The following is a 60948-nucleotide window of genomic DNA, read 5'->3' as shown; positions in this document are numbered from 1 at the left end:
TTTCCAGTCACCTTTCTCACTCACTATGTGTTAACAGACCTCTCTGTATTGAATCGTATCTGTTATTAATCTCTGTCTCTCTTCCACAGCATGTCTTTTATCCTGTCTTCCTTCTCTCACCCCAACCGGTCGCAGCAGATGGCCGCCCCTCCCTGAGCCTGGTTCTGCCGGAGGTTTCTTCCTGTTAAAAGGGAGTTTTTCCTTCCCACTGTCGCCAAAGTGCTTGCTCATAGGGGGTCATATGATTGTTGGGCTTTTCTCTGTATCTATGAAGCGCCTTGAGGCGACATTTCTTGTGATTTGGCGCTATATAAATAAAATTGAATTGAATTGAAATTGAATTGCAACAGGACTCCTTTTTCTGGCATAGCCATTTTGGCTCTTCTTGCTGGTGATGGCTAGATAGGAGCCCAATGCTTCATCAGTTTTCAGGGCTAGCTGAATTACTAGGTGGGTTGATCATTTCTCCATAGCAGAACTTCTGTGACCACTGTCATGCTGTCTAAATCAACCAGCAACATTTCTGTTTCTGACGACTGTTGTCATCAGGCTCCTTATTTCCAGTATTTAGTTCATACAGCAATGCCAGTTCTGTTTCCCACAAGTAGCCAGCTGGACACATTGACATCCATGCCCAGTTCCAGGCCAGCAAACCTTTTATCCATTTAAAAGTTCACAATAGGCTGAGATCCTTTCACCTGTTACCAGATAAAACTGTAAGAATTGAGTGCCAGTAATTAAGCTGCCAGTGAAACTGCTATTAGATGGTTTAATTAGTCTTTTGGCCCTGATCAGGTGGCCTGTTTATATATCAGGAACACAATGGGGTTCCAACAGAGTTTACTCTGGCTTCGCACTGCTTGTGAACAGTTCACGATCTTTTGAGTTCTAGGATGGGCAGCCCTTACTTTCATTGTGCCTTGGAGTTTCTTTGGACTCTTTGACTCAACAACACCAAGCTAAATGGTCCAGGGCCATTAACAGTCTACGCAATATGGAGAGGTGGGTTTGAAAAGACAACCTCTGTTCCTTGTTGAAGCTGTCAATGCGTTGGAGAGTAGCATTTCATGGCTGTAGCATAGTTGGACCTGGCCTATGTGTTTCATCCTGTTTGCAAAAAAGAAATTGAAACCTAATCAAGTTGAATTACAAACAACATCAAGTGTGGTACAATTCCATTATCTCAAAACACCCAAATTACTGTCTAAAATATTACAGGACACTCTCCAAAATAGATGAATCAATATCCCTTCCTGTTGCGAAATGGGAAGCGGATCTATCAGCAGTGATGGGAATAACGACATTACAAGTAATGGGGTTACTAATGGCGTTACTTTTTCAGTAATGAGTAATCTACTATTTCTATTGTTACAACGGCGTTACCATTACTAACAAGAAAATGCGGTGCGGTCGCGTTACTATTTTTCAACAAACAGACGGTTGAAGCTGTCTTCAACTTACCGCATCTTATATCAGTTGCACGGAAGTAGCTGTCTAATCTGGGCACTACAGCTTTCAGCAGCTGCGCGCGCTCCCACGGGCGGCAATCACTGTCTGGTGGACGATCACTTTTTTGCACAACACCTGGAGCTCAGGGGCAAAACAATCGCATGAGTGCTGCTGATTGACTGAGGAAGAATAAAGTAGTCGTGGTAAGCCAATCACATGACCCCTTCAAGATGACAAAGCAACAAGGTGATATATACCAGTTTTTAAATTGTGTTGATAGGCCAAGTAAAACTAGAGTCATGATAAACAATATATACGTGGCGTTTTTTCCTCAATAGTTTCGTCACGTTTAGTGTCTAAGGACAGCGCAGCAAGCACTCTCTGCATTCAGCTTCTGCTCAAACTGCACGATTGACTCGCAGGGGTTATAAGTTCGTAGGTCACGATGCAGAGTCTCACACTATACGGCCCGATGCTCTGATGCGACCTGAGTGCTCACATTGTGCGTCCATAAAATGAAGGTTATAACAGAAATTCTGTCGCTCGTTCTCCCTCTCTGTCTTTCACTCACACAGACACTCACACTACCACCATCAACTTTGCTAGATTTCTAATGAAAAACACTGATCAGGCAGCTGTGATTGAGCAGCAATGTAAATCCAACTATTTTCACGGTTGTTGTGGTCGTGATAATTTTGTGAGGCCACATCGAAAATGCTCGGATGAGCTTGCCAAAGTTCTACAAGTTGTGCCTCCATCGCTTGTGTCCAGATCACACGTTGCACTGCCGTGCTGCTCAGTCTTTTTCACCGACATTTATGTGTTTGCGCGTGCGAGAAGCTGCAGTGACACCCTCACAATGGTCGTGAGGATTTCAACCATCCTCACGACCAAGCGATTGATGATCAGGAGCTGGTTGTGAGGTGTTAATCGCTTCTCATTACCCCCACGTATACTACACGATGCAACGATGAAGGCCAAACTCGGCCGATCACCAAAACGGTCACACAACTGAAAAATCGGCTCAAAATGGGCCAAAAACCGCATAGTGTAAGCCCAGCTTTATGAGTAAAAATAAAAAAAAACAACAAAACAAAAAAAATGCCCTTTTGTGTTGGTGGAAAAAAGCACCATGCCGACCAATCAAAAAATAATATGGCAACATGACATTTGGATGTTTTGGAAGAGGGGGAAGTTTTAGAGGTGACGGGAGAGAGAGAGAGAGAGAGAGAAAGAAAGAAAGCAAAAAAAGAGAGAGAGTGAGTTTTGAGATGTGAGAGATTTGTGATGTTTAGCGTGTTTGGAGTGTGTAGTTAATGTGTTGTCTTGTGTAGTTAGTGTGTAATGTTGTGGATAGTTTTGTGTTGTTTGTCAGAACTGTCATGGTCCTGGGTCGGTGACCCAGCGCTTTCAGTTGATTATTATCACTTTTCTAGTTTATTCTGATCTTGTATTGGTTGTTGGGGTTTGGTTGTAGTGTTTATTTTCCCTACCTGCGTCTCCCTCTGTGCTCTGTACAGGTCCCCGAGTTTTGTGTTGTAAAACAGTCTGTGTGTTTCCTGTTTTACTTTGTAGGTCTGTGTCTCGTTATGCCCATTAGTTCCAGCTGTGTCCCCTCCTGTGTGCCATTTCCTGATTACCTGGTGTGTGTATTTATAGTGGGTGTCAGTCTGTGTTCGTTGTCGGCTCGTCTGTGTTTCATGGTGTCCTGTTCCTCGTCTGCGGCTCTCTGCCTCCCACCCCATTCGTATGATCTCCGGTTTGTTATTTAGCTATCCCAGTTTAGGTTTGTTCTGTACATTCTCTTCCCTCACTGCCTGTTTTTGCCACTCCACCACTTGTAAATAAACCTCACTCGAGTCATCAGTCACTGCCTGCATTTTGGGTCCTCCTTTTCCTCCAACACCACACGGCTCACCCCGCCAGCCGTGACAAGAACAATGAGGCGACTGCTGTCTCCAGGTAGAAACAGGAGCAATGATACACCTGCTGCTGTCAGACCTGCAGGTATCAGGCTGTGATGTGCTCCTTTATAGAGGACAGAAATTATTTTTTTGGAGTGGCACAAATAATTTGTGTAGCATCCTACTGAATGCAGAACAGCTGATTGTTATGTAAATAGTTTGAAATGGTTATAAAAAAAGGGTAAAAGGTAAATGGCTGCAAATAACTTTGTTGTTTGCAAAACTTATGCATATGATTTTAAAATTGACAATTTATATTAGCATTTAATGTTATGAAATGTTTATTTTCATGTTTATGGTTGTTAGAGTAAAAAATAACTTTTTTCTACTCAAATTTTACGTTTTTTTGCCTTTTTTTTTTAGTTTAGATCAATTGTGTTAATACAGTATGTCAAACTGAAAACATTACTTTAAATTCAGACACGTGAGGTTGTGCTGAAAACAATGATACCAAACAAGGCAAGGTAAATAGTTTTTAAAGGTGAAATGTAGAGGAAACATCAAACGTAGTTAAAAATGGCCAATTATACCCTGGACCCCAGAGGGTTAAACATCTTTTTTTTAAAGTAACGCAATAGTTACTTTTCAAGTAATTAATTACTTTTAGAATCTTGTAACTAAGTTACTAACTCAGTTACTTTTTTGAAGAAGTAATTAGTAACTATAATTAATTACTTTTTCAAAGTAACTTGCCAAACACTGTCTATGAGTCAGCTTAGACCAAAACTTCTGGTCTCAGATATGCTTAAAACCTTTAAATTGATTAGAAATCCCAGTCTGTAATTAATACAATACAAAATGGGGCGATCGTCGCTGAAGAGGTGTGAGTAATCGGAAGGTTGCCGGTTCGAGCCCTGGCTCGGACAGTCTCAGTCGTTGTGTCCTTGGGCAAGACACTTCACCTGCCGCCTACTGGTGATGGCCAGAGGGGCCGATGGCGCGATATGGCAGCCTCGCCTCTGTCAGTCTGCCCCAGGGCAGCTGTGGCTACAACTGTAGCTTGCCTCCACCAGTGTATGAATGTGAGAGTGAATGAATAGTGGTATTGTAAAGCGTTTTGAGGGCTTGGGGTGTCTGGGGATTCCCTAGGGACAGGTTTCTCAGGGGGCTCAACCCAGGGGCTGGTAGCTGCACTGCTCCTGGGTGGGTGCATGCACGGGGGCCCAGCCCTGGCGGGGGAGGCCTCTGGTGCATCGATGGAACTGGGGGCCTCTTCAGCTGACGGGTCAGCTGCTGATCGGAAGGTTGGTGGTACGATCCCTGGCTCCCCCAGTTTGCATGCCAAATATCCTTGGGCAAGATACTAACCCTGACTCGCTCTCCAATGCATCCATCGGAGTATGAATGAGTATGAATGATAGTTAGAAAGCACTCACTGTGTAGATGGTAGTGCTTGTGTGAATAGGGTGAATGTGGCGTGTTGTATAGAGCGCTTTGAGTACTCCAGGAGAGTAGAAAAGTGATATATAAGAACCAGTCCAATGCGTTCATTTCTGTGTGTCTCTATGTTGGGCGAGTGCTGAGTATTTGTATATGTGTGCCTGAGGGTGGGAATGCATGTTTGTTTCTGTGCTCAGGTATGTACTAGCTCACTCCCAGCGGCTGCTTGGCACGGTCAGACCCCTATGAGTCGGTCGCGCCCCTTCTTGATTGTGGAGGGCTCAGGTTTCTGGTCCTGGGGCTCAGTCTGCTCTAACTGGCTGCCGGTGGAGCCTGGAGACTCAATGCTGCAGTCCCCTGTGGCTTCTGCACAGTGGCTGCTAGGTGACCCCCGTCCTTGGCTCTCCTCAGCTTTTTTTGTAGTTGGCACAACTGCCCCTCCAGTGGTCCTGCTTGGGCTCTTGTGCTCTTCAGGGCCTCTAGATGTCTGGGGCCTGGATCTCCTCCATGCCTGCTTCATGTCCTGGGGGGCAGGGCTATGGCTCCCCACACCTACCTACTATTAGACAGTTACATGAAGAAACCAAGAATACAAGCAAGCTTACACCCACAGGTGTGCACACAGGTGCTCACACAAGTGTTCATACCTGAGTACCTGGTTGTACGGGTACTCACAGACACACGCTATTTTGGTTGGCTGCTGCCTCTAAACATATTGTGCGTTGTTGGTCTTGTGTGCTGCTGAGTAAGTGGACCAGTATGGTGAAAGCCGTAATGGTCCACTTGAGAAAATAAATCTGCTGAACATTTCTCTTGGCCTTCAGACAATAATTCTAAGTGCTGGGCAGGACAGGCATTTTAAAATGTATGCATTTTAAAATCAAGTGAAATGAACCAAGTGATCCTGTTTAATAGAATTTTACATATGATTTAGTTATGCCAGTGGAGCCGAAGCAAGATGCTCTTCAGACACTTTAAAGGAGCATAGGTGAATATTCCTCACCTGCGTGGACTTAAGTGCGTACCAGGCAAACAGAGAGGCAGGGCTTTATGTTCCAGCTATCAGTATCTTATCTTGAGTAAATGCTACTCCACACATTTGTCTGTATCCCTGCCTGCTGGAGAGCTGTTGGAATGCTCCAGTAAGCACTTCACCTGGCTCACCTTACAGTTTACCTCCTGCTCACTTCTCTTTTCTGGGACTACTTATTCCTAATGTTACACTCTCTTTTCCAAGCTTCCACTACTACTTTTCCTTTCATACGTTGTATCTTCTCTTTGCTGTTTATCACAGAAAGGGTTTGAATGTCTGTCATACTTCAGTATAATTCTGAAAAAACAGTTTTTGCAGACCTTTGTAAGTGGCATTGTCATCCTTCATTTCTAACTGCCATGGATGTAACTGGACATTTAAACATAGTTCCCACCAACAATACTGTAATCAAAATATTTCTGTGGGTTTAAAGCAGTTTTTTGAATGAATGGTAAGGGCAAATACACTAGAGTGGGATATCTCAAAAAGTCACAACTTTTTCTAAATAAACACTTAATTGCTTAATTTTATATTTATTTGTATAGAAGTAGTCTATTTTACTTGGCTGTCATAATTAAAATAATTTAGGACAGAGTTCAAACTGATAGATTTTATTTTAATATATCTTTGATCAAAAACATTAAGTTAGCAGCTTATTGCAACAGCCACAGCCAGAGGGCAGTCTTACTCCCAACTTGTTCTGCAGTGCAGACTTAGTACGTGATGCTGTTTTCTCAATTACTGTCTAATTCTAAGTGAATAAGGTACTCTTTTTGGCAGTGCTTAATGGACCAGACACAACATTATTGGACACTAAGAACTAATGTCCTCTTTTTATAAAGTAGCTGTGCATAGTGGTGGCATTAGTTTATCAGCCAGGATACTGGAGGTTTTTTCACTTTATTATTATGTTTAGGAAAAGACTGTGAGTTGGGTCATTTATTTTTCACTATGAAGGGCTGTCTGATAGACATCATGAGATCTTAGGGAAACAGGTAAAGAATCCCTTCTAATGCGATAAATGTTATGAAGGAGTTTATTTGAACCAAAATCCAGTTTTGGACCCTGAACCTACCTAACTGGTAAAAAAAATCAAATCAAATCAAAGTTAAAATTTAAACAAAAGCCCAAAATAAGGATTGTTTGCGGAGGCACTCTCTAATCATTAGCTGAAGTTATGCAAGAGCTATTACCTGGATCAGTGTTACCTGGGTAATTATGCTGATTGGCTTCTCTTATCAGCAGCACATTCAAACATAGACACAGATAGAGAGAATTCAATTCAAAAGCAGCATCACTATTTGAACCTATAGGAGAAAAGGAAAAATGTGAGAAGTTTCTCCCATGCTAGCTTCTTTTTATTAGCTCCCTGCACTGAGTGTTGTGCTGTGTTGTGAGTGTTGTCTTCTTCACTCACCTTTTTTCACTTTCTTTGTGTTCATACACCATTTTGCATTTAGTCATTAGTCATTGTTAATCTCTCTTCCACAGTGTGTCTTTTGTCCTGCCTTTCTCCCCTCAACCCCTGCTCGTAATGGCAGATGGCTGCCCCTCCCTGAGCCTGCGAAACAGGTTTCTTCCTGTTAAAAGGGAGTTTTTCCTTCCCACTGTCACTAAGTGCTTACTCATAAGAGGTCATTTGATTGTTGTTGTTTTGTATTTTTGCTCTGTATTTACCTTATAATATAAAGCATCTTGAGACAACTGTTGTTGTAATTTAGTGCTATATAAAGGAAAGTGAATTTATTCAAATTGAATTGTAACCCCTTGGGTTTTTTTTTCTTAGTTAAATTGTGTTTCATTTTTAATTCCTATGGTATATGTTCAACTGCTTTTTCTTCCTTAATTTACCACATTGTTTCCTAGCCCCGAGGAGATTTTTGTCCCGCCCTGGAAAGTCATCGAAGTTGCTATACGACCAGGGCACCAGTTTCAGAGCTGGGGACCGGGAGTTACAAGAAGCTTTCAAAGCCCTCCATCCAACCCTAAATACCTCCTGGAAATATAAAAACAGGTCTGTCAAAGCTGCCCTGACTGCAGCCCTGTGTTTGCATATCAAATAAGTGCTGGTTGAGATTGAAGGCATTCTTAGCTCAAAGCCCTTGAGCTATGTTTCATCTGATTTGGCAGTTCCTATTGAACCCCAATTTGTTGCCAGCCTGCCCACAAGGGGGCAACCAGATGAAGGCACTTGGAACTGTTTTTCACTAGTTCACTGAAGCTGCTAAACTGCTACCCATCAGGTAATATAGGTGCAGGACTAGTTACTGCTATAACAAGGTAAAATGTTGACATCATCGCTCTGTGATATAATAGAGTACACTGACCATTCATCCAGTGGCAGCTGCAGGAATGCAGGTCCCTGGAACCAATAGCTATCTGGTAATATCCAACAGTGCTTTTCTCTGTGAGCTCATCTGCTGGGTTCTCTGATGTCTCCACATAAAGCCAGGCCTGGGTATTAGTCAACTCCTGAATCTCTGCAATATATTCCCACAAACATCTTGAACCTGCAGATATCTGACTGATACTGGGGTCAGGACTGTCGTGGAGAGTCTCCACATGACCACTCTGGAAACCTCTGATGTGAGTTAGCAGTTTAGCAGATTGGCAAGTTTGACAACTCAACACATGGCATAGAAAGCTGGTGCTTTGAGGGCACTCAGGAGTGGGCTGTGGCATAAAAACTCAAAATGCTGGGTCAAAGTCCCAGAACCATGACAACATAAGTTTCCGCTGCAGCCATTATATAACATAAAGGTTAAAAAGGAAGTTAAATATTTCAGTATTATTATTTTTAGGGATAAAGCGGTGACTGGGGTGAAAAATATTTTGAATATTTAAAATTGACAGTTTGTCTAGGATTATTTATCTAACATTTTTCTTGCCCATGTCACCTGATTTTATTAAAGCTGTGATGAATGGACTTTTTATGATGCTGTCACTGTAATAGGTTGTCCATTAAACTCGATTTTCATCAACAGGTTCTTCTCTACCGAAAGTTGACTTAGAAACATAATTTCACAACATATAATACACCAGTCTGGAATAATAGATATATTCTTATTAATAGAACATCTATATATGGAGGATCTGCTTTCCAAAGGTGTTTGAGCAGTTTCACACTTCATGAATCATCTTGGTGAGATGATTCATGAAGTGTTACCATGTCAAGGATTTTGTTTGATCATATTTGTTTGAAATATGATCCCAAAATCTATTATAAGTTGATAAAAGCAATGCCAGTTAATCTAAAATCTAAGGTTAGTTAAGATCTGCTGCAGTCAGAGGTTATCCCTGGTCTAAGACAGCACCACATTAAAAATATTGAATTCAATGACAGAAAAATCTTCAACAAATTCATTAGAATTATCGTACTGAGAGAATTTTGTTGGTGGTGTTATATAAAGAGTCACCAGGAGGGGGCAGTATGGACGTTCTCATGAGTTTCTGTGGGAAGTCCCTGCACTGCGTCTACCAGTGGAGAAACTGCAGTCAAGTTATAGTAGCTTCTCTGGACTCAGTGTTCTGATTCAACATTACTGCATATTTACTCTTGCAATAGGCCAACAGTCCGTTTAAACAAAGCCTGCTGAAGTGCTGCTGCCTCTCAGTTTTCCTACAGATAGCTGCAGAGGGAGAAAATCATCATAATTTACAATATATATAGAGTTGGATCAAATAACCATCTGATGTATGGAAATGCTAAAAATGTTGCAGTTTTTCTTTAAAATACATAAAGTATACGTATATACATAAACTTAATATGCAAACACTGAAAATAGAGAGGAGTGCCCATGACTGCTTGAATTTAAAGCTTAATTTTACACAGAATGAGTTGAAAATGAATGTGTCTCATGTGTTCAGCTTGATCACATGACACCTGATTATCATGTGAAGCAATTAGACTAATAAAGACACATTTACTATTCTGAAAGGAATTCAACTGTCCCATACAACATTACCAAGAGCTTTAATTCTCTATCAGGAAAGACTACAGCAACAACTGTGCTGAGCACAGAGGCAAACATAGAAATCTAAGGGAATGGGTCTTATAATTGGTCTCATAACAATGGCAGAAAGGTTGGTGGATGTCATTGGCCTCTGCAATTTCTACAACTGGATGTGTACGCACACCATGGACAACACATATTCAGTATATTTATCTATATACACAGGCAGTGGAATTCAGATATATAAATCTGCAGTAATAAAAGTGTATCCATTCAACAATATGAAAAGTAGTAACATGTGCAGTAACGTGTGCTCTCTTCAAATGATGATTATGATTGGAGTTGTGAATGCATACTTGGCACTATACTTGGATGTTGGCCAGTTGCATGACACTGGCACACTTGTAAAACAATACTGGATCATTTGTCACTACACACTGTAATAGGAGCAATAGTCTATACTGTGACATGCCATACCTCCCAGCTCTGTAGCATTTTTATAATGCATAATGCTCTCTCCTTATTGGGCATAGACATCAGGGCTGCTGCATGCCAATATCCCATTAAATGTGACCTCTGTGGGACAATGACAGATAATCAGTTATGGCCCAGTGCAGACTTGAATGTTTGTTTATTCTTGATGAGGTGAAGCCTATTGGCTTCTTCTGAAAGCTGTCCTGCAGATATCTGACTTACCTTTTTGTCTCTCCAGGAAAGGGGTCGGTCAGCGGGGACTTGGGTAATAGTTCCCAGTGTGTGTGCTCCAATGTGAGACAGAACAGGAGGCATGCTGACCATAATCATATTAGGCAGCACTTCACTAAATAAAGCAAAACGGCCCTTCTCATCAAATCCACACATCCACTAAGTGGGCCTCCGAGGCACTACGGCACCCCTGTCAGGTGTGTGTGTGACTGCCTGTGTATGTGTCTGATGGAAAGACAGATGTAGGGAGTAAGAAATGCATATCGTAACAGAACATGGCAATTTACCACACAAAGCAAAATGGAATTTATTACTTTGTGTAATTCTGTCTTTGCATTTAATCTACAATTCTCTAAGAATTGTGAGCAATTTATGTGCTGACACGGTACGTAGACACATAGACACACACAAACAAACTCCCTGTCTATTAATAAATCCTTCATTGAGTTTTGAGCAGCATGTCCTTGCAGCCCTGGGACTTGCAGGTTTGCTGTCCAAAGCTGTTTTTGACTACAGGGAATTTCTGCATGAGGGAAATTTGAGCTTGTTATAAAGAGAGAGAGAAAGAGAGAGAGAGATAGAGCAGACAGGCGGGAGGTTTGCATACATACTGTCCTAGAGATCCCCGTGCTGTTTATTAGAATGTGGCTCTAGGGGTCCTGACCAGGTAGCTATTCTTGAACAGCACTAAGGTCAGCACATCATCAACAACAAGACCTTTACAGACCTGAGACCAAACCAGCAATTGCAAACTCCACTTTTTGCAGTTGTATATTTTTTATGGATTCTTCCACATTGAACCCCAAAAAGATTGCAGAACTTATAAAAATTAGGGCAACTTAACTTTTTAAAGTTCATGAACTTAAAAGTGAAAGCTTAGAATGTCGCTAATTTAATTTTATTTGACATGTACAACATGTTAACTAAAATAGTAATAATTAAATTTTAAAAAATCAGTTTACATTGATATCATTTCAAAGGAATAATTACAAGAAAGCCACTTCTTTTAGGTTAGCAAAACTTAGTAGTTTATTAGTTTATTGTTCACATTTCCACTTCACTTCATTTAGAAATCTTTAAAATTAAAAATAATTAGGACAATATCTACTTGGGAATATCTGAATAACGCTGATTAAATGACACTGTAAAAAAATATATTGTCCTCTTATATGGTGATACAAACCCTTGTAAACTGGGCAACAGTTTTTACTATAGTCTGAATCAATACATTGTTGACCAATCTCTTGGGATAAATCAAGTGTAGTACATAGATCAGTCCAAACATTATCAGGAAGTCCATTGGGAATTCTTGGGAGACCCCAATGGCTTGATTACTGTTGTGGATTACTATAACGAGGGCTACAAGATCATTTTTTGAGAAATCCTCTCTCTAGTTCTATTAAAAACAGCATTTTTTTTTATCAGTAGGGTAATTTATGGTAGCTTCTTTTAGTTGTAGTTGAGCAACTAAGAACACACTACATCGGGACAAGTAAAAAAATACGATTTTTTACGACCTGTGGTGGTGCTCGTCACATTGAGTTTCTAGTAATAGCCGATATTTGATAGAGACTGATTTCATAAAAAGTTTTTTAAAAATTCCAAAAACTGTTTTTTTTAATTGAGCAGCCATGTACAGCAACATTACTAACAACTTACCCCCCCCCCCCCCCCCCTTCCCACCCCACCCACACACACACACAGAGTTTCTTTTTAACCCTGTGAGATTTAAATACTATGAACCCTACTTTTTTTTGGACCTTTATTATAATTATGTATTTATTGATTTTTGGTTGTTACAGACGGGACAGACATGACTGGGGGATAGGACAGGGAGAAAGAATGAAAGAAAGAGAGGGAGAGAAAGAAAAATAGAGGGGAGAAGAGATGGTGAGAAAGGGGGGGGGGGGGGAGAAAAAAAAGAAAAACAAACAAAACACCTGGATCACCTGTATGGAGAAAAAAAAGCAAAAGAGAAAGCAAACAAAAAAGAGCAACATAATAAATACAACACCATCACAATAAACTAGCTAACATGTTATTGTGCAGTACGCAAGATCGACAGCGCACAATGTGCTTTGAGGTAGCAGCCAAGAAAGGTGTAGTTTGTGTCTGTGAACACCCGTGTGTACACCTGTGTGCATCAGCACGCTTGTATTCAAAAGGTTTCTCCATGTAACGATCTGCTAGGGAGTGTGGGGAGCCATAGCCGCGTCCCCCAGGGCATGAAGCAGGTATGGAGGAGATCCAGGCCCCAGACATCCAGAGGCCCCAGAGTATGAGGACCCAAAGAGGACCACCAAGGGGGCAACCGTGCCACGCTCCTGGGAAGAGCTGGGGAGAGCCCGAAATGAGAGGTCAGCCAGCAGCCATGTAGCAGAGGCCAGAGGGGGTTGCAGTGACGTGCCCGCGGGCTCTGCTGGCAGCCAGCTGTGCCAGAGAGGACCGGGCCACAGGCCCAGAGGCCAAAGGCCTGAGGGCACCCCACCCCCCGGAAGGGGCCCAGCCGGGCCACAGGCGCCAGGCCCTGCCAATTGGCCACCAGGAGTGAGTCAGTACGTACACGAGCGCCCAGCCCCAGACACCAAGAACCACCAACACACCAACGTCTCAGGGCATCAGCCACTGGCAGGGAGTGTGGTGAAGGGAGATAGGCTTCCATACCTCGGAGAGCCTGAGATGTTCCCAGAGAGGTGGAGTCTAAGACCCAAGCTGACATATAGACACAGACGAACAGGCGCACGCAGACACAAACGGGCATTCCCACCCACATATACACAAAGAGATACTCGGCACTCACCCGACATGGAGGCAGACACAAATAGACACTGTACACACATTCACACTCCCCAAACATAGTCTATATCCCAGGTCCGGGTACCCCTGCCCCCAGAGGGGCAAACCGTACCCAGACCCAGGAGATGTAATCCTTTTCTCTGGGGTGGAGGAAAGCAGACCACCTCCATATCTGCAGTAGCAGGGAGGCCCTGCATCTCAGACCCCAATCCGACGGCCAGCACCTCCTCCCAGCCGCCTAGTCCCGACGGTTAACACAACGGGGGTGAGTGAAGACCTCAAACCTCCCTCCGCCTGCTCATATGCAGTGTTGCTGTGTGCTGTTCTAACGTGCATTTAAAACACAGGAGGGCATGGTACTTCCTGCCAGAGAGCAGCACGGCTCCTCCCGAAACCCTAATTTAAAGTCTAACTGTTAAAGCTGTTTATTTTCCTCAAACAGACACCAGATCAGCAGTGGTCTTTGTAAGCTTTATCAAAACAATTTCTCACTTTGTAGAAGAAATATGTTTAACGACATACAAAATATCCATGCTATAACCACATATACCATAGGTTTGCTTACTTGGTCAGATTTGATAGATTCTCCATGTTCATTTTGAAATCATGACCACAACATACAGAATATTCAGATTTCCCAGTGTGGCCCACAAATCAGCTGAAGCCCTTTGTGTGGCATTTCCTTGTTCTTGTATGGGTTTCCTCCGTGTGCTCAGGGTTCTTTCCATCTGACATAGACATAGAAATGATTCCATGTTTACCTCCGCCTGCCACTCTCCTTGCATATACAAAACAATATGGAACAATAAAGATTTCCTTTAGGAATTAGAAACCATGCCACTACATGTACAGCCAGTCATCCAGCTCCCAACACATAATCCAAAGAACAGCTCTCAAGCCTGTTGAAGAATTGTTTTATCAGCATGGTTTAGACTATTATTATACAAGGTCAGCATAAAAGAAGGTAATCTTGAAATATCTATTTTAGCAAAAGCAAGTACTGAGCTCAAGGTAGCAAATACAATTCCAAAGTATGCAAATTTCACTTTTTCAAAATGGGAGAAAGACGTCTCCATATAAATGTATTCTCAATGACAAATAAAGCCAATCTCCAATTTATAAAATATGAGATTTAGCTATAAAACACATCTTAAGTCCATTACACACTGAGTACGTTCTGAAAAGCAACACAAAATTCCAGACTTTGTTATGTAAGACCGAAAGCATCCAGTTTCTTGGGAAAATTAGTCCTAAAAGATCCACTGTAAAAAAATTGATATTAAGTGATGATGTGCTGGTCTTGATGTTTCTAAACAAGAATAGTAAGTAACTGAACTTCTGGGTTCATCCAGTTCTTAAGAGAAGGCAGCAGCGAGGAGAGTTTCATAGTTTGATCCAGGAGTTGAAGTTGAAGCAGGATGTCAATGAGGCAGTTTGCAGTTTGAGTTCTCATTGGCAGTTTTGGAACCACATCTGAGGAGGCAGAGAAAACATTTCAGAGAGCCAATTGACCCAGTGTAGCATGCAGTTGTGTGTCTGAGATCAAACAGTGTTTTTTTCCATATCAATGCATATTCAGTGTACTGATGTGCATTTTGAGCTATGAGCACACTCTTAGCCAAATGCAGTGATTTGATTGGCCCAACCTTATTTTTTTCATCTGAAAAATAAAGCTTGGTCCGAAAAAATGAATGTCGCTTATTCATCGAGTGTAATAAAATGGTCTTTGTAAATGGCTGCATTTAGAATAGAATAGGATTGTGTAGGTATAAAGGCCTTTAGACTGAAAAAACAAACAAAAAAAACCCTCAAAAACAAAACTATAAAACAAACACATGGATTTATCAGATACAAACAACTGCTCATTTTAACATTATCTGAGCAATTATATCAGACGAGTGCTTCTGCCAACACAACACAGCCGTCAGTGACAGCCCCGTCAAGCACACCAGATATGAGGAGTAATACGTAAAGATGAAGTGCCGTTTGGACTGGACAGCATAATAACCTGGGTAATTAAGGCCTATATTTACAATATTTTATTTTCTTTTTTCTTTTTTACCTATTATAAGGAATAGCACATGTGATTTCTGTCATTTTAATTGTATTTTTATTGTAAGAATATGAATACACAGTGCATATTTACACTATGCCCAGCTGGCTGTGCATAGTACTTCTGGCATGGCAGTGTCCCTTATTTGATAGTTAAAAAGTTGGCAACCCTACATTTAAAGGACTACAAAGACAGTGAAATCTGCCTAAAAAAGGTGTAAATTGATCTCAAGAAAACAAAATAACCACAAAAACAACAACAAAAGACGTAATACAGCAGCAGAGCATTTCAAACCAACCACAAAATGATGGACAAAACATTTCAAACCCACAAAGTCTGGAAAAATTAAAAAATCATGCAAACTTATACTAGTATCCTTGGCAGGGAAGAAATTATTAAAGAAATTTGTAAACGAAATGTAACACATGTTAATACACCTCATAACCTGCTGTAAAAGTAATGCACCAGCAATTTACTAAACCTCAAATCTCTTACGATGCACAAGCACAAAACTTTATATGCAGTTAGTAAAAGTGCCTATCATGCTGAATGTTTCTTTTCAGAAAAATGCATTTTATATCATTGGGTTATAATTATTGATGCTCTCATGTGTGCATCAGTTTTGCAGCCTGTAAAGCTAAAGTTAGCTTTTGTGCATTTGAGAGCCATCCGAGAATCAATAGTCTCGTCTTATCCTAGAGTATTACATTAGCATTTATTTTTTAAGAAGCATAAAAGGAGGAGAAAATGGAAACACTGAAAGAAAGTGTTGTGTTTGAGTACAGGCACTTAGTGTGGTATGGCACAAAGACATAAGTACACACATTTGCACGCCCCCAGCAACACACACAGACATGTTGTTTATGTAAATATGCATGCACTGAAACATCAAATCAGTCAGTCAGCAGACAGATTTGTGTGTTTTCAGTAAAAATTCTTAGGGTCTTGGTGTTAGGGTGAATTGTTAAATGTTTGTCATTTTTATGTTTACCATTTGTACATTGTTTTAATTCTGTGAAAGGAATTCTTTCTGTCCTCCCCTCCCCAGATTCTCGAGGTTCTAGGTGGGGGGGCTGTAGTCTTTTATTACAGACACATCCTTGTGCTTTTGATGCAAGCTTCCTGCGTTTACGACCCTTTGGTCAGCAGGAGGTCTAACACACACACACACACACACACACACACATTCTCACATAACACACACACACACATTCTCACATAACACACACACACACACACACACACACACACACACACACACACACACACACACATTCTTACAGAAGTTCATACATACATAGAATGCTTTGTCTTAGAACCATGTGGATGTGGCTTTGTTCTGACGTGTTTTGTGTGAACTGTCTCTCCATAAAGGCAGCAGGAGGAGGTCAGATCTGGGGGTCATTTTCGTGGTGGACACAGACGAGGCCTCCCTTGCGCAAATAATCGATTGATCGACTGTCTTGTTTTCTTCATGATGAATAAGTCTCTAGAATTAGCGGGGCTTGTGGAAACACAGACCCAACACTTGGAGTTATACTGGTGTTTATCTGCTGAGAGGATGGCTGCATTGCCATGGGTTGCTGTTTCCTAAATGAAAACCTCTTTAAGAGGTATGCTAAATTGTTTTTACTGTGGCAGTATGACTCCGCAGTCTCAAACATCGTGTAACATTCTGAGCTCTTACAGTAAATAGTAACAGGAAAAGTGACTTTGAAAGAGAGTTCATTGTTGTGGTAAAAGATTGCAGAAGCTATCTTCACATAACTGTTCAACTTACTAGTGCCTTGTAGTGTCTTTGTGACTAAAGTAATATCTGCATTTAGACAGAAAACAATGGAAATTGTATTGGATAGGACATATTTAATTTCCTTATACACACTAATCCACATGCAGCAATCCGTCTCTATATTGACTACACTAGTCTACACAGCACAGCTGGAGTGCACAAACCACTAATTTTATAGAATAATACACAGATTTTTTAAAATTTAGAAGGAGCAAGAAGCAATAAAAATCAGAAGGGTTATAGGAAACAGAAGTACAAGGTGGGCCATTTATATGTATACACCGTAATAAAATGGGAATGGTTGGTGATATTAAAGTCCTGTTTGTGGCACATTAGTATATGTGAGGGGGAAAACTCCTCAAGATGGGTGGTGACCATGGTGGCCATTTAGAAGTCGGCAATCTTGGATACGATTTTTGTTTTTTCAATAGGAAGAGGGCCATGTGACACATCAAACTTATTGGTAATGTCACAAGAAAAACAATGGTGTGCTTGGTTTCAACGTAATTTTATTCTTTCATGAGTTATTTACAAGTTTCTCTTTGTTCACAGCCATTGACATGTCGAAGAGGTTAACATGTGAGGAGCAGATTGAAATTGTGTTGATATCTGGTGAACGCAGTAACCGGGTCATTGCAGCAGATTTCAATGCAAGACACCCTACGAGACCACCCATCTCCCATGCTACAGTTAGCAAACTGCTTGCTAAGTTTTGTGAAACTGGTTCAGTGTTGGATTTGCCAAAATGTGGATGCAAGAAAACTGTCACTAATGAAGAAACATCAGTGGCTGTCCTAGCTTCATTCAGCAAGAGCCCACAGCGTAACACTCGCCGCATGTCACTGGAGAGTGGCATTAGTCGAACATCCCTTCGGCGGATATTAGCTACTCACAAATGGCACCCTTACAAGCTCCAGCTACTGCAGCATCTCAACGAGGACAGAATTTGCAGAATGGGCAAAACAAAAATTGGAACAGGACCCCTAGTTCACGCAGAAGATTTTGTTCAGTGATGAGGCAAACTTTTATGTGAATGGTGAAGTTAACAAACAAAACCACCGCTATTGGTCTGACATTAACCCAGATTGGATGGATCTCTCCAAGACTGTTGGAACAACAAAAGTGATGGTTTGGTGTGGTTCATCAATGGAAACCTCAAGGCCACCGGATATTTGAAATTGCTACATGATGATGTGTTTCCCTCTTTATGCACTGAAGCTGGCACGTTCTCTGAGTTTTTCCAGCAAGATGGTGCACCACCACATTATGGGTGCCAGGTCCGAGCATTCCTAGATGAACAGTTTCCTGGAAAGTGGATTGGTCGTCGTGGGCCAGTTGAATGGCCCCCAAGGTCTCCCGATCTGACCCCCTTAGACTTTTATCTTTGGGGTCATCTGAAGGCAATTGTCTATGGTGTGAAGATACGAGATATGCAGCACCTGAAACTACCGATACTGGATGCCTGTGCTGGCATTTCTCCTGCGGTGTTGCTATCAGTGTGTGAAGAGTGGGAGAAGAGGGTTGCATTGACAATCCAACACAATGGGCAGCACATTGAACACACAAGTTTCTGACCATATCAAGTGGTCAGAAACTTGTAAATAACTCATGAAAGCATAAAATTACGTTGAAACCAAGCACACCATTGTTTTTCTTGTGACATTACCAATAAGTTTGATGTGTCACATGGCCCTCTTCCTATTGAAAAAAACAAAAGTTGTATCGCCGACTTCTAAATGGCCACCATGGTCACCACCCATCTTGAGGAGTTTTCCCCCTCACATATACTAATGTGCCACAAACAGGACTTTAATATCACCAACCATTCCCATTTTATTACGGTGTATCCATATAAATGGCCCACCCTGTAGATTCAAAATCAATCAACATGGAATTGACTGACAATATTCTGTCCCTCGGGTTATTTCTAAGGTTTGTTTTTTATAAGTTTGTTATATGGCAGGTCATAATCATTCGTTCTGTAATTAACTGTTGCAACGTGTCAGAAAATATGTTTATTCCTGATCTTGTCTGGGCAAAGCCTGCCATCTAGTGGGTTGACAGGGTAGCGCCATGTAAGAGCTCAAGCAATGTTTTTCTCCCAGCGCTCGACAGGGAAGGTCCATTTGGCTGTGTCTCTGTAAATTCCTGCATCTGCCGCTCTTGAAAAGGCATAATCTGTACGTGTGGCAAAACGGTTGATTGTTCTCACTTATTAGTACCTTGTTCAGCAAAGTAATGTGTTTCTTGTGCGTTTAGCTAGTTTGTTAGATTACTAGCACAAGCTAGCTGTTAGCCCTTTGTTTAGCCTGCTAGCATGAAACATACCAGCATGTGGTGTTAGCTGTATCTCTTGAAATGCTACGCGGGTGTAGTGTTGATACTGAGATTGTGTAGTGACTGTTTACATAAGTCAACAATATTTAATGTAATCTTTGTGTATTTGTATGGAGAGTGAATACACTGTATTCTGTTTCTGTTATTACAGTTTTACAAAAAGAAAAATAAGGATCAGTAAAGCTCTGAAGAATGCCACACGGTCTCCTGAGTGTTTACTGAAGCCATTTAATGTTTAGCTCTCTGCATAAGCTGGATAGAGACATTCAGCTGAGGGCAGAAGAGACAAGTTCTAATGGTTTTAAACATGACCCATAACAATATGGCTGTTGAACCAATTGAACCCTTATATCGTCACAGCAAATCAATACAAAATTGTTCAGAGAGATCACATGGAAACATTTCCCCTAGTTCTATTTCTTGGGAACTGGTTACCTCGATAATGACAATGCTCTGATCCAAAGTACATAAGGGTTCACTGACTACTCTGATCTGGGTGAAAATGATGTGAATCATATAGTGTGGCCTCCACAGTCACCAGATCTCAATACAATAGAATACTCATCTAATTAACTTACTCTGACCTAATACTGATTTCTATTGCTGATCTTCAGAGGAAAGTCGTTGGAGAAGAGAATGGCCATGCCTTGGCCACACTGTACTCGTCTATGTGATATATGTCTATATGTCGTCTATAGATATATGCTAAAAATTCTAAATCCAATTTGTGGGTCCACAGTGTTTGTTTGGGTTGTTGTTGCTCCTCTGGCATTTCTTGCTGTTTTCAACTGTTAACTCCTAAAACCAGCTTTTTGGACAGTAATGCTCTCGTACTCATCGCAGGTAAACTACAAAAAGAACCCCTTATTATAGCAGCATAAAATTCCTCTCTCAGCCATTTGGGTAGTCTTTATACTTCACGCAAGTCCTCTAACAGAGGCCTGGGAGCTTGAGGGTCCTGTGCAATATCTTTGGTGTTCCTAGGATCGTGCTCTTCTGGACAGAAGTATCTTGGATGTTGTTCCTGGGATCTGCTGAAGCTACTCGCCTAGCTTGGTGGTCACTGCACCGAGTGCTCCAATTACCACTGGGATCACTGTTACCTTCACCCTCCATATCTTCTCGAGCTCTTCTTTGAGCCCTTGGTAATTCTCCAGCTTCTCGTGTTCCTTCTTCCTGATGTTGCTGTCATTTGGTATTGCTACACCTATCATGGCTGCCATCTTCCTCTGCTTGTCCACCACTACTATGTTTAGTTGGTTAGTGATCACCATGTGGCGAGAATAAGGCACGGCGGGACCACGGAGTGTCATTCAGAGCCATCTTTATTTACATCTCACCACAACACCACACCAACCCCTGAGTCCCCGTGTTTTAACACGACGGGCGTGATTGCGGATGCTGTGCAGGTGCGTCCGCACGGCACCGCAGACCACGCCCCACCACACACCAGTTTGTCCATCTGCATCTGGACATTCCACAGGATTTTAGCATTGTCATTCTCGACCACCCTAGGAGGCGTCTCCCATTTTGACCTCGGGACTTCCGGGTTATACTCAGCACAGATGTTTCTGTATACTATGCCTGGTACTTGGTTATGGCATTCCATGTATGTCCTGCCTGCTAGCACCTTGTACCTTGCTGTTATGTGCTGGATTGTCTCAGGGGCATCTTTACACAGCCTGCAGCTGGGGTCTTCCCTAGTGTGGTAGACCCCTGCCTCTATGGATTTTGTGCTCAGAGTTTGTTCTATGCTGCCATGATTAGTGTCTATGTGCTGTCTTTTAGTCTAGGTTTTTCCAGCCACTGGTAGGATTTCTGGATGTCAGCCACTTCATCTATCTGCTGGTGGTACATATCGTGCAGAGGGCTGTCCTTCCATGATGGTTCCTCCTTTTGCTCGTATTTCTTAGGTTTCTGCTGCCTGAGGTATTCACTAAGGTATTCACTGAGCACGTCGTTGATCGTGGCCATCTTCCTGAAGTACTCGTTGATGTTTGCTGTCTCATCCTGGACTGTGGTTCTGACACTCACTAGCAGGGTACCTGATCATGGGCAGGGTACGTGTTGTTAGCCCGGATCTTGATCTTACCATTCAGCTGACTCATCGGGACTTGCCTGACCCTTTGCAGGTACTTGGTGGTTGCAACTTTCCTATCTGCCTTTTTGTGGTTCCCATTTGCCTGTGGGATTCCCAGGCACTTGTGGTACCTGCAATGTTGCCTTCTGGTAGAGTGATACTGGTTCTGACTACCTTCTCTCTCTTTGTTACCATCTGACTACACTTCTCTAGTCAGAATGACTTTCTGATGTCGTTGCTGTATATACTTGTGGTGTGGATCAGGGAATTGATTTCCCATTCACTGTGGGCATACAGCTTGATGTCATCCATGTAGAGGAGGTGGCTGATGACTGCACCAGTAATCGGTATCCGTAGCTAGTCTTGTCAGTGATCTCGCTAAGGGGGTTCAGGCCCATGCAAAACAGGAGTGGGGACAGAGCATTTCCTTGGTAGATCCTGCACTTGATGGTGATTTGTGCTATTGGCTTGAAGTTGGTCTCTACTGTTGTATGCTAGATCCCCACTGAGTTCCCGATGAAAGCTCTTAGTGTCCTGTTGATCTTGTAGAGTTCTAGGCATTCCAGGATCCAGGTGTGGGGCATCAAGGGAAAGAACGGGCTGCCGTTGTTGGAATGACTGCAGCTCATTGTCTGTCATTGTTCGCCACCATTTTGTTCTTTACTGGTGGCGCCTGAAATTAAATAGACATAATAAAAAATTAAGCATAAAATGAACAATCCATGACATTTAAATTATCATCACAATGAACTAAACTTACATAGTCTTCTTCATCCTCAACTTCATCTTCAAACAAGTCTCCTTGTGTGTCTCCTTGCTCCAGGTGCTTGAGTAGAAAGTGACAAACAAACAAATCAAATTAAGTACCACAAATCCACAGATGAAAGGTCTCACTCTCACAATGAAAGACACTGTCATATTGAAATACCTCATCTGCGCCTGCCTCTGTGTCTGCTGCAATTGCTGCTTCCCTGATCCTGTCCCAGACTTCATCCTTATCCACTTTGGATTTAAATTGGGGGTCCAAGATGGACTTGGAGAAGGCATTCGACCATGTCCCTCGGGGTGTCCCGTGGGAGATGCTACAGGAGTATGGGGTGTCTGGCCCATTGCTACGGGCCATTCGATCAGACTCGTTCCGGGTGGGTGATTGGCTCCGCCAGGGCTGCCCTTTGTCACCGATTCTGTTCACAATTTTTATGGACAGGATTTCTAGGCAAGTGGTGGAGGGCTTTCTCTTCTGTGGCCTCAGAATCTCATCTCTGCTTTTCGCGGATGATGTGGTTCTGTTGGCTTTATCGGTTGATGGCCTCCAGCTCGCACTGGAACAGTTCGCAGCTGAGTGTGAAGCAGCGGGAATGAGGATCAGCACCTCCAAATCTGAGGCCATGGTTCTCAGCCGGAAAAGGGTGGAGTGCCGATACAAGCGGAGGAAATGAGCTTCCTCCGAAGGGTGGCTGGCCTGTCCCTTAGAGATAGGGTGAGCGGTTCAGCCATCCGGGAGGGGCTCAGAGTAGAGCCGCTGCTTCTCCACATCGAAAGGAGCCAGCTGAGGTGGTTCGGGCATCTGAGAAGGATGCCTCCTGGGCACCTGCTGGGCGAGGTTTTCCGGGCATGTCCCACCGGGAGGAGGCCCGGGGGCAGACCCAGGACACGCTGGAGAGATTATATCTCTCGGCTGGCCTGGGAATGCCTTGGTGTTCCCCCGGATAAGCTAGAGGAGGTGGCTGGGGAGAGGGAGGCCTGGGCTTCTTTGCTTAGGCTGCTGCCCCCGCAACCTGGCCCCGGATAAAGCGGAAGAAGATTGATGGATGGATGGAGGTTGTGTGTTTTGTGAACAAATGCTTTTGCATATTTGCAGTGTGTCCTCCCTTTGATGAAATATCTACTTTGCAAGTATCGCAAGTTGCTCTGTTATAATCCTTTCTCATAAAGTATAACCAAACTTTTGAGCGTTTATGCCGCGTAGGCGCCATGTTTCCTGCTGGGTAAATGACACTAATGTGGTGACGTCATTCGAGGTGACTGGAATCGATAGGGGAATCGTTTGCAAAAATGGCAAACAATTCGAAGGAACTGAAACGGTGGGAACCGGTTCTCAACAAGAAGCAGTTTTCGATTCCCATCCCTAGACAGTGGTGATACTGGTGGGCAAGTTTTCTGATAACTCTTCCCTACCCAGCCTCATGGTTCCAGCTAAAATCACAGTCAACTCCTGACATTCAAACTATTTGATTGTACCACAATGTTCACTGGACCTCCGCAACAGTTATCACCTGGTCAGGATTGGGCAAGCAGACATATGGACACATGTAGAGGATTGTGAGTATCTTGTTATATTTGTTTTGTCTACTGCCCCTGCAATATATCAGACCGCGGTCAATGACTTTTTATGGGATTTCATTAATCATGTTGTGTTTGTGTATCTTGAAGACATCCTAATCATCTCTTGAGGAGCACAACAGTATTGGTGTAAAAAGACAGAAAATTTGAGTTTCACACAGATTCTGTGTCTTTTTTGTGAATCATTGTGGGAGAGGGCAGGTGCAAGGAAATCGATTCAAGTAAAGGCTGTAGCAGACTGTCTCTTTCCCTTGCACAGGAGACAGTTATAAAGGTAAAGTTGTCTCACCATTAACCAGTCTCATGTCTCCCAAGCACTGATTTTAGTAGAAAATTGTAGCCCAGGTTGCCTTCGACAAGTTTAACAGATCTTTGCCACAGGCCCCATTCTCAGTAAATAGTTTGTTGTGTAAGTGCACGCTGATGATGGCATTGATGATCAGTAGTAGCTAGCCATTAAGTTAGTATTGGAAGAGCGGAGGCTTTTGGCTGGTTAGCTCAGAACATAATTTCAAAGTTTAAACTAATCACTGATCATCAGGAATCAAGAACATGAATATTCACAACGTTTTCCATGTCTCCAAGTTAAACGTGGTCTGGACCAGCTGATTTTACATAGGTCAACTTGAGAATGCAGACTTTTAAACATTTTTCTTCCTTCTATGCTCTTCTTAGTTAATCATTTATCCACATATTGATTTATTCTGTCTACAGTAAAGTAACCAACAGTTTCACACAACAGTGTGACCTGTTCAAGAAACATCTTTTTAGTAATAAGGACAAGATTAACTAAGCTAGTTACCACAACGCTCAGAATTATAGATGGTATATAAAAGATGGGCATAGCTGCTGGATCTGAAAAATGAAGCCATTGTACGAGTGAGTATTTTTATAAATGGCCTTTAAGGACCACTTCACTAACCTTAAAAAGATTTGCTGTTGTACAGAAGGCCCTCATCTTTGTTAATCTAGGATCTCAGGTTCCTAGTGAATTTATAGACTCGTTTTTTAGTTTCAAATTATAATGAATACAACATAATTTCTCTATTGTCTCATTCTCCATCTTTCTTACTCTATGATGCAATTTAGGCGTGCTCGACCAACTTGCCTATAAAAGCATGGTTTGTTCAATAATATTATGAATGCCAGAACCACATTTTATAATGGTTCATCTAACAGGTGTTGAAATACAAAATAATATGCTGTTGGTGGTGCTAGACGTAAAGACTCAAAGATTACCAAAGTCATTAAAATTTAATTTAGAGTCATAAATGTCTATAAAACCTTTCTGTGCATTATTGTCCAGATCGAAAAATGATGGAGCGAGATTCCCTGGCTGTAGCCACAAAAGTAGCTCACAAGTGGATTTTATAAAATCGACAGCATGTAGCAGAGTAGTTGTGATTGGAGTGCCTTTACAAGCACTGCAATCTATTGTATTTCAGTCAACATCTCAAATTAATGCTTAAGGCTGTAAAAGTGTTTTGGAATATTATTTTATTTTTCAAAGGACTGGCTTCAGCAATAAAATCCCTGTTACTGTTAGTTTAACAGAAAGACCTCAGTCAATCTGATAAGCTCATTAAGCTGTTAAAGATTTCTTAAACCTTTCCTAGCTTTAATATTATCCTTCTTGGACCTCTACCACCAACTGTGTATGAGCTGCACAGTTAACCTCAAAAGCAAACATGGGCATCTGTGTCATTTCTCCATTTAAAGCTAAAGAAGCAGACAAAGGAACAGAGAGTACATAAAATACAGTAGCTGAAGATTAGAGTGTGTGTGGGGGCGGCACGAGTAACTAAATTCACAGTGCCTGATTTGCTAATGAAACTATTAATTGAATAAATGGAGAATGTTGTTTTTGATCACAATCTCAGTGGTCCATGAAATGACTGACTGTACTCTGCTATACGTGTGCAAGCAAATCTGTTTAGCTGTCCTTGCACAGATTGTGTGCGACCTCTTCTGTGAGTGTGTGTGCACACTAAGGAATGTGTGCCACAACAGAGTGACAGTGCGGCCTGTAAGCACATTTCCAACAGGCTAATTAAAGCTCCCCCAGAATAAGGCCAGGCTTATTAACATCTCAACACAGCCACTAAAGCCTGCTCATAACCCAACAAGGATCAATGCTCTTCATTAAGGCGGACCCAATACTGCTGCCTTGCCAAGCCAACCCAGCGACCCAGATGAAGACTAGAGGGGAAATGCAGAGCTGGTGAAAATGCAAAAACACTAAGTGAGTGAGTGTGTGTGTGTGTGAGAGAGAGAAAGAGATAGTTAAAGAGAGAGGTTTCTGTGGGTGTGTCATTTTGTATCTTATAGTTTCATGGAGGATTAATGGTCCACGGTTATTAAAGCAGTGATGGTACTAATGATATTTAGAATTTATTTTAATAAACATTTTAATAAACATGTGTATTGCTCATACACATGTGGTGATAGTACACACATTGCAGCATTACAATATTTTAGGGTATAAGAGGATGTGGTTTGAATTATATGAGACTTGAGATTCTTGATTGTTTTTGTAACCCAATCAATAAACATAAAACAGTAATAATTTCCATGCGTTTTGCATGTGCTACTATTTAAAGTAATAATTTGACAGTTAGGGAAGTATTTTTCTTTATCTTCACTTGGAGAGTTAGTTAACAACAGAAATATTTCATACTCCATATGAAGTTACACCTAATAGAGAGGTGCACCAAATCTAAATGGTGCAATCTACCTATGCCCAGTGTGTACACTCATGCATCGGGGAGTGTCCACCTCACGTGCCTAGCCCCTCAACAAGCGGCCGCACCTCCACTAAAGCAACAAAACAGCAAAGTATAAAACGTTAAACAAATTAGTAAAAGATAAATAAAACAAAAACACCCTAAGTTACAGTTCTTTATAAAAGCATGATTAAAATGTATAAAACAATTCAGAGTAAAAGACCATAAAACCAGGAGTCAGTCGAGGCCAGTCCATAAACGTTTGTAAGATGACAACAGGCCACAACAAGAGAGAATAAAATCAAACAAGACAGAACGGGATAAAACAAGACAGCACAAGACAGCAGCAGTATGGCACAATCCTGTAACAAAAGCGGGAAACAGTCATCAAGGTTCACCCTACTATATGCCACATGAAGACAAACACAAGTGTAACCCAGTGTTAAAAATGGGATTAAGAGCATAAATATTAATACTCTTTTGATTTAAATACTCATTTAACAATGGGAATAAATATTGATAAAAAAATACAATTAAATCTAATATCAATCAATCAATCAATCAAAGCTTTATTCGCCACGGGGGACCCCCCCCCCCGCCGCCCCGGACCTTACACACACAACACAGACATTACATGGGGATACAGAAAAACACTGAAATGTACACTACAATGGGAAAGTACAAGAGGAAAAAAAGAGACCTCTACTCATGCTGTGCTTCCATGGTAGGACAGCATGAGAACAGGAAACAAAAAAACTCCTCTGCACAAAAAGCACATAAATGTCCACAGCACAACATTGTGAAAGACATGACAAGCCACAGGATTGGGTGGGGGGTGAGGAGTAATCCGAAGCGAACACAGCAGCCGCCCTGCACAGCGTTACTATTCCAGCGCAGCACATAGACCCACCGTGTTCCCCCGCAGGAAACAAGCATCGAAGGCATTTGATAAATACTGATAAAAAGCATGTAAACATAAGTTTCATTAATATGTATGTATGTATATGTAATATATAAATGGTGTGGAGGCAAGACTTTGTCCTTCAGAGTGTGCTTGTTAGATCCACTGAGCAACCAATCATTGGCTGGTCTGACCCTCCCTCACTTTTGTTAATGTGCACAACCTGGTAAACTTTAATAATTGCAATTTTGTTTTTTACACCTACTGTGTACAAGTCCTCTGTTGTCAGACACCCTTGGCTCCTACGAATCTAGAACCTATCTGATCTGGCCCATATTTCCCTTTTGTTCTGGTATTGTTGTTAAAGGTAACTATACTGCCTATACTACATACAAAGAAGGCTAGAAGTAGCACTAACAGGTCTTACATGCCCACTACTAGTATTGCACCACCAGTGCTACACAAGGGTCCCACTTACCACTATCTAACGGGCAATACTAAAATGAGCAGCTTTCCTGAGGAGATCTGCAGTGCTTAGCTGCCTAATGCTCTCAGCCATCTTGGATGGGAAAGGACTGCCAAATGCCTATGTGTGGTAGTGAAGTGCAGCTGTTTCTCATAAGCCTGCTAATTATCAGCTGGGAAGGCGTGGATGTTAGTGCTGCATTCGAGCACATCGAATCCTACCCCAAAATCTACTTTACTACACTACCATCCAAATATAGTTATTTTTGGCTCAAAACGCCCCATAACTGCAGTTGCCATAATACTAGACGTCACATTGCCGTTTTTCCCTTAATTAAAACAGTGCTAGGTTTTAATTCTTATATATAAGTCATCTGTTTAATTAAGTATATAGCTATTTGAGTAGTGTGGTGTTGGTTTGTATTTTGTTTTACTAAAAGTCAGTCTAAATTCAGTTGTTCAGTTTTTTACACAAGTACATTTAGTTTCAAACCTGTTTCTTGCTAGCCAAAATTATCATTATCATAATTATCATTCTTTAAAGACAGTATAAGATGTAGCTGTTTTAAAAAAATTTTTTTAACCATTGTTCTCTTTCTTTATCTCAGTTTTGATTATGATCCAGTAACAGGTTCTGGTTCTAGATCATCCCATTTTCTGTCTCTAGACAGTTATTCCTGGTCTTCTCCTTATCAATCTCTCTTCTCCCCCAAGTCTCTTAGCATCCTCAGGTCAATCTTTGAGGATGGTTCAAAGCGCCGGCTGCTGCAGTGTTTTCCTTTGGCTCACCGACCTGCTGACATTCCCAAAGATCAGAGTTAACACTGGGTCTGTGCTCTGCTCCTCCCTACTCTCACTCAGCAGGGAAAAAAAATCCTTTACTCCATCAATTAGTAATACTCTCCCTTGGGGTTTTTTGCTTGTGTGCATAAGCAGTATATATACTACCACACACTGGGTGGGCTGTTTTCCCCCCTTCTCACTGCTGTACATAAAATTAGTAATTCATTTGTAGGGAGTGCAGATTTACTGACATGCAGCCAGGAACATATTTTCTGGGTTCCCCCGAGGGCGTTGTTGCTGACTCGTGTCATATTTACTGTGTAATTGATTTTTAAACATACTCGTTTCTCCATTCCTACGCTGTTATTTTTACCACTTGATCCTTACAGTCTGAGTGTGTATCTCTGTTCATTATAAGATAAACATCATCATCTAGCATTTCATTATATATTGTTTTCTCTTCAGCACTGGTGAGATGTCTGACACGTAATGATGGGAATTGATATGAATTTAGTGATTCTGATTCCATTATCCATTTAACTCATCAATTTGATTCCTTATTGATTCTCACTGGGTTCTCATTGGCTCTGCAATGCATCACCACTAAGCCGCATATCAAAGACATTCGTTTCGTGCAAATTGACTGGATGCAATATGTTGTAAAATGTGCTGATTTGTTGCATTACTCTCCTGTGATATGCTCATAATGTGACTATAATGTCTCATAATTACCATTTAACAGTATAAACATATAGGCTAAAGTCTTACACACCAACACAAATCCCTGTCCATGAAGACATACGTATGAGCATTTAGGTATGAACACAATACCATCATTGTGGTCACACATAACATCAAGCTCTTCCTTTTTTGCAATAAAATATAAATAAAATGTCCATATCCACATGTTGGACTATAGACTGCACCACTATTTTCCTCCTCCAGCAAATGAACTGAAATCAGCTGACTGTAGTGCAAGTGCAAGCAGAACTGATAAGCAGAATCAATAGGCAGGCTGACTAACAATTCCAAGGAACTGGACTAGGAACGAGTTCTCTACAAGAACCAGTTTTCAATTCCATTCCTATTGACAAACACGCTTTATTGCACAAAGGGAAGGGAAGTAAAAGGATAGACAAGATTGTTTTGAGAAACAGAAAAGTGGTAAAATAAAAAAGGGTAGTCCTACACTACCTTAGATACCATGGGTCTTGGGAGATAGATCAAAGTCAATCAAACAATATCCACATGATTTTTATAATAGATCACTGGACACAATAACATCAGTCACAGCTGATAAGACTGGTCAGGAAACATTTCAAAATTGAAGAACCTTTGTTCTTTTCTCTTTTCTGTTATATATTTAATATTTCTGTATATAAAAACTACAGGATGTCTATGTCAGAGCCGTGGCCGACCTGGGCAAAGGACTCAATTTGCAGACCACACACGGAGGCACTGGTGTGCGTGATAAAGAAAAACTCTTTATGTACAACAACAAGAACAAATAACGATTCAGACAGTAAGCTGTGAACAGCAAAGCTACTGAAAACTGAGAGTGAGTAGCTGGAGCTCTAATAAAATAAAGAGTACTAAAATGACTATGAATAGCATTAAACACTAGGGCAACTAGAGTAGGGTAATTCAGTGGCAAGGGGGATGTGCACGGGGCCTCGGAACAGGTAATACAGCAAGGTGTCAGTGGAGGTTTTTAGGCACGAAAGGTGGAAGAGGTCTGGGTGTGGAAGCGCTGTTTCTAGGTGGGGTCTTACGTGGGTGCTGTGACACGAGGGCAGGCAGGTCAGTGAAAAAGATAGCGTTTTGCACGGAGCTGTCTCGTACCGACCAATGGTGAGTATGGCCAGTGATAACCGGCACTAATGGTAGTTAAGCTGAAGAGTTGGTGGTGAGCGCTGGTCTTATACTGACAGCTCGATTGCCAGCAGTTGAGGAGAAACACACGAATGCCGCGACTCTGCTCACGGGTGGAAACTGGAAAAAACCCACACTCACCCTAAATGATTTACACTATTGTTCAAAGATTTAAGTTCATTTAAATTAATCCCCTGAACTGAGCAGGTGACAACAGGTTATGCTGTTCTGAGGCATGGTAACCTGTGCATTGTGTCCTTCAATGCACATATTAAACAAATATGTAAGACTGCTTTCTTCCATTTGTGCAACATCTCTAAAGTTAGAAAAATATCCTGTCTCAGAGTGACGCTGAAAAACTAGTTCATGCATTTATTACTTCCAGGCTGGACTACTGTAATTCATTATTATCAGGATGTCCTAAAAACTCACTGAAAAGCCTTCAGCTAATCCAAAATGCTGCAGCAAGACTACTGACAGGGACTAGAAAGAGAGAGCATATTTCTCCTGTTTTGGCTTCCCTTCATTGGCTTCCTGTTAAATCCAGAATTGAATTCAAAATCCTGCTCCTCACATACAAGGTCTTAAATAATCAGGCCCCATCTTATCTTAATGACCTTGTAGTACCATATCACCCTATTAGAGCACTTCACGCTCGCACTGCAGGCCTACTTGTTGTTCCTAGAGTATTTAAAAGTAGAATGGGAGGGAGAGCCTTCAGTTTTCAGGCCCCTCTTCTGTGGAACCAGCTTCCAGTTTGGATTCGGGAGACAGACACTATCTCTACTTTCAAGACTAGGCTTAAAACTTTCCTTTTTGCTAAAGCATATAGTTAGGGCTGGACCAGGTGACCCTGAATCCTCCCTTAGTTATGCTGCAATAGACGTAGGCTGCCGGGGATTCCCATGATGCATTGAGTTTTTCCTTTCCAGTCACCTTTCTCACTCACTATGTGTTAATAGACCTCTCTGCATTGAATCATATCTGTTATTAACCTCTGTTTCTCTTCCACAGCATGTCTTTCATCCTGTTTTCCTTCTCTCTTTTTTCAGAAATCCAATACAAACAACATTTATCTCAGCATTTAGATCAACTTTTGAATTATATCATGCATGGTTTTCATTAACTATTAGTGTTGATGCCAATCAAATATTGGTTTTAATGTTATGACCACAAGTGTAGAAGTGGGTAGGGAAAAACAAATTAGTCTGGGAGAATACTGAAGTTTGACAACAGGCCATTACTGAGTGATCAGATGCGATAATGTCACTATCTGTCACATAAACTGATATTTTCTTATTAGATACCAGAAATCCATATGGTTCTAAAACCTCACAGCTAAACATGGTTTCATGCCCAATAAAGGCTAGAGACTGAAAAAGTATTTTAATTGTGCGCCACTAAAAGAGATAATAAAAGAGGTAATTCTATTTGTTCTTTTGTTTTACTTTGGTTTTATTTTATTGGTATATATTAATGTGGCTTTCTGGCTCTGTGGGGAATGCTAACCTTGCACTCTGTAGTGTAGAGACGAGAAATTGATAAATATCATAAAACAGAGTATATTGGAATAGCTAGCATGAACTTCCTGAAGCTAATTACCCTACATAGTCATCTACAGTTTTTTTTTATGTGTTTGATGGTGTGGATAGCTTTGCGTTTAGCTTATGCTGGCACTAAAGAGCAAATATTCAGTAAGTTACATCAAATGACTTTGTACTTGCAAAATTGAGTATCACATGGAAAGTTGATTATTTACTCTGGCCAGCCTTGATCATGATCAGATTATGAAAACTCTAATATAAAGTCTTGTCTTGCAGAGTGCTCCTGGATTCTTAATTGTTTCATCATCATTTTTTGAACTTGCCTTTTCTGGACCTTTTTTAAACTTTCTTTAACAGCTTAATCAAACCTTGCTTTCTGTTGCTCTTTAGTCAGCATTTGGGTTCTAATAATCACAAAATCAATCTTTGCCAACATGTAATTTGTACAACAAGCACAAAAATATGAATTTTAATTATTTTTATTTTATGTTTTTTTTTACTGATGGGAAATCCAAACGGGAAAGCTTTTAACAGGAAAGCGTTAATGGCATACTGGTTTTGATATGTAGCATCTTTTTACTGGTGACTGATACAGGGTGCACCCTGTCTGTGTGACGGAGGCCTTAACATTAACATGGTTAAAACAACCCTAACCCTGGAAGGGTCACTGATTACATAGAAATTGTTTCACTTCAGGAATATTTATGCAGTAAGGAATTTCTAGAAAAGAAAACAGAAAGAGAACCACTGTAAATAAAAGCAATGTAAAGGCAACTTAAAAAGTGATGGGAAGCTTAAGGATACAATAAAAAGAAAAGAAATAGCTGCAATTAAAGATGAACTGAGAAGAGGATGAGTGGAGAGGACAACTGTGACGACGAGACCAGAGAACGAAGCTCTCCTTCCTTAGGGGAGATGCAGGGCTCTTCTAATCAATCCATGGAAGCATTGTAAAATCAATGCCCTGTATAATTAGGGCAAGCCAAGGGTAAAAAAAACACAAAACAAACCCCAAAACCTTTTCCTCTGCATTTTGCTGCCATAGGCACTCACTCCTTACCTTTACTCTAAATGGCTAGAGGTCGCAGTTTTGTTATTTCAAAATGGTTGGAATAATTGAAAAACCTCAAAAGTCCTCAGTATATGACTTGTCACAAAGTGCATGTGCCTCTAAGGTAACAATGTGTCATGATAAACCTGAACCAAGTCCATGATTTTAAACAGCCTGATGGCATTTTCTAATAGTCTTTAGCTTCCACAGCTGAGCTCCAAAAGCAATAAATTCTTCGAAATCTAGTCATCTGGTTTTTCTTCGTCCCATCTCTGAAACCACAAGTCCCACAACTTTAAGGGACAGCTCAGTAGGTAGAGTGGTGGCCCCATGATTGGAAGGTTCGTGGTTCGAATCCACTGAACGGCTACCCTGAGGTACCCCTGAGCAAGGTACCGTCCCTACACACTGCTCCCTGGGTACCCAATGGCTGCCCACTGCTTCACTGAGTGAATGGGTTAAATGCAGAGAGGAATTTCCCCATGGAAATATACTTTCCATATACTTTCTTTCTAATAAGTTCTCGACCATTAAGTTGAAATTAGTCACCCTTACATTCATTCAGTTCTAGATAAGATATTAATTTCAGCAACATAAACCTTATTTTGCTTTTTTGGTCAGGTGACAACACCTGATAAAGAATAATATGTATTTCAATGCAACCTGAAACCTATCAGTGTCTTCTAATTTAATAGTACATTTCTCCACATGCTGTCACAATCTGCGGAAGCAGACTATGTGTAGAGTGAATAATGGACCCAAATGCAGACACAATGGAACGTGAAATGTAACTTGAATTAACAAAAGGCGAGATGTTTAATAAGGCTGATAAAAAGGTACAAACAAAGGGCAAGGCAAACCGATGCAAAACTATACATTAACCTAAACTAAAATAGACAATGAAAAACCCTGACATGAACACATGAAACATGGTGTGAAACAACAGTGGACCTGATGAAGAATGAATGAAAACACACAGACTAAATGCACACAGGAGATGATCAGGGGAAGTGGAAAAACACGAGGAACAGTTGATTATAATGAAGATTACGACCCCACAGGGGGAGTGAAACTAAACACAGTGAACTTGGAAACAGAGTAAAACAGAGTAAAACAGGAAACATGAAACGCAGACATGACAAGAACAGCTTGAAAATATAGGACATGCAGACATGAAACACATGAAGGGTGAGGGAGTCTTAAGCACAGGGGGTGAAGGCACAAGGGGAATCTAATAAACAATGAACTATAACAGGTCAACCTAGGCAAAACAGAAATGAGCTTAGATAACTAAATGAGACTTAAACATAAACAATGAATATCAAAATATAAGAAACCTCAACACACTGGGTCACACGACCCAGGACCGTGACACATGCACTACAGAAAAATCCCTGCTTCTGTCATACAAATGTGAATTTGAATATTTAATTTTTGATTAAAAACCTCGGATTTAATGGTAAAAAAAGAAAGCATTCAGAAATCCAAAGAAACAGCTTAGATAAACTGAATCCAAACTCACACAAGACCACATCCAAGAACACACAAGAAAGAACAACAGGGGGGTAAACAGACATCACGGTAAATGGCAACTAAATACATTAAATACATTAAGGAATAATGTGGGGAATAGGAAACAGCTAGGAACACAGTTGAAATAATCAGGGAAAAATGGGACAAATGAAGTAGAACTAAATACAGAGCAAAAGAGTTGCTAAACTATACAGGAAGGGAGAGAACAAAGAAACCACAAACACAGAGACTGAGACTAAACAGTATAGAAGGAACACAAGAGAGGTGAGATAAACTGACCTTAAGGAATTAAACCAAATATTACCCCATATTACAATACAGTCAAGGGCCACTTTACTAGTTATACTCATTCAGCTGCTCATTAACAGATATCTAGCCAGGCTGTATATCTGTACATGCCACCAGCTCAATGTATTTAGACATGGTCATTAATAGTGACGGTTTAGATTTCTATGTTGAACCCAAGTTGCCCTGCAGCCAGGGGACCCTGTTCATCTAGCTTGGTATAGGAAATTATGGAAGAATTGTGTTAGATTAGACTCCCGTGTGAAAGCACTCCTGCCACCATGTCCAAAATTGAAGTCCTGGAGCCCCTCTTCCATATCTGTAGCCACCGGAAAGGTGGACAAATTCCTGCAGTTGCATGTAGAAGGATCAATTGGACAAGGGAGTTATGGACCCAGATCTCACAACCTTGCAGTCATTCAGGGTAAACTTGTACTTTTCTAAACCTCTACACAGTCAGTCTTATAGCTCCTACATGTGATGTGAATGTAAATTCTGCTGTCCAACCGGGCAGTTTCATATGTTAAACCTCCAGTGATGTCTCCAGTGATTTACACGCACATGGACTCCTTTTAAGTCCACTCTGCCAGGTAATATCAGCCTATTTACCTGCTGATGTCAGTTTATGATGAATGGAATAACCCAGGCCCAGTATCACTCTTCGTCCCAATGAAAGGGTTTAACACTATTTCCTGGTTCCACAACACTGAGTGCCACTCAGGCAAACAATGTTAGTGCTGACAGTGGAGTGATGTCTTCCTCATTGAATACCTATGAAGTCCTCTAGATGTCCATTAATGATAGATTCTATAGGTGATAAAAAAAAAAAGGGCCGACCCACCACTAATCCATAAAGGATTGCTGGGCAGGACCTGAAATGGATCCAAAAGTGTGTCTCTACCATGCACCACACACACCTCACACACTTACACACAAGCTAGCACATTTGCAGACACATGCACATAAAAATAAAGTCCTCACTCATCCCTACGTGTTTAATCTATCTAAGTGTTTTTCTACTCCTCCTTACCATCTTCCTTCTTCCCCTCCCTTGCTGAGCCACACCTCACCCTTCTGAATGTTACCACTCATACTGCCATCAGCTCCCCCCTTAAAGAGAGACACTGACACCCGCTCCTCTGGAGTGCTTCTGTCTTCTCTCTGTCGTAACTCCTTTCCTTTATTGCTGATGCTGGTGTCTGGTTTAAAAGATATGGATGTACAGCACACCAAATCACTTATCAGATTAAATTTGTGCTTCATTAGAAAACAAATAAACCAAACATTCACACACTGTATTTGTATTTGGGTGTTTGTGATCTATGAATTCTCCTCTCACTGTGTTCGAAAGAAATGTACTAAACATGGCCTTGAATCTATTTTTCTTGTTTTCCTACTTGTGGCAATTAACCATATTAGGTTTTGTGTACTAAACTTGGGAATGCTCAATGAAGAGCCACTTGGAGATGGGCATAGTAGATTTGCATGGCCTCTATGCAGAGCGGTTTATTTAGACTAAACTGAGGAAAACAATGATGCATCATTACAATCTACTTGTTTCCCACTTCCTGTTATTTCTGCGTTGTGTACTTGCTGTGTAGAAAAAGATGGATACAGTGCAGCCTTGCTAGTTCCACAGGGTTCAGTGCTAGGACCAATTCTGTTTACATTATACATGCTTCCCTTAGGCAGCATCATTAGAAGACATAGCATACATTTTCACTGCTATGCTGATGACACCCAGCTCTATCTGTCCATGAAGCCAGATAACACACACCAATTAGTTAAACTGCAGGAATGTCTTAAAGACATAAAGACCTGGATGGCCGCTAACTTTCTGCTTCTTAATTCAGATAAAACTGAGGTTATTGTACTCGGTGCTGAAAAGCTTAGAAATATGGTATCTAACCAGATTCTTACTCTGGATGGCATTACCTTGGCCTCCAGTAACACTGTGAGGAACCTTGGAGTCATTTTTGACCAGGATATGTCCTTCAACGCACATATTAAACAAATATGTAAGACTGCGTTCTTCCATTTGCGCAACATCTCTAAAATTAGAAATATCCTGTCTCAGAGTGACGCTGAAAAACTAGTTCATGCATTTATTACTTCCAGGCTGGACTACTGCAATTCATTATTATCAGGATGTCCAAAAAACTCACTGAAAAGCCTTCAGCTAATCCAAAATGCTGCAGCAAGAGTACTGACGGGGACTAGAAAGAGAGAGCATATTTCTCCTGTTTTGGCTTCCCTTCATTGGCTTCCTGTTAAATCCAGAATTGAATTCAAAATCCTGCTCCTCACATACAAGGTCTTAAATAATCAGGCCCCATCTTATCTTAATGACCTTGTAGTACCATATCACCCTATTAGAGCACTTCGCGCTCGCACTGCAGGCCTACTTGTTGTTCCTAGAGTATTTAAAAGTAGAATGGGAGGGAGAGCCTTCAGTTTTCAGGCCCCTCTTCTGTGGAACCAGCTCCCAGTTTGGATTCGGGAGACAGACACTATCTCTACTTTTAAGATTAGGCTTAAAACTTTCCTTTTTGCTAAAGCATATAGTTAGGGCTGGACCAGGTGACCCTGAATCCTCCCTTAGTTATGTTGCAATAGACGTAGGCTGCCGGGGATTCCCATGATGCATTGAGTTTTTCTGGTTCTGCCGGAGGTTTCTTCCTGTTAAAAGGGAGTTTTTCCTTCCCACTGTCGCCAAAGTGCTTGCTCATAGGGGGTCATATGATTGTTGGGTTTTTCTCTGTATCTATGAAGCGCCTTGAGGCGACTTTTGTTGTGATTTGGCGCTATATAAATAAAATTGAATTGAATTGAATAGTTTCACAAGCACCAGATGTCCACAGACATTGTTTACTGGGTAAAATCTGCTTGGTTAGTTATGATGTTTTCATGTTATTACAAAGACTTAATTAAATTAATTAAATCGAATTTCAATGATACATTTTCTCTTAATAGTGGTCAAAAAGATGTTTAAATGAAACATAAACACCAAGGGCCAATAAATGATTGCCAGACAGCCACACAATGTCCAATCGAGGTACACTGATGCGTATTACCAGTGTAACTTAAAACTTTTACACCAACTTTAGATTAAAGAGAGATTTTTTCCATTTATTTGAGAGGACCTTTCACTCTTTAATCAAATCAACGTGTTTAAATATCAGAAAAACGTCATATTCATTGTCAATACTGTATTGCAGCAAGTAAAAAAATCCCTGTCTCTTCTAAAAAAAAAAGAAAACTTAATCTCCTCGGCTTGCTGGCAGTACCGTGAGTTTCTTGCCGGTGGATGAGTGGACATGTTTTGCAGTAACTTTTTGCCGGACTGAACCCTAGTGGTGTTTATGGTTTATGCCAGGATCCTGGAAAGGAGAGTTTGTCCACGAGATAAACTTCAGATACAGGAGGAACAATGTGTTTTTCGTCCTGATAGCGGAACACAGGACCAGCTCTTTATCCTCTGAAGTACATATGAGGGTGTGTGGGAGTTTCCTGAAACAGTCCACATGTATTTTGAATACATTCAACCATGTCCCTCGAACCGTGTCCTGTGTGGAGTGCTTCAGAAGTATGGGGTGTCTGGCCCATTCCATGTGCCATTTGGTTCCTGTACATAAACATTGCAGGAGCTTGGTCTGCATTGCTGGTAATAAGTTGGACTTGTTTCCAGTGGGTTTGAATTCTACCAGGGTTGCCCTTTCTCATCAAGTTCATCATTTTATAGACAGAATATCTAGGCATAGCCAGGTGGTGGAAGTGTTCCATTTTGGTGGCCTCAGAATTTCATCATTACTTTGTTTCCAATGATGTGATTCAATTCAATTCAATTCAATTTTATTTATATATCGCCAAATAACAACAACAGTCGCCTGAAGCCACTTTATTTTTTAAGGTAGACCCTACAATAATACAATGTGAGAGGGTTGGGTCCTCTCTCTTAGATATAGGGTGAGGAGATCAGTCATTAAAAAAGGGGCTCAAAGTAGAGCCGCTGCTCCTTCATATCGAAAGGATGATGTCCGAACCACCTCCAGTTGAGGTGGTTTGGACATCAGGCCAGGATGCCTACTGCTGCTTTGATGAGATGTTCCAGGTATGTACTACCACGAGGAGGCCTCGGGACAGACCCAGGACATACTGGAGAGATTATTATCACGGCTGACTTGGGAACACCTTGAGGTTTCCCCAGATAAGCTGGAGGAGGTGACTGAGGAGAGGGAGGTGTGGGGTTCTTGGTTTAGGCTGCTGAGACCAGCATCTTTAAGAGCAAGACTACACCACATTTATTTCTGGTCAGAGTTGTATTAATTTTTCCCCAGGATTTTGTATTAGTGATGCCACTGTTGCATAAAGTCCTCTTCAGCACATCCCAAAGATTCAGAGCTGGGTTAAGATCTGGAATTTTGGTTTACACACAAACAAAGACGTACACACGCACAAACACAACAACTGTTTAGTTCTAATCCATTGAGTATTTTTTGTTTTGTATTGCATGTATTGAAATGCTTTTCCTACTCTTGAGTTCTGCTGTTCATTTTTACTCATTGTCATATTTTTTTTCAGGCACATTTCTTGCTTGAAGATGTTGATTGACCACTTCCAGTTTAGTAATGTGTTGAACAGCTCTTAACGCAGTTGTAGTAGTTTCAACAATCTTCTTGATTCCCATAATTGGACCAGGAAATTGGAACTAAGTAACATTTTTCCACCACTGCAGGATATGTCTTCAACTGTGAACTTTTGAGAAATGAGAAGCTACTGGAGGGTTAACTAACATGTTGCCAACTGAAACATTAATCAATGCAGTAATTATCCAATATGATGCTTTTACCTTTCTGCTTAGAACTTCAGATTGTGACTTTAAGGACAGGCCTTAACACAGTGTATATAAACAAGGCCTTGCATCAGCTACAAAGTCACCAGTGGAAGTACTCAGACCACAATGCCAAATTAAGCATACTATAATTTCAGCATCCTTAAAAACAAAAAAACAAAAAAGCAAAGCTTGTAGTTGAGTTTTGTACCAATAGATTTCAGTTGATGATGGGAACATTTTGGTTTGATGTTCACCCTGCAGAAAAATCGCGTTTATTTTCAAGACAATATGAACATCTGAAATCCTTTTGATTGTGAGACTGTTTCAGATTAATTGTTATGGTGGACTGGCCAACAGACGCACAGTGCCATCACCAGAGCCATACTGATAACATTGCTAAAAATCCAATTTTGGTGAATGATAGCAAGTGATACCTTACTAGTGAGTGTTTGATTAGCTTTTCTGATAGGCTGCTCAAAATAAAGGATTGCATGGGTGTATTGAACTCTAATTTTATCAATTAATTTTAATTCTTTAATCAGTGAATAGCAAAATTCAACACGCAAAATGTCCACTCTCATTTTCAACTACTGGAGTGCACAAACAAGAGATGGGATCTCTACACTGCATATTCTATTAGGCACCTGTGGAGAGTACAATGGAAGAACACCTCTTCCTTAAAGTGAAACTATTATGCTTTCTTATTTTTGTTATTTAATACATTGTTACACTGTTGGATGGAGTAGCGGTTTTTGATATGGGCGACATGGTTGCCCAGGGCGACATCATGGTGGGAGGTGGCAAAAAAAAGTTGCTTGCACCCACGCTACCCGACATCCTGCCAGCGCATTTTGGGGATTACATGGGGACCGATCGGTTTTCTATTGCCCATTTGCGGGGAGTAAAGGCGCCCTCCATTAGCGAGGTGCGCCTGCTGCTTCCCAAACACAGTGAGGATGGGTGGGGCAGTGGACGATTCTCTGGCTGGCTGGAGCGGCACCTAATAACCAGCTTGCAAAATAAAACAAACCAACAAACTAGAACTGTCAACGTTAACGCCGTCATCACGATTAAAAATCCTAACCAAATTAATCAATTACGAGCGCAGAATGACTCAAAATGCCTGAAATGTCTCTGTTAATGCATTTCGGGCAGTTTGTCCAAAGTATGCCTATTCTGTGCTCAAGATGGGTTGAATGCGTAAAAAAAATTTTTTAATCGTGTTAAGCGTGATGACATTAACGCGCTAATGTTGACAGCCCTACAACAAACACAAAAACTGAAGACTTATAATTTGCACCGATGTGCTTTCCAAATTCTATCACATACATATACACGAAAACTGAGTGGGGGGTGGGGGGGGGCTTAGTGTGCCTGCTTGCTGCTGCTGCTGTGCTGAGGTCTCATACACAATCCAAGCCCATTATGTATTAACTATTTTTCATGGGTTGTGTAAAATCTCAGGGGGAAAATAAAAGCTCTATACAATCTATACCAGGGGTCCCCAATCCCAGTCCATGAGGGCCGGTGTCCCTGCAGGTTTTAGATCTCACCCTGGGTCAACACACCTGAATCACATGATTAGTTCATTACCAGGCCTCTGGAGAACTGAAGACATGTTGGCTGTGTCCCAATTCAGGGTCTGCACGCTTGAAGAACGCGCACTACGCGTACTATGTACGGTGTGTACTATAAGAACGAGAAGTGCGGAAGTGAGAGGCTTGTGAAACAAGACGGTCTAGCCTTCGTCACACTGTTCAGGTTGCCTAGCAACCATGATACTAACCGCGAGAAACGTTTCATACAGCTTTGTTTGACAGAAATGAAGGAGAAAAAATGTTTTGTTGGTCATTCATTTTTGTCATGACATCACTTTGATTAGTTGAGTATCTGAGGCTGAGACCACAGGACTGTAAAACATGATTGTTGGGCTTCATTTCTGTACCGAACAGTTATTTCAAGAGTAGTTAGTAAATAACAATTAGCTAATGTTGTTCATGAGACTAAAATCATCTCACTGTGGTAATGTAAATATAATATGGCCAATATTATAGTTATTGTCAGATTATTATGCTATATATATATCATAATAATCTGACATATATATATATATATATATATATATATATATATATATATATATATATATATATAAGGCTTTACAACTAAGTTAACGCTGAAAGTACAAACATCACTAATGTCACACAACTTTGCCACATGTGGCCAACAGCAATGTTTTAATGTTCTTCGTTATTAAACATTCGCACATAAATAAGTGACGTCATATTCAGTACTTACTTTTGTTCACTCTTCGGCCGCTCCCTTCTGCCGTATTTTGCGGCAAAATTATCCACACCCACCGCCGCGCTATGAATTGTGGGATATATGGGACCACGAAGCATGCTTGATGCTTGATATTCAATTCAATTCAATTCAATTTTATTTATATATTGCCAAATCACAACAAAAGTCGCCTCAAGGCGCTTCATAGATACAGAGAAAAACCCAACAATCATATGACCCCCTATGAGCAAGCACTTTGGCGACAGTGGGAAGGAAAAACTCCCTTTTAACAGGAAGAAACCTCCGGCAGAACCAGGCTCAGGGAGGGGCGGCCATCTGCTGCGACCGGTTGGGGTGAGAGAAGGAAGACAGGATAAAAGACATGCTGTGAAAGAGAGACAGAGGTTAATAACAGATATGATTCAATGCAGAGAGGTCTGTTAATACATAGTGAGCGAGAAAGGTGACTGGAAAGGAAAAATTCAATGCATCATGGGAATCCCCCGGCAGCCTACATCTATTGCAGCATAACTAAGGGAGGATTCAGGGTCACCTGGTCCAGCCCTAACTATATGCTTTAGCAAAAAGAAAGTTTTAAGCCTAATCTTAAAAGTAGAGATAGTGTCTGTCTCCCGAATCCAAACTGGAAGCTGGTTCCACAGAAGAGGGGCCTGAAAACTGAAGGCTCTCCCTCCCATTCTACTTTTAAATACTCTAGGAACAACAAGTAGGCCTGCAGAGCGGGAGCGAAGTGCTCTAATAGGGTGATATGGTACTACAAGGTCATTAAGATAAGATGGGGCCTGATTATTTAAGACCTTGTATGTGAGGAGCAGGATTTTGAATTCAATTCTGGATTTAACAGGAAGCCAATGAAGGGAAGCCAAAACAGGAGAAATATGCTCTCTCTTTCTAGTCCCCGTCAGTACTCTTGCTGCAGCATTTTGGATTAGCTGAAGGCTTTTCAGTGAGTTTTTTGGACATCCTGATAATAATGAATTGCAGTAGTCCAGCCTGGAAGTAATAAATGCATGAACTAGTTTTTCAGCGTCACTCTGAGACAGGATATTTCTAATTTTAGAGATGTTGCGCAAATGGAAGAACGCAGTCTTACATATTTGTTTAATATGTGCGTTGAAGGACATATCCTGGTCAAAAATGACTCCAAGGTTCCTCACAGTGTTACTGGAGGCCAAGGTAATGCCATCCAGAGTAAGAATCTGGTTAGATACCATATTTCTAAGCTTTTCAGCACCGAGTACAATGACCTCAGTTTTATCTGAATTAAGAAGCAGAAAGTTAGCGGCCATCCAGGTCTTTATGTCTTTAAGACATTCCTGCAGTTTAACTAATTGGTGTGTGTTATCTGGCTTCATGGACAGATAGAGCTGGGTGTCATCAGCATAGCAATGAAAATGTATGCTATGTCTTCTAATGATGCTGCCTAGGGGAAGCATGTATAATGTAAACAGAATTGGTCCTAGCACTGAACCCTGTGGAACTCCATAATTAACCTCAGTGTGTGAAGAGGACTCTCCATTTACATGCACAAATTGGAGTCTATTAGATAGATATGATACAAACCATTGCAGTGCAGTACCTGTAATACCTACAGTATGTTCTAATCGCTCTAATAGGATATTATGGTCAACAGTATCGAATGCTGCACTGAGGTCTAGCAGCACAAGCACAGAGATGAGTCCACTGTCAGAGGCCATAAGAAGATCATTTGTAACCTTCACTAAAGCTGTTTCTGTGCTGTGATGAACTCTGAAACCTGACTGAAACTCTTCAAATAAACCATTCCTCTGCAGATGATCTGTTAGCTGTTTGACAACTACTCTTTCAAGGATTTTTGATATGAAAGGAAGGTTGGAGATTGGCCTATAACTAGCTAAGACTGCTGGGTCTAGAGATGGCTTTTTGAGTAAAGGTTTAACTGCAGCCACCTTGAAGGCCTGTGGTACATAGCCGATTATTAGAGATAGGTTCATCATATTTAAGATCGAAGAATTAATTAATGGCAGGACTTCTTTGAGCAGTTTTGTAGGAATGGGGTCTAAAAGACACGTTGATGGTTTGGAGGAAGTAATTATTGAAGTTAACTCAGAAAGATCAATTGGAGAAAAAGAGTCTAACTTAACATCAATGGTACTAAGAGTAGCTGTAGATAATATTACATCTGTGGGATGATTATTGGTAATTTTTTCTCTAATGATAAAAATTTTATTTTTGAAGAAGTTCATGAAGTCATTACTAGTTAACATTAAAGGGATGGTTGGCTCAAAAGAGCTCTGACTTTTTGTCAGCCTGGCTACAGTGCTGAAGAGAAACCTGGGGTTGTTCTTATTTTCTTCAATCAGTGACGAATAGTAAGATGTTCTGGTTTTGCGGAGGGCTTTCTTATAAAGCAACAAACTATTTCTCCAGGCTAAATGATGACCCTCTAAATTTTTGACACGCCATTTCCTCTCCAGATTACGAGTCATCTGCTTTAGGGTACGTGTTTGAGAATTATACCACGGAGTCAGGTACTTCTGATTAGAGACCTTAGTTTTCACTGGAGCTACAGTATCCAGAGTCGTACGTAGTGAGGAGGTGAAATTATTAACAAGATAATCGACCTCTGTTGGGGTAGCGTTCAGATAGCTGCTCTGCTCTGTGTTGGTACAGGGCATTGACGATGATAACAGTGGCTGGATTATATTCTTAAACTTAGTTACAGCGCTTTCAGAAAGACATCTACTTTGATAAAGTCTACTCTCCACTGCTGTGTAATCAATTATTGTAAATGTAAATGTTATCAGGAAATGATCAGACAGCAGAGGGTTTTCAGGAAACACTGTTAAATGTTCAGTTTCTATGCCATATGTTAAAACAAGATCTAGAGTGTGATTAAAGTGGTGGGTGGGTTCTTTTACATTTTGAGAGAAACCAATTGAGTCTAATAACAGATTAAATGCCATGTTGAGGCTGTCATTTTTAGCATCTACATGGATGTTAAAATCACCCACAAAAATTATTTTATCTGAGCTCAGAACTAAATTAGATATAAAGTCTGAGAAATCAGACAGAAACTCTGTGTAAGGCCCGGGTGGACGATAGATGATAACAAGTAAGACTGGTTTCTGAGTTTCACAGCTGGGGTGGACAATGTTAAGCATCAGGCTTTCAAATGAATTAAAAGTCTGTCTTGGTCTTTCATTAATTAATAGACTGGTGTGAAAAATTGCTGCCACACCGCCCCCTCAACCTGTGCTTTGAGATTTCTGGTAGTTAGAATGACTCGGGGGTGTTGATTCATTTAAACTAACATAATCATCCTGCTGCAACCAGGTTTCTGTAAGGCAGAGTAAATCAATTTGTTGATCAATTATTAAGTCATGTACTAACAGAGACTTGGAGGAGAGAGACCTAATATTTACTAATCCACATTTCGCTGTTTTACTCTTTGGTTCAGATGTGGATACTGTATTGTTCTTTCTTTGTAATTGTTTATGTTTAAGTTGTTTGTTGCTGGTTTTTAGTTTGTTTTTTGTCTTTTTGGAAGCAGACACAGTCTCTATGGAGATGGGTTTTTGGGGGGGTAGCAGGAGGAGAGAAGCTGCAGAGAGGCGTGTAAGACTGCAACTCTGCTTCCTGGTCCCAACTCTGGATAGTCATATTTTGAGGGGTTTAATAAATTTGTCCATATTTCTAGAAATGAGAGCTGCTCCATCCAAAGTGGGATGGATGCCGTCTCTCCTAACAAGACCAGGTTTCCTCCAGAAGGTTTGCCAATTATCTATGAAGCCCACATCGTTTCTGGGACACCACTCAGACAGCCAGCAATTTAAGGAGAACATGCGGCTAAACATGTCACTCCTGGTATGATTGGGGAGGGGACCAGAGAAAACTACAGAGTCCGACATTGTTTTGGCAAAGTTGCACACCGATTCAATATTGATTTTAGTGACCTCCGATTGGCGTAACCGGGTGTCATTACTGCCGACGTGAATTATGATTTTACTGAATTTACGTTTACCCTTAGCCAGCAGTTTTAAATTTCCTTCAATGTCGCCTGCTCTGGCCCCTGGAAGACAATTGACTATGGTTGCCGGTGTCTCTAGCTTCACATGTCTGAGAACAGAATCACCAATTACCAGAGTTTGACCCCCAGCGGGTGTGTCGCCGAGTGGGGAAAAACGGTTAGACACATGAACGGGTTGGTGGTGTACCTGGGGCTTCTGTTTAGGACTATGCTTCCTCCTCACCGTCACCCAGCCGCCCTCTTTCCCCAGCTGCTTGGGATCTGCCGGGGAACAGCTAGCGGGGCCTACGCTATCTTCGGCTGCACCAGCTACAGGGGCCTGGCTAGCTAAGGGTGAATGAAGGGTGCGAAGCCGATTCTCCAATTCAGTAATCCTGGCCTCCAGAGCTGCAAATATGCTACATTTGTTACAGATATCATTACTGCTAAAGGAGGCCGAGGAGTAACTAAACATCTGACACAATGAGCAAGAAAGTGCAGGAGGGACAGGTGAAGTAGCCATGGTGCTAACGAGTCGGCTACGAGCTAAGCTAAGCTAGCGAAACAGTACAGAGACAGTGAGTGAATACTTTGGCTATAAATTAGGTAGTGAGTACACAGAAAGTGTGCTTCGGATGAAGCACGTGAAGATTATACTCTGAAAAAATAATGTATTTAAAAGTTGTTAATTAAATTGCTAAGCAAATAAGCTACTCAGAAACATCACTGTGTTTGAGCAGGAACAGGAAGTGATACTTTATCATAGAGCGCACAGAGCGGGGAAATCGACGGCGCATTTGGAGTATGCATTTGAAGTACACTTCGAATTGGGACAGCCGTCATTGCGTGGCGGTGACGTAATCACACTTAAAATGCATACTTCAAGTGTGCAGACCCTGAATTGGGACACAGCTCCTGAGAAGATAATTTATCCATTTAAATCAGCTGTGATGGATCAAGGACACATCTAAAACCTGCAGGGACACCGGCCCTCGTGGACTGGGATTGGGGATCCCTGATCTATACTATACTCTATACAATGTGTTGGTCTGTTAGTCTATTAGTCTATCTTGTGGGGTTGGGTGTTGATACTGGAGTCCAAAATTACTGATGGAAGATGGACAAGAAATACTAAACAGTTTAGAAAAAAAGAGAGAAGAGGAGAATCAAGTAAAAGATACAGGTAACCAGATGTATCTTTGGATAATGGCAGGTATTATGTATCCTGAAACAAGATAACATAAATTAGTCGGGCCAGGACTCCGCAGTCTATTTACACCTACAGGGCAGTGGACACTCTCTCAAGGATAAAGATGTACAACCACTTGGCTATGATGGTAAGCAGTAGACAGTAGACACTGATGTGGCTTACTGAATCTTTTGGGCTGTGTTCAGCATAATATTAATTAGCCATTAACTGGAAGAGGTGTATTGTTGATTTATCTGCTATTCTCAGTGTATGATGAATTATAATGGCTGTTTGTTATCCATTTGCATACTCTTTCTCTCTCTCTCGATATATAAAATACATAGTGTATCATCTTACTTATTTTGTATTTGTTGTATTTGTTGTATTTTATTTGTATTTTTTGTATTCTCCTTCTGCTATCTGCTATCTGTACCAGTTGTATCTTATCTTATCTTATATTTCTTAAATATCTATCTAATATTATCCGACAACAGTTGGGTGGGGGTGGAGGGGTCGCCCAGGGCACCAAACAGGCCAGGCGGATGTTTATAAGAAACTTGGTCTAACATTTAAATAATGAAGTCAGCATAGCTCTATAGTCCTGTGTGACTTTGGAGAACTCTATACACTCAGTTTCAGACAGTTTGTTCTACTCTTACCTTTGTATGATATCAATAAGAATGAGTAACAGGACCATTAGGAGATAGATAAAGTTTTTTTCAACTGTGAATCACGGAAAGATGCTCTCATGGAGTCCATGAATAAAAATACAGAGGTTTTATTGTTGCATTTTTATGCATCAACTAATTTCTATTATTTTATAACTGAGAAATCTCCTTTTCAGGCTTTCTAAGATCCGAGTTTTGGTGGATTCCCTTTGCTACCTCCCTCGTCTCTCTGACCCCCTCCTTGGATGGACGTAAGCAGGTATCTGCCACTTTGCAACGGATAATAGGGATGGATGGGAAATTGCAGAGAGCGATATAGTGGTACCAAATGGTGTAGGACGAAAATGGATATGCCGTCAAAAAAGCACTTGTGAATAACAGACAGAGGAATTCCACTGAGCCCAGGCTACATGTCTGCAGCCAGAGGGAGACAAGGCATCTATCATGAACATAGAAACCTGACATGACAGGATTCAACCAGCTATGCTGTACACAGGTTAAAAATACAAATAGGCTGTCCTGTTAGCTCAGGCTCAGGATAGCTCATTTGTGGATATTTTGCCCTCTTCACATGACAGCTGGTTTTCACTTTTCTCTACATCTTTATGCAGGTTGACACATTTGCTTTTGCTTTCTTGATTTTTTAAATTTCTTTCTCTGTTTGTGTCAGTGTCTCTTCCTCCAGTAATCATTCTTTACAGGATTCTTGCTTAATTGCACACATGATCTGTGAAGGCTCCTGTCAGCTGTTTATGTCTACCTAATGGAACCTCTTAAAGCAAACGTTTCACACGGAGCATTTTAACAGTCCACCATTGTAATTTATAAATCTGGTGTGATGCGTTAATTTACATTTTTTTTAACTGTTGCTAAGCAAGCATTTTCCTGCTTCTTGCTGAAGCAGGAAAATGCAGCTTCTCTGCTTACACTTAACATATTAATCAACAGGCCATCATGGTGAGGTCAAACTGTACCATCACACCCATACCATCAACGTACTACTTAATGTGTTATTTGTTATTATCTTTCCTCCTAAATATATTTTATGTTGTCATTTAATAATTCATGGCTATACATCAGTTTGATGAAGTCCTGATTAGGGGCAGGGAGGTTCAGGAAGGAATACTTCATGATGTTGGGCAAACACAAATGTTCAAGAATATTTAATACAAATCAGCAAATTAAAAAAATGAAATTAGCAATGTGCTAAATTTAAATTATATATTTAAAAAAGGTTCAGCTGCTTCTAATAAGCTAGCTGTGCCCCATCTAATCTCATGCTCTCCTACATTTTACATTTTAGCTGGGTCACTGTTGTATGTGGTACTCTTTTTTTTCAGTCACACAAAAGGTATCATGACAGCTTTTCACCTTAAAACCTAATGTTGTAGTTCTTGTTGTCTAAACCAAATCACCAGATAAAATGAAACTAAACAGCTAGAGGGAAGAAAAAGAGAAACTGTGCAAAACATCAAGCTTCACATGGGATATGCGTCACTGCTGATTAACCTGCCACTTATACCATGTCTATTCCTCCAAGCTCCTTATGTAGACTTTATACAGTACTGTGCAAAAGTCTCAGGCCCTGCATCATTTCTTTTCTTTTGTTGTACTTTTAAAAAGTGTTTAAACGGTCTTGCGTTACAGTTCTTCTGGCTTTCTGAAGGTCTTTCAAAGTTTTTTTTTTTTTTAATTGGCTGCTTTTTCACTCATTGGCTGTCACTGTCAGAGGAATATTTTTTTAATGGTCACTAACTCTAGCTTGACTCAGTCAAGGATAAAACAGTGTTGTGTCAGCATAACAGGCAACGTAGCAAAGAACTAATTTTCATACACAGGTTTATTCATCAGACATTTCAAGCTATCTGTGGTCTGTCGAATGTGATCCAGATGGTGTGACCCTACTCAAAATACAGTGGCACAGTTTTCTCCTTCCATGTTTTGTGCTCTGTGTTACAGGTTACATTCCAGTATTTTACACATTTGAAAATAAAGCTTTCTTTAGCTTTGCTTTTCCCGCCACACTTCAGCATTACAGAAAAAATCACAGAGGAAGAATAAAATTAACAGGAGTAATTCCAGCTCCCTCAAAATCATTACAGATTAAATACTATCCAAAGTAGAGGTTTAGATTGTAAAAATCTGTAGTCACAGATGTTCACACATGCATTTCCTGTCTAGTAGCATTCCTCCCCTTTGGTGTTTGATAGGTATTTAAGAGTACCCGTAGTAAGGCTACAGTGCCAGCAGAGGGAGACAATAATCACCTTGACTGAAGTGGGACAGCATAGAGCAGGCTTTTCCTGTGATCATCAAACCATGTCAGAGTACTTAAGATTCTAAAATGAGGTGTGTATGTGTGTGTCTGTGTGCAGTAGAGCAAGAGAAAGAGAGAGAGAGAAGAGGAGAGAAGAGAGGAAGCGAGTGACAGAGGTAGAGTGCTGACTCTCTAGCCTCTCCATTCTTGCTCTTGGCTTGAGACACTGATTCTCACAGATCAAGGCTCGTCAGTTAGATGCATGCTGTCACCAAGCACATTCACAGATTAGTGTGTGCGTGTGTGTGCTTGTTTGTTTTTAAAGTAAGACAAAAACGCAGTGGCTGACCTGGGCCCTTCATCAGTTTGAGTGAGGAAAAGAACATTTTCAGAAGAGAGCAGTAACCATTTAGATCAAAACACAAACAGAAACAAAAAAAGAACTAAAACATAGAAAATGTAGAAAATGGTGTTCATGTCATATTCAATAAGGTGTTAAAATAGTATTGAAGACCATAAAGACCTGAGGAAAATGCTTACAGAGGTCATGGTCCATGACCTCTGTTTGCCCAGACTTCTTTTTGGAAACAGAGGAAAGCCCAGTCCTGCTGGCAATCAGAATGAAGATAGGCTTAAGATATGTAAGCATTAGCTTCCCTTTTCACACCAAGAGTGTGAGTTAGGTTTTCTTAATTTTTTTTTTTTTTTTTTACAGAAAATAGAATGTGCTTTAAAAAAGTATTTAAAAAGACATTAACATTTTTACACATGTACCAAGCTTTTCCAGACATGAGAGACACAAATCCAGTCAGATCTTTAATGTGCTTTTTTCAGCATGCCTTATACAAAGTTCCCTGTACAGAGAATGTACTTTAAGTAAATCATCACGCTGTATGCTGCATCTATGCTATGCAGCTATGAAAAAGGACAACTTTGGACAAAATATGTATAAGGACTTTAGTGTCTCTAGAGGAAGACTGTAAAGCCTGAGAGATACCCCTGTGTGGTCACATTTGAGTTAATGTCTGCTGAGACTAGGACAAGAAATCTAAAAATGATTTAAAAAAATAAAACCCCAACATGCAGGTGTGAAGTAAGAAAGAAGCAAGTCCACCACACCTCTGTAGCTGCTTGTCACAGCGCGGTGCGCTGGTGTGTTAGTTAGAGCAGGGCCCAAGAGCAGACGTAGGCAAGTAGACGTGACACGACTTAACAAAAGGCGAGCCTTTATTATGGCTGATAACAGAAGGCAAAAACAAAAGCTAAGACGAGTGCAGGCAAGACAACTAAACTGGAAAACAGACTAAGAAAAACACATGAAAATGTGATAAAGCTATGAAACTTTGAGGCTTAATTCTATGACTGTGACTGTGACTGTGACTATGAGAACTGTGACGACTATGACGAGACATAACTGGGAAGGTTACACAGACAACGCAACACAGACTGAATGAAACACAGAGACTAAATACACATAAGGGATGATCAAGGGAAGTGGCCACACATGGGGGCACAGCTGACACACATAACCTAATGACAGGACAGGGGAAGTGAAACTAAATGCAATGAACAAAGAACAGAGGACTCTTTCAAAATAAAACAGGAAACATGAGACAGACCAAACAACATGGGCTTGACAACATGAGATGTGAAACACAAAGGGCAAATGAGACTAAGATCCAGGGGAAGTGGAAATGAAGAGATCCAATAAACAGAACTAAGGCTGAACAACTTAGGGGTTTAAGAGAGCTAGATAAGCTTAACCCAAACAATAAATGACAAAACACAAAAACTCAAGTTCTAACTAATAATGCAAAAACAAGAATTTAACATATCTCCATACTAAAAACAGAAATACACAATATATAATGAACTCAAAATGTTGGGTCACAGATCCAGCCATGACAGCTGCTGCTCCTCAGAGACTCTATTAGATGCTGCTAGCACAACACACCCATGTCTGTACTGCTGGTGGTTAAGCACCATTGTGGGCACAGCAGGTGCCAGGTTTGAAGCAGGTGGACAGATGCCTGGAATAAAAGTACAAATTGCCCATTTGTAACATATTTGGAAAATTGCTCCTTTATTAAATGTCTTTTTTCTTATAAATAAAAAAGGTGTCACTTTAAATGTTTTGGTTATTTTATACATATTTTCCAAAACACCTCATGTGTTTTCTTTATCCTAAAATGTTCCGGTGGTTCTTCTTTACAATTTGAATCCTGCTGTGTTTACATACACGGATGGATGCCCCCCTGAAATTGTGGCAAGAGAAATGGCCTAAAACACAAAGAAAACATTAGCATTTGCCATCCAATCCTGATTAATCCGTTGTTAATGAGGTTACTGCAGCTGTTTCATGTCTATAAATGTACACTTTTTTTTGCATGTAGTGTGAGTGTTCAGATATTTATTTAAATCAAAGGAAAGAATAGGACATATAGTCAGTTGTGGGCAAAAAAAATCTATATCATAAGAGTCGGTCTTTTGTAGCTATATAAAGCAAGTCTGATTTGCAGAGCAGTGTGTGAGTATGTGTGTACTGGTGATGAAAGAGAAGTAAACAGAGGTTTCCATCTGTTCTGCAGTCTCTGTGCAGATATGTGAAGAAAAACCTGAAATAATGAAAACTAAGTTTGCTGTCAAAATGAACTTTACTGCCTGTAACACTTCTATGCCCAGCATGGCCAACGTGGAGTATGCTCCATGTTTAAATTCACTCTCACTAGGGGTGGGCGATATAAACGATATACGATAGAAACTATATGAATTTGGCCAACGATAGAGATTTTGACTATACCGCTCTATCTAGCGCATGTTGATGATGTCATCAAGCTACGCCTGTTTTGGTCGAAAGCATCGCAGCGGCTACAACCATTACCATCTGCAAATTATGCCGGGCGACAGTCATAGCAAAGAGATGAAGCACTTTTGAAATATGGGGAAAGCCAAAAACTGCGCTTCCTCCACTTCCGATTCATTAATGTTGAATTCTCTCGCAGCTGTTCTATTCCCATGTTGTTGCAGTATATTAATAACTAACCTCGTATTGTGGATAGATTATCTCAGTTGTTCTCCTGACTGAAGTTTGGCCCGTGTATAGCATCCTGCTATACGATTGCATTTGTCACTAACCACCAGAACCTAACTTTTAATGAGTGGAAAAAAAGTTGGCGTTCATCCTCCAGCTTCACTGTGCTAATGTTCTACTAACATAGCTGTGTCGCTAGCAATCACGTAGCACAACATTATATACCAGGTAGTCCAACTTCAGTAACCCTACAAACGCCACTGCTGTTTAGTTTTCTGTCTTCATTTATGTTGGAAGTGGTAGCAGAGCTGTACGTTTTAATTAGTTTCAAAAATCTCTCAGTCAGAACATGGTATGTCATGTTTAGGTGGAAACTAGCGAGCTTACTTCCTGTTAACTTCTAACTCTGTTAAATTTAATAAATTCTGTTTTCATGGATGCATGGATGTAAAACTTAATTGTTACACCTTCTAAAGCAGCAACGCTGATGATTTTATTAAAGATGAAATAATTTAGACCGTTTTTAACTCTTAGTGTTCGTTTGACCTGAAGATTTCTGCACACCAAAATCGCTTCGAGGTCAGTAAGCACAACCAGAATTCATACATAAGGCACACTCTCGATTTTTGAGAAAATTAAAGGATTTTAAGTGTGCCTTATAGTGTGGATAATACGTTATACAGAAGAAAAGAATATATCGCGATATATATCGTTACCGCACATGCTTCAAATTATATCGCGATATGAATTTTAGGCCATATCCCCCAGCCCTAACTCTCACATTAAACTAGCTGTACCAAGGACAAGAAATGTGCAGAGCTCTGCCTTAACAGTTATAGTGTCCACACAGTAAAGAGCTAAAGGATGGCGTAACACTTACAACAGTGAGCTGTACCCCTGCTGTGATTATGCACTTGTTCTAATAACGACTATCAAAGTCACATTAAGATATTAGGTTGTTCTTTTTCTTAAAGCATAAAAAAAATGGTATGAGCAGCATTGCATTTCATAGTACAATCTTAGTAAATCATGTTCATTTAAATTCTCCCCTCCCTAAATCGTGCACACTGAAAGGCAAATGCATTCATAGACCAGTCACAAAAATAACCTTTTCATGCCTTTGTATCGCTAACTCATCACTGTGGCATAAAGCAGTTTTTTTTTGTTTTTGTTTTTTACCTCAAATGAGGGTTTCTGTACTTTCCCCAAAATCATACTATGGTTACTTTTAATATAGAGAGAATTTTTCTGGTATTGCTCTGCATTACTGCAATTACATTATTGCAGTGCACTACTCCATCACTGTTTTATCACATATTCTGGTATTTAAAGTGTTTTGTTGCAAAAGTGGCTTACAGCCATGCTGCACCGAGCTCACCAAGTCATGTGATCTATCTGCAGGATCGGGCCGGGTTAGTACGTGAATGGGAGACTGGCTGGGCTTTTTGCTGTGAAGCAACAGCACTGACCACTGCACCACCTAAAACTTAAGTGAGGATTTGAAGTGTGATGGTTGAAAATGATTGCCAGCCTCTGAGTAATGTATAGGTGACTGCATTGGAATTTCTCCAACCCACTCCCCACTTCTGCAAATGCTACTTATCCAGATTGATGCCTCACCAATGAGACTATAATTATAATAGATAATAAAAATGAAGCTTTAGTTTTGCAGCACAATGATGTAGCATCAGTCAAAGTCCATTCATTATCTGTTGTCTTCAAACTCAAAATACATTATTGCAACAGAGTAACATGTTTTCACATTTAATAATGGAATTCTATTTAAATATATTGTTTTAACTACTTTAGGTTGTTATCATTCTAACCACAACTAAGCAATGGAGTGAAGGTGCTGTGCTGCATTCAGTGACACAAGCTGAACAAACTTGAGAAAATAATTCTTGGCAAACTCTCCCAGGGTTGTTGTACAGTAACTTTGTGTACTAGGTTGAGTCATCACTGGTGCATGGCCTGATATGTAGATGACAATAAATACTCAGCATCGGACTCTAGTTCAATGCATGCAGCAGCTCACCATAATAAAATCATTTACTTCTGCAGGGATGCGTTCATGTCAAGGTGGACTTTTAGCTTTAAACTTTTACTCTCTTGACATTTTGCTTTCCTCTTAGCTGCTTTAAGGCTTTAACTGATGTGCCTCTGAAGTTGTGCGGGTGAGGGAAAGAGAGGGGCAGCATAAATTTAAGGTGACCCGTGATCAACCCTGTGCCTTGGGTTGGCTGTTACCTGTGTTGCAGGAGTCATCCATCCATTCACGATGATAGAGGAGTGCAAAGGACATTTGGTACAATTTCCTAATTCTCATTTTAATAATGTATTAAAAATTTGATCAGTAGCTTTTTATAAACATTTTTTTAAAACTGCTGCTAGTGAGTACAACGTGGACGAATAGATGCACAAAATCTAAAGTAAACTGTTTTATTTAGCTGGCATGGAGTTCAAGCCAAAGGTTGCAGTTTGTGGTTCTGTATTTGGTAATTCCTCTGTAGGTGACTGACAGAAAAGCTACAGTTTTCTTCTATCTATATCTGTATCTAACAAGCTAAGTATTTGCAGTGGGCCAATAAAATGAAAGGGGAATAATTTGTACAGAGAGTGGATGGAAACAAGCCTCCAATAAATCCTGCAAATGGAGGTCAAAAGGGATTTATTTGGTTAAATAAAAAAACATCCTCAATTCAGTTTCTAGATCAGCCCCTATTAGTATACAGCTTCGACCACTGCACTGCAGGGATAGACAGTCTTTTTTAAGCTTGAAGATTACTGCGAGTTCAGAGTTCAGTTTTGGCCCTGACACTCCAAGGTAACATACAGTACTTTTATTTTCTGTTATATCTCTTTAATTAAGTTAGTTTATATAGTGTGAAGAAAACTTTTAGTCCGATTCGTTTCAGAATCATACTCAATACAAGATATTGTTGATTAAAGACAATTAAAGACATAACTGTAATTTAGTGTCAGGACGACAATTTCAAGACACAGGAATCAGAAGACATGGAGAGCTGAAGCAAGACCAAAGCAGAAAGCAAATCAGGCATCAATGACAACGAATGTGATGTGTATTAAGTCAAATACACTATGAAAGGAGAAGGGTGGGTTGAGCTGAGCCGCAAAGTGGCTGCTGATGTGCAGTGAGTCTGTGGGGTAACGCAATTTAAATAGTGCACCCGATATCAGATTTGCCAACTGGATTTGTAAAATCTTTTAGATTATCAGGGTAAGCAATCTAGTTAAAAGTAAAAAAAAAAATCTTGCAGTCTGGGCGAAGGGTAACACAGGCGAGGTGGAGGAGAAAAGGAGAGGAAAGCCAGAGGTTGACTTCTCTGTAGGGAGCGTGTGACCTGGAAAGCTCAGGAAAGAGCTGCTTCTCTCACGCACATTTCAAACAGGGGAGGAGGAAAAGAGCGAGAGGGGAGAGACATCTTTTGGTCCAAAGGAAATTTAAGAGGAAAACAAAAAGTGGAAGAGCGTAATGTGGGAGGGTTAAACAGGACTTGAAGAAAAAAAAGGTGAGGGTTGGCAGAGAAAGGAAGTAACACGATCAGATGAAAAAGTACGAGGATATGACAGGAAGAGATGGACTGAAAAGGAAGTAAGGTAAAATTACAGAAAAAATAGGGGGAAGACTGTAAGCAGTCAGAAAGTGAATAAGAACACAAGCACTTCCAATATAAAAGCCTATAAATACTTAATGCAAACCTTAAAAAAATAACCCATCACTTGTTTGGATTGATGACCCAACAAGTGTTGTAAAGTGAGTTTGGGTGAAAAATGCATGTGTATCTCAAAATTACACAAAGGCATCTTCCAAAGTATTCATTAAACTTTGGACATTTAACCCTCAGTGTTTCCGAGGTGCTCTGAGACAACAGATTAGTCAGTACACTGTGACTGTGTACATGCCGAGCTCCTGTTGACACTCATGGTTAAACCTGAAGTTACCTTGATAAGCCCTAAATCATGCTTCATGCTACAAGCCCCTGGGTATCTTTACTCCAGTGGCGTGTCTAGAAAATTTTTGCTGGGGGGGGCAGGTAGGGGCACAGATTTGGAGAAGGGTGGCAGATGTAATTGGCAGATAATGTTAAAAAAAATTCTACCAACCGTTAACCATAATTCAATAACCCTATAAACTTAATAACCGAATGCGCTTTTAACTCTTATTAGAATGAGATTTTAACCACAACGGTGCAAAGTTTTTAGATACTGCGTTGATAAAGTACAAGAGATACAATCAGTGCTTTGTCAGTGTTTTTTCAGCATTCAAGGACAGCAATATTTGCATAGTATTTTTACTGACATATAGTGCACATATGTTTTGGGCAAAAACATTTTTGAATATTAAAATATGAACATTTTTAACATACAATTGGCAAATTAGCCAATGCCAATGCAAAACTTTATCTGCCTATTAAAAAAAGAAGATAATCTTCTTACAAACTTTTGTTTGATTTTGAAACAGGAAAAAAGTGGGGAAACAACTGAAAAGACTAACATTTGAATAAAACCTGAAAGCAAGTAAATACTTTCTATGCTGCCTTATGGTAAACTTTGGTAATATTGATGTATAAAGAACAACACTGGCTGATGATGAAATACAGTCAGCTGGCATGGTGAGACTGCCAGTATTAACCTGGGGACAAAAAATTGGGCATTTTGACTAGAGACCGGCCCACCAGGTATTAAAGCCATAAAGCCTTTGAATGAAAACAAACGCTGTTGTGACAGTGATGTACAGTGTCTTTTTGGTATATGTATGATTTCTATACATTTTACGTCAGATAAAAACTTTGTTCGCAAGATTCAGATAATTATTTAATAAAAGCTAGATATTTTAAATGAGAATAGGAAAGAAAGGTTAATGCTGTTAATGCCCTACCTGGCCCCCCTGGCAAAACTTTTCTAGACCCACCCCTGCACAGTTACCAGCTGTCAGCTACTTAGAAAAGGATCCTGGTGTTATTTGTCCCTCAGAAACAGTTGATAACTTCCCTTCAACTCATTCATGTCACCTAAAAGGTAAACCTGTTTCTCCATCACCTGTTCAGCTCTGATGATTCAGTAAGGACATCTCCTGGTTTCATCTTCATGTTTCCCTCTCACCGCATATCCAAACCGCTATCATGACCAGCAGCTTTTACAGCTGTGGCTCCAGCAAACATCAGCTGATACTAGAAATTAATATTAAATAAATTCTAACAACAACTGATCAAGCTTAAACGTGCTGCTGTTGTTTAGCGCAACATCGGCTGGTTTCCTCTTTCTGGCGCAAAGTGGGCGATAAACAAACAAGAGAGAAAAGCCGATAAGCTGATCATTGATCAGTTTCATGATTGAAGTAGGAACAGGAGAGGGAGGGTGAGAGGATGAGAGAAGAAGAGGCAGCTGTGCAGCGCAACGACAGAATAACTCCACCTTTGTGTCTTTTTTTTTATTATAGCTAAAGTACGGGACAAACTGCCTCTCTTCTCAGCTCAATGCGTAATATTTTCTCTGAATGAGGGACCATTCCATTTTTTAAGGAGCCGTTGACAACTCTACTAACTAACCTTATGAATAAAATAAAGTTCACTATCAGTAACATCATAGCACCCACCCAGCTGTATAGAAACTCCGTCATGCTAGCTCACGCAGTACGAGTTATTGTAACTGACTGCAAAAAGTCAGCACAACGAAAATAAACTCCACCTAAACTTGGTTTATATCTAACCCAGATAGACTGAAGTTCAGTTCACCTGACACTTGGACTGGCGGCTACCTCTGGTCTCTCCTCGTCCTGCCTCCCCTTCCCTCATCCACCTGCTGGCCTCTGTGGAAGCTCTGCCATTGCCACCACCAAACAACTGAGTTATTTTTACACATCAGCCAGCATCTGGCCAATCCACCACCTCTCATTGTTCATGCTGTTACAAAAAAAAGTCATCAGCCCACCGGGCAAATGCCTGGTATGCCCGATGGCTAGTCCAGCTATGTTAACCTGTTAATCTTTTGCCGAAAAATTGTTTTCTACAGTGCCGTCTTTCGTGCTTTGCTCTCCTACCTTTGCTAACATGATGTTCATAGTGCAGAAGCCGATGCTGCATTCACTTAAACTCGGATATCTGAGCTCCACTGTTTTCCACTGAAAACATAATCATACATTTGATATTTCATTGAATTTTATTGTTTTAGCTTCGGGGTGGCACCTGGGGTGGCCAGCCTGGTTGGGGAGGGGGGGGGGGGGGGGGGGTCGCCTGTGTCCCCCCAGGCCACCCCGCTGGACACGCCACTGCTTTACTCATGAGCAGGCATGGATGCAACCGCACACACACACACTCCCTTTCATCACAGACTCCTCTCTTGATGCCCATTACAGATGCTAATACCATGACGAGTTCCATTTAGCTGAAGAGAAATCTGGAGTCAATCAGGAAACAACTAACATCCTCTGGAAAACCACAGTCCTCACATACACACAGACACACTCAGATGGGCAAATTGTAAGCTAACTAAGCCCAATATTTATCTTTTTTTCCACCTACCATCCACGAGCGACTCCACCGTCTAAGCAGATAGCTCCGTGCTGCCGAGTTGTGTCCTGCTAATTTCTATTTAGACATCAGCATTTCCCCTGGGAGTCCTATGATGGATCTTTGTTTCATTGACTACAGTTCAGGGAGGAACCTCGTCTGCCGCAGTGAGCATGTGTTTTTCCTCTTAATGCTCCTTTTCGCCCTCTATTTTCTCTCACTCCCAGGTCAATTAACCCTAATATAAGAATCAGGAAATCAAATGGAAAAACACAAATAGCTACAGAGGGAATTTTGCAAAAAAGACAGATAGGTCAAAAAAAAAAATTACTCTTATATCAACACCAGGGAGCAGTAAGCTCCTGTAAGGATCTGCCTCTTTGTGTTTTTCAAAGGTGCTGTGTTTATGTAACCTCTGACTTTAATACTACTGATTAAAGTCACCTCTTAGGCTGCTGATGTAGTTCATGAACCACAGCTGGAGCGTGATGGGGAGACCCACATTTTGGCCATATCTCCGGCAGAAGGAGCCCTGTCGACAGCTTGCAGCAGTGTTGGCGGATCCCTGCCAGGTACGCTGAAAGACACCCCCCCTGGGCCTAGTTTGTCCCACGTTAGCAGTGACCTTGAAACACAACAAGGAACAATAAACCATAAATCAACAGAGAATGAGAGTGTGTGTGTGTGTGCTGCAGGGGCACACAGTGGGGAAAAAGAAGGGAAGAAAGAGAAGGAGTAAAAGTGGCTGAAGAGAGGAGGCAGAGCGGACCCAGCGACACCTGTCATTCCTGGTTTGGTTTATGGACATCAGTGGCCGGCCGGGTCGCAGCATAGCACCACTCTCCTCCACTGTTTGGTGGACTCAGCAGAACTGGAGATCACTCACCAGGATCTGACCTTCAGGATCTGAGGGAGGGGAGGGAGAGACAAGGGAGGTACTCCTGAGGTGGGAGGGATGTAAAGGAGTGAGGAGGAATAGATGGTTTTCCCTTTGTTTTCACATTTAATATCTAAAGCTTGCTCTCATTGCACAATATTTAAATGATTATCGGGGTTTTTGCAGGTACATGCTGGTAAAGTCAGCCATCTTTGAAATGCTACCTGGCAG

At 40.9% G+C, this 60948-nt stretch overlaps 1 pseudogene; it reads right to left on the bottom strand.

The window, feature by feature from the left end:
* Positions 1 to 20369: 20369 nt before the first annotated feature.
* Positions 20370 to 21433, bottom strand: LOC148096948 (uncharacterized; annotated as a pseudogene).
* Positions 21434 to 60948: the final 39515 nt, after the last annotated feature.

This window comes from Neolamprologus brichardi, chromosome 20 (assembly GCF_056152115.1).
Source record: "Neolamprologus brichardi isolate AB-2024 chromosome 20, ASM5615211v1, whole genome shotgun sequence".
Lineage (NCBI taxonomy): Eukaryota > Metazoa > Chordata > Actinopteri > Cichliformes > Cichlidae > Neolamprologus > Neolamprologus brichardi.
This window is presented reverse-complemented; position numbering and strand designations above follow the sequence as displayed.